The sequence below is a fragment of the Pseudophryne corroboree genome, chromosome 3, assembly GCF_028390025.1.
Source record: "Pseudophryne corroboree isolate aPseCor3 chromosome 3, aPseCor3.hap2, whole genome shotgun sequence".
Taxonomy (NCBI): Eukaryota; Metazoa; Chordata; class Amphibia; order Anura; family Myobatrachidae; genus Pseudophryne; species Pseudophryne corroboree.
The window spans coordinates 509,078,902-509,150,990 of NC_086446.1; the positions used below are offsets into that span (position 1 = coordinate 509,078,902).

A 72,089-nucleotide genomic window follows, 5' to 3' on the forward strand; every position below is an offset into this window, starting at 1 on the left:
GCAGTGTAGGAAGATAGCAGGGTGTCGGACCTCTCCCATAACGGTGATGCCCAATCAAGGGCTGAGCCACTGAGAAGAGAAATAATGTAGGCAATTTTTGTACGGTCACTGGGAAAATTGCCAGGTTGTAGCTCAAACTGAATCTCACACTGGTTGAGAAATCCCCTGCAGAATCTTGGAGATCCGTCAAATTTTGCTGGCGTTGGAAGATGAAGACGTGGAGCAGAAATGGGTAAGGTGGGTGGGGTTATAGCTGGAGTCACTGTGGTTGACGCACCAGACGCGCCTGATCCACGGAGAGTTGTCTGAATCCCATCCAGCCGAGTAGAGAGATCCTGGAGACAGCGGATGATGTGGCCCTGTGCAGCCTCCTGATGTTCTAGTCGGGCTGCCAGTTCTTGCATCGGCCTGGCCGCTTGATCCTGGTCTCCGGCTGGATTCATTAGGTCAGTGCTTACTGTCACAACTGAGGGCCTGAGCTGACGGGAGGCAGCCTCAGTTGTAGGGGCTGAGATGTACCGGAACCTGGGAGGTTGTATCAGACCCCTGGACATGTAAGTAACATGAATAATAACTGCCCGAAGGCGTGACCACGACAACTTGGATAAAAGTCAATGATGTTTATTATGACAACTCCGCAACACAGCAGCAGTAAAAGAAAACGTAAAAGTCAGCAAAGAATAAATACAGTTCCTGGGTACTACAGGATGGCAGGAGCCACAGGGCACTGGTAGTGTGAGATAGTTCTTATGATCTTCTAGATGGAAAGTCCTTACCAGGCCCGACTGTAGCAATGGAGATAACCCAGGATTGTGCCAGCTGGTGTTCCAGGAAAAGCTGGGTTGCTGAAGATAAAACGGCTGCTGTGGATACTGGCTGGAACCAGACTGTTGTTAGCACGGAGTGGATACTGGCTGGAACCAGTTAAATAATAAATGAACTTGGGAGCGATGAAATATGAACTGAAATGTAGAACTTGAGAGCGGAGAAATAATAATACCGGTGGAGAGTGGTAAAGTGTAGAAAGGACACCGGCCCTTTAAGGGAAGCTGTACTCTGCTGGAAGCTGAGCTGGAAGCAGGTAATGTTGTAGCTGGAAACAGATGAATCCACAATGGATTGGAGAGTCAGGCTACACCGCAGGTGGAATGCTGGTGCGGGTCTCTATGGTGGAAGTCTTGAGACAGGAGCTGGAACCTGGAAGACAATCACAGGAGAGAGACAAACAGGAACTAGGTTTGACAACCAAAGCACTGACGCCTTCCTTGCTCAGGCACAGTGTATTTATACCTGCAGCAAGGAAGGGATTGGCTAGGCAATTATGCAGATTAACAATACTGACAACAGATTGGAGGAAATGATCAGCTGACAGAATCCAAGATGGCTGCGCCCATGCAGACACTTGGAGGGAAGTTTGGTTTGTAATCCATGTGGTAATGAAAACAGTAATGGCGGCGCCGGCCACTGGAGACAGGAGACGCCAGGCTGACAAGTGCACATCCAACCACGCGGACACAGCGGAGGCCGCGGCTGACGTAATCGCCACTCTGACACTCTGCATGCAGAAGCTCAGGGACGGCGGCGGAGGCCGCGGGAGACACCATGCCAGATGTAATAAGGCGTTACTGTGACAGCGTCTCAGAGAGACAGGAGAGGATGCAGGAATGTGAACATTAGGATAACAGATGGGATCCGGTCCTGGAGCGCTGAGCCAGCCTTAGGAGGCATCTGATGGGTAAGAAATGGCGTCCAGATACCCGGATCGTGACAGACCTATTCTAAATCTGAAATCTTTGAACCTGTACATACAAAAATTCAAGTTCAAGATGGAATCACTCAGAGCAGTGATAGCGAATCTGGAAGAAGGGGGACTTTATGGTGTCCCTGGACATAAAAGATGCTTACCTGCATGTCCCAATTTGCCCTTCACATCAAGGGTACCTCAGGTTCGCTGTGCAAAACTGTCATTATCAGTTTCAGACGCTGCCGTTTGGATTGTCCACGGCACCTCGGGTCTTTACCAAGGTAATGGCCGAAATGATGATTCTTCTGCGAAGAAGAGGCGTATTAATTATCCCTTACTTGGACGATCTCCTGATAAGGGCAAGGTCCAGAGAACAGCTGGAGGACGGAGTAGCACTAACCCAAGTAGTGCTGCAACAACACGGGTGGATTCTGAATTTTCCAAAATCTCAGTTGACCCCGACAACACGTCTGCTGTTCCTGGGAATGATTCTGGACACGGTTCAGAAAAAGGTGTTTCTTCCGGAAGAGAAAGCCAAGGAGTTATCCGAACTTGTCAGGAACCTCCTAAAACCAGGAAAAGTGTCTGTGCATCAATGCACAAGAGTCCTGGGAAAGATGGTGGCTTCTTACGAAGCAATCCCATTCGGCAGATTCCACGCACGAACTTTTCAGTGGGATCTGCTGGACAAATGGTCCGGATCGCATCTGCAGATGCATCAGCGGATAACCTTATCGCCACGGACAAGGGTGTCTCTTCTGTGGTGGTTGCAGAGTGCTCATCTGTTAGAAGGCCGCAGATTCGGCATACAGGACTGGGTCCTGGTGACCACGGATGCCAGTCTGAGAGGCTGGGGAGCGGTCACACAGGGAAGAAACTTCCAGGGAGTATGTTCAAGCCTGGAGATGTCTCTTCACATAAATATACTGGAGCTAAGAGCGATTTACAATGCTCTAAGCCTGGCAAAACCCCTGCTTCAGGGTCAGCCGGTGTTGATCCAGTCGGACAACATCACGGCAGTCGCCCACGTAAACAGACAGGGCGGCACAAGAAGCAGGAGAGCAATGGCAGAAGCTGCAAGGATTCTTCGCTGGGCGGAAGATCATGTGATAGCACTGTCAGCAGTGTTCATTCCGGGAGTGGACAACTGGGAAGCAGACTTCCTCAGCAGACACGATCTACACCCGGGAGAGTGGGGACTTCATCCAGAAGTCTTCCACATGATTGTGAACCGTTGGGAAAAACCAAAGGTGGATATGATGGCGTCTCGCCTCAACAAAAAACTGGACAGGTATTGCGCCAGGTCAAGAGACCCTCAGGCAATAGCTGTGGACGCTCTGGTAACACCGTGGGTGTTCCAGTCAGTGTATGTGTTTCCTCCTCTGCCTCTCATACCCAAAGTACTGAGAATTATACGGCAAAGGGGAGTAAGAACGATACTCGTGGCTCCGGATTGGCCAAGAAGAACTTGGTACCCGGAACTTCAGGAGATGCTCACGGAAAATCCGTGGCCTCTACCTCTAAGACGGGACCTGATTCAGCAGGGACCGTGTCTGTTCCAAGACTTACCGCGGCTGCGTTTGACGGCGTGGCGGTTGAACGCCGAATTCTAAGGGAAAAAGGCATTCCAGAAGAGGTCATTCCTACACTGGTTAAAGCCAGGAAGGAGGTGACTGCACAACATTATCACCGCATTTGGAGAAAATATGTTGCGTGGTGTGAGGCCAGGAAGGCCCCCACGGAGGAATTTCAATTGGGTCGATTCCTACATTTCCTGCAAACAGGATTGTCTATGGGCCTCAAGTTGGGGTCCATTAAGGTTCAAATTTCGGCCCTGTCGATTTTCTTCCAGAAAGAATTGGCTTCAGTTCCTGAAGTCCAGACTTTTGTAAAAGGAGTACTACATATACAGCCCCCGGTTGTGCCCCCAGTGGCTCCGTGGGACCTTAATGTAGTTTTGGACTTTCTCAAATCCCATTGGTTTGAGCCACTCAAATCGGCGGATTTGAAATATCTTACATGGAAAGTAACCATGCTACTGGCCCTGGCTTCAGCCAGGAGAGTGTCAGAATTGGCGGCTTTATCGTATAAAAGCCCATATCTGATTTTCCATTCGGACAGGGCAGAACTGCGGACGCGTCCTCATTTTCTGCCTAAGGTGGTGTCAGCGTTTCACCTGAACCAGCCTATTGTGGTGCCTGCGGCTACTAGCGATTTGGAGGATTCCAAGTTGCTGGACGTTGTCAGGGCATTGAAAATATATATTTCAAGGACGGCTGGAGTCAGAAAATCTGACTCGCTGTTTATACTGTATGCACCCAACAAGCTGGGTGCTCCTGCTTCTAAGCAGACGATTGCTCGTTGGATTTGTAGCACAATTCAACTTGCACATTCTGTGGCAGGCCTGCCACAGCCTAAATCTGTCAAGGCCCATTCTACAAGGAAGGTGGGCTCATCCTGGGCGGCTGCCTGAGGGGTCTCGGCATTACAACTCTGCCGAGCAGCTACGTGGTCGGGGGAGAACACGTTTGTAAAATTCTACAAATTTGATACCCTGGCTAAAGAGGACCTGGAGTTCTCTCATTCGGTGCTGCAGAGTCATCCGCACTCTCCCGCCCGTTTGGGAGCTTTGGTATAATCCCCATGGTCCTGACGGAGTCCCCAGCATCCACTAGGACGTTAGAGAAAATAAGATTTTACTTACCGATAAATCTATTTCTCGTAGTCCGTAGTGGATGCTGGGCGCCCATCCCAAGTGCGGATTGTCTGCAATACTTGTACATAGTTATTGTTACAAAAAAATCGGGTTGTTCTTGTTGTGAGCCGTCTGTTCAGAGGCTCCTACGTTGTCATACTGTTAACTGGGTTCAGATCACAAGTTGTACGGTGTGATTGGTGTGGCTGGTATGAGTCTTACCCGGGATTCAAAATCCTTCCTTATTGTGTACGCTCGTCCGGGCACAGTATCCTAACTGAGGCTTGGAGGAGGGTCATAGGGGGAGGAGCCAGTGCACACCACCTGATCCTAAAGCTTTATTTTTGTGCCCTGTCTCCTGCGGAGCCGCTAATCCCCATGGTCCTGACGGAGTCCCCAGCATCCACTACGGACTACGAGAAATAGATTTATCGGTAAGTAAAATCTTATTTTCACTGCCACATTATAAAGGTGTGCAGGAAAATGTGCATTGTCGGAGTACTGTAATTGTTAGTGATGTGCACAGTGGCTCACCGAGTTGAACTGCCCCAAAAAATGCTAATTGTCTCAGTGTAGTAACAAGTTACTTCTTAATTTACTGAATAATGGTCAAACCCACAAAATGGCTGCCACCACTGTACATAGGGGACATGTCTATTTACAGAGGCATATTATTGTTATTATTTAAAATATAAAAATGAATCCTTGTTTGTTGTGAGGGAAATACATTTTTCACCATGGGTTTATTATGCCTCCAAGATTTACCACAACAAAAACAAAGAAAACCGATAGTAGATCAACAGTGCTACACATAACCAACAAAACTACAAATACAGGTTGAGTATCCCATATCCAAATATTCTGAAATACGGAATATTCCGAAATACGGACTTTTTTGAGTGAGAGTGAGATAGTGAAACCTTTGTTTTTTGATGGGTCAATGTACACAAACTTTGTTTAATACTCAAAGTTATTAAAAATACTGTAATAAATGACCTTCAGGCTGTGTGTATAAGGTGTATATGAAACATAAATGAATTTATGGTCCCATCCCCATGATATCTCATTATGGTATGCAATTATTCTAAAACACGGAAAAATCCGATATCCAAAATACTTCTGGTCCCAAGCATTTTGGATAAGGGATACCCAACCTGTAATACAGCTTTACAGTATACAGTACACAGTTTAATAACATGGGCCCAAATTTATTAAGCCTTAAAACGTTATATAGTGGAGACGGATAAAGAGTGATAGATGACCAGCCAATCAGCTTCCTTTGAAATATGACAGTTAGGAGCTGATTGGCTGGTCATTTATCACTCTTTATCCATCTCCACTTTGTCACGTTTTAAGGCTTAATACATTTGGGACATGTTTCCTTAACAAAAAATGGTACAAACTGCAGGATTACGAACAACCAGTCAGAGATCATCTGCTATGTGCCAATGTACAGATGTGCTATCTGCTGACACAGTGATGTCCCTAGTTCTTAGTGAATTCATAGGTGACGATTCAATTAAATGCAAAGTGCTGCTGGAGCTGCGCACATATAAGTAAGCAATAGGTAAGAAAATATATGCCTGTTGTTGCTCGCACCTCTATGGGAGGTGAGCAGAAATGAGTGACAGACGTGTTGCGACACTGTTCCGGCAATACCTCACATGTAATTGAATCTTAGTGCGGTATTCAATTTTTTTCACCCCCTTCCACATCTGTTCTATTTCTGCTGACGGGCGTGGTATAATCATTTCAGCTCGCTACCCCAAGGGTAGCAAGGGCTCCCAACCATTTACGCAGCTAAACCTGGTTAATATGGTTGTGATATATCATTTTAATACCGCTCATAGAGTGAAGTTGGTTTCCCCCAGAAAATGGCTGCCTTCACTGTAAGTACAGTAGGTGACAGATAAGTGTTAAATGTGCCTTTTCTTCTATTAATGTATTTATTTAGTCATTCATTGATTTTGCCTGACTGTCCTCTTATTTTACAAATATCTGGCTAAAATTTTCTTTTTATTTTACTCTATTTTTTTTTAAATTTAAGGTAAGAATGTAACATTAAGGCAATATGCAGTAGCAACCTTTACAGATATGCACAGATGTAATGATTACATCTGTGCATATCTGTAAAGGTTGCTACTGCATATTGCCTTAATGTTACTAATGTGGAAAAGGTGACACTGGTTGAATAGTACAGGAGGTCAGTTCTGAAGTTCAAAATAACCAAGATGCATCTTAAAGTCAGTTTTATACCTGTGATGTGCCTAAATTTGTTCTTCCAAAGTACATAGACTGGAGTCATACGGTTGCAGCATTTTCAAACAAGCAGACGTTTACACAGTTTAATGGGAGGGAATGGGGAAAGGGAGGGCAATCCTTGCTAATTATGTAGAAGCTGAACTAGTGTACCTACTTTTCGGGAACATTCAGTAATGAGATTATTGAAAAAAGTTAAATAGGTAAAGGATGCATTTTTGGCATTCCTTGCTGGCTGAGCTGTTCATGGTATTTTCACCATTCAAAAGGACTTGCTTTTTCAACCAGCAATGGGCTGGTAAACATTGTAGTAAAAAGTTTCACATAAAAGTGCTACATGTAATATAAAGTGCAAGGCAGCCATGTTGGACGCGGGATCCGGTCTGAAGATCGACAGTGTCTAGGTCGACAATGTTTAGGTCGACCACTATAGGTTGACAGTCACTAGGTCGACATGGATGGAAGGTCGACAGGGTTTCTAGGTCGACATGTGCTAGGTCGACAGGTCTAAAGGTCGACATGAGTTTTTCACATTTTTTCTTTTTTTGAATTTTTTCATACTTAACGATCCACGTGGACTACGATTGGAACGGTAAAGTGTGACGAGCGAAGCGAAGGCACCATACCCGAAGCATGGCGAGCGAAGCGAGCCATGCGAGGGGACACGGTGCACTAATTTGGGATCCCGGTCACTCTACGAAGAAAACGACACACAAAAAATAATAATTCCTCATGTCGACCTTTAGACCTGTCGACCTAGCACATGTCGACCTAGAAACCCTGTCGACCTTCCATCCATGTCGACCTAGTGACTGTCGACCTATAGTGGTCGACCTAAACATTGTCGACCTAGACACTGTCGATTTGATGAACCACACCCGTTGGACGCACTACATAGGATACACTGGAGCAGATGTATTAACCTGGAGATGGCATAAGGAAGTGATAAACCAGTGATAAATGCAAGGTGATACACGCACCAGCCAATCAGCTCCTAACTGTTAATTTACATATTGGAGCTGATTGGCTGGTGCGTGTATCACTTTGCATTTATCGCTGGTTTATCACTTCCTTATGCCTTATCCAGGTTAATACATCTGCCCCAATGTGTGGCATAAGCAATGCGTGGAATATGATTACATTTTGGGAAGATACTAAGTATGAAATACAATATATGAACAACAAGACACAGTACACACAGAATCATCACTTCAAAGGATTGTTATCCTCTTTACGAAAGTACTGGGTGTGGCAGCCATTTTGGGAAAAGTACAAAGGTTACATGAAGGCAGAATAAGCAATACATGGAAATATGATGCACTGAATTAACATTTATACATATTGGGGACATATAACAAAAGGCTAAACCAAGTATTGTTTTAGGAATAATATTGAAAAGTTTATTTAAATAAAACAGGTGGTTCTAAAGTAGTGAAAGGTGTGGCTTTGCTGAGACATTCAGCACACAGCGTTATAGGGTTTTCCACCTCCTAGCTGCATAAGCTACATAGCAGATAGATAGTAGGCGTACACCTTAAAGTGCTTTAGGAAGACCATCTATATATAACAGTGCAAAATCAAAGCATTTAGCAGAGTGGGGGTGGGATCGGGTGACCGGCGGTCGGGATGCCGGCGGTGAGCATACTGATGCCGGGATCCCTGCTGCCAGATTGCCAGGAAGGGGGGGGGGGCGAGCACAATGAAGCCCCTTGCGGGCTCGCTGCGCTCACCATACAGTGGGTTCTGTGGACACCCACGAGGGAATAGTCCCTGTTAGTCGGCATGCTGACTGTCTGGATTCCGGCGTCGGCATACTGACCGGCTGGATTCCGACCGCCGGTAACATGATTACATCCCGTGGAGTGCATCCGGTGCTCTTTGATAATGTGCTCCATTACTGTTTTTTACTCTGGGGAGTCAGGAATTTTGGCAGCCCCAGACCTCCACATACTGTATTTGAAAGTTTTCTTTGCATAGTGGAGGATTGTCAAATGTTTCACAATGCTCTGTCCTGCCATTATTAAGGTCAGCATCAATGTTCAAGGCTTGTCCTCCTCCTCCACCTGAAATGACACATCACATACCCACTTACAGCTGTCTTATTGTAAAGTGACAACTTTTCAGTTGTAAATTAAAATGTAACCATAAGGAGAGATTTAGGGGCATATTTGTTAAAGTTAATTTGCGGAATATCCCCCGAAGGTTACCCACAAATATTAATGATCCCCAGAATCTAAGACGGAGTTATCGAAACAGATAGCTGAGATATCTTCTGTGGTCCCTCCATTTCCAAATGCAAAGCAGCCCCCATAGGTTTCTATGGGGGCTGCTAAGCTTTCATGGCTGCTATTGTCATTCAAAATGTCAGCATTCACAATGTTTCTTTTTCATTTTGGGATAACATACAAATAAAATATAACACAAGAAATATGTCAGAAAAGTGGAAAAAATGCCATAGTCCCAAACTAAAAACCAGGGCCTCCAATGGTTATGTCCCAGAATCACAAACATATTTATCAAACTACAGGGTTTATTTACTAATGCTGGGCATAGACGCTATGATTATCTGCCCGATATCGGCAAATCTCCCAGATATAATTATAGCGTCTCTGCGGCAACTGTTCCAAAAATATCAGTCAGTCGGGCATCCCGTATCGTCCAGCATGTCCGCCTCACACAATTTTTTCTAAGCATCAGGCAGTGTATGCCCTACTGTTGCCAACCGACAGACATTTCCCATGTTCCTTCACATGGGAAGGAACAGGGAAATGTCTCCTCCCCGGGGGCGAAGCTAGGGATGCCACCTCATCCCTTTAATTCTGGAAACATATTAATTACACAGGTTCTGTGGCTGGCTGACTTCAAGACTCCATTTCACCTGATTTTAATCAGCCACAGAACCTGTGTAATTAATATATGTCCAGAATTAAAGGGATGAGGTGGCAACCCTAGGCGGAGCGCTTATATTGTGGCCAATACACTGTGAGAGATCTCACAATGTATGACCACAATATATGCAGTGTCCGAGGCTGCCAGATAAAATGCTTGTTGGTCTGACATGCATTTAGTCTGACAGGCATTTTATCTGTATGTGTATGCTCAGCATAAGCCTTGAAGAGAGATAAAGTGGAGAAAAATAAAGGGGTCTACTTGCGAAGTCTCGGATGGAGATAAAGTACCAACCAATCAGATCCTAACTGCCATGTCACAGGTTGTGTTTGAAAAATGATAGCTAGGAGCTGGTTACTTGGTACTTTATCTCCATCCAAGGCTTAGTAAGTAGACCCCACAGTATCAACCAACCAGCTCCTGGCATTTTTCAAACACAGCCTGTAACATGGCAGTAAGGAGCTGATTGGCTGGTAGTTTATCTCTCTCCACTTTAGCTTTCTCCAAGGTTTAATACAGAGGTTCTCAAACTCGGTCCTCGGGGGCATACACAGTGCATGTTTTGCAGGTAACCCAGCAGGTGCACAGGTGTATTAATTACTCACTGACACATTTTAAAAGGTCCACAGGTGGAGCTAATTATTTCACTTGCGATTCTGTGAGGAGACCTGCAAAACATGCACTGTGTGTGCCCCCGAGGACCGAGTTTGAGAACCTCTGGTTTAATAAGTAGACCCCTATACCCCTAGGGAGTATATTTTCTATGAGCAACTCTTCATTTAATATTCTTGCCCGTTTAAATCTGCAGCCAGAACTGCAGACAAGCAGCTTAGTATAGCCCTAGGTGCTGACACCATTCCCCTAATTGCAAAGCCACTCCTTTTGCCTAAGAAGACATTACTAGCCCTCTAAGAACAACACTGTTAGTGAGAATATTACAACGCTATGTACATGGCAACTGTAGGTTGGTCAATCCTATTAGGTGCAAGGGGGGTGAAATGCCAACAACGGCACAGCATCTCACCCCCTTGTGGCCAGAGGTACCATAAAAGTGAAATATATTTGCACTTACTCGTTATTCTAGGTGACTTAAAGCTAATAGGATCAACCCCTAGGTGTCAATAAGTTAACCATTTAGCACAACCCAATATTATGCTTCCAAAACCCAGGGTAAAAACTAGAGATAAGCGGGTTCAGTTCTCAGGGAACCGAACCCTACTGAACTTCACGTCCCGAGGCCGGCTCGGGACTTCACGCCAGACTCGGAAACCAGAACGAGGCAAAACGTCATCATCCCGCTGTCGGATTCTCGCGGGTTTTAGAATCCATACAAGGAGCCGCGCGTCACCGCCATTTTCACTCCGGAATTGGAGAGTGTAGCGAGAGGACATGTCTCCGTCCTCAGTGTCTGTGCGGGAAAGTGGTGTAGCGATTCCAGTGCTGTCTTGTGCTGCTCAGTCCAATGTAGTGTCTTATACTGCATCAGTCCAGTCACAGTGGTGGTGTCCTCTGCTGCCATATGTCCAGTGTAGCTGTATAAGTCCAGTGCAGTGGTGCTGTGTTGTCCTGCATCAGTACAGTGGTAGTGTCTTGTGCTGCATCAGTCCAGTCACAGTGGTGGTGTCCTCTGCTGCCATATGTCCAGTGCTGCTGTATAAGTCCAGGCCAATGGTGCTGTGTTGTGCTGCATCAGTCCAGTGGTGGTGTCTTGTGCTGCATCAGTTTAGTCACAGTGGTGTTGTCCTCTGCTGCCATATATCCAGTGCTGCTGTATAAGTCCAGTCCATTGCAGTGGTGCTGTGTTGTCCTGCATCAGTCCAGTGGTGGTGTCCCTGTTCTGCTGTATAAGTCCAGTGATACTGGCGTATATGTACAGTGATACTGCCGTATATGTCCAGTGGTACTGCCATATAATTCCTGTGATACTGCCGTATATGTCCAGTGGTACTGGCGTATAAATCCAGTGGTACTGCCGTATAAATCCAGTCCAGCAGTACTGCCGTATACAGATGGGTCCACAGTTATCTTGGCTAGTTTGCTGTGCCTAGGCACAACATGGTTTATTAACATAAACCCTTCATCTATTGTTCTCAACTGCAATACAATACAGAGAACAAGACAGCAGGGAATTAAGTTATTACAGCAGGGGATTAAGTCTGACTGCCCAGTCTCAGTTAATCCTATTAAAGGTCAAGAGAAACATGGACCCATCTGTATGTCTAGTGGTACTGCCGTATATATGTCCAGTGGTACTGCCGTATAAATCCAGTGGTACTGCTGTATAAATCCAGTCCAGTGGTACTGCCGTATATGTCCAGTGATACTGCTGTATATGTTCAGTGGTACTGCCATATAAATCCAGTGATACTGCTGTATATGTCCAATGATACTGCTGTATAAATCCAGTGATACTGCCGTATATGTCCAGTGGTACTGCTATATAATTCCAGTGATACTGCCGTATATGTCCAGTGGTACTGCCATATAAATCCAGTCCAGTGGTACTGCCCTATAAATCCAGTCCAGTGGTACTGCCGTATATGCCCAGTGGTACTGCCGTATAAATCCAGTCCAGTGGTACTGCCGTATAAATCCAGTCCAGTGGTACTGCCGTATATGTCCAGTGGTACTGCTGTATAAATCCAGTGGTACTGCCGTATAAATCCAGTCCAAAGATACTGCTGTATAAGTCCAGTGATACTGCCGTAAATGTCCAGTGGTACTGCTGTATAAATCCAGTGATACTGCCGTATATGTCCAGTGGTACTGCCGTATAAATCCAGTGATACTGCTGTATATGTCCAGTGGTACTGCCATATAATTCCAATGGTACTGCTGTATAAATCCAGTGGTACTGCCATATAAGTCCAGTGGTACTGCCGTATAAATCCAGTCTAATGATACTGCTGTATAAGTCCAGTGATACAGCCGTATATGTCCAGTGGTACTGCTGTATAAATCCAGTGGTACTGCTGTATAAATCCAGTGATACTGCTGTATATGTCCAGTGGTACTGCCGTATAAATCCAGTGATACTGCCATATATGTCCAGTGGTACTGCCACATAATTCCATTGGTACTGCCATATAAATCCAGTCCAGTGGTACCGTCATATAAGTCCAGTGGTACTGCCGTATAAATCCAGTCCAATGATACTGCCATATATGTCCAGTGGTACTGCCATATAAGTCCAGGAGTACTGCCGTATAAATACAGTCCAGTGATACTGCCGCATAAGTCCAGTGGTACGCCCGTATAAATCCAGTGGTACTGCCGTATAAATCCAGTCCAGTGGTACTGCTGTATAAGTCCAGTGGTACTGCCGTAAATGTCCATTGGTGCTGTCCTGTGCTGTATATTATTTACTTTAAATAAAGGGGTTATTAATATTTAATCCAAATAATTTTCACAGGGTTTGCCTTGTGTGGTGTAGAGGTACGCTCTCCTGTGCCGCATATTGTTATATAACGCCAGAAAAATAATGGAGAACAAAAACTTGGAGGATAAAATACGGAAAGATCAAGAACCACTTCCTCCTAGTGCTAAAGCTGCTGCCACTAGTCATGCCTTAGACGATAAATGCCATCAACGTCGTAGTAGAGGGCATGTAAAATCCAAAAAGCCAAAATTCAGTAAAATGACCCCCCCAAAAAAATTTTTTAATGGTCTGAGGAGAAACGTAAACTTGCCAATATGCCATTTACGACACGGAGTGGCAAGGAACAGCTAAGGCCCTGGCCTAGTGGTTCAGCTTCACCTGACGATGGAAGCCCTCATCTTCCCGCTAGAAAAATTAAAAGAGTTAAGCTGGCAAAAGCACAGCAAAGACCTGTGCATTCTAAGATGGTATCACAAATCCCCAGGAGAGTCCAAGTGTGTCGGCGGTTGCGATGCCTGACCTTCCCAACACTGGACGGGAAGAGGTGGCTCCTCCCACCATTTGCATGTCCTCTGCAAGTGCTGGAAGGAGCACCCACAGTCCAGTTTGTGATATTCAAATTGAAGATGTCACTGTTGAAGTACACCAGGATGTGGATATGGGTGTTGCTGGCGCTGAGGAGGAAGCTGACGAGGAGGATTCTGATGGTGATGTGGTTTGTTTAAATCAGGCACCAGGGGAGACAGTTGTTGTCCGTGGGATGAGAAAGCCCTTTGTCATGCCTGGGCAAAATGCAGAAAAAGCCACCTCTTCAGTGTGGAATTATTTCTCCACAAATCCCGACAACAGGTGTTAAGCCATGTGTTGCCTGTGTCAAACTGTAATAAGTAGGGGTAAGGATGTTAACCACCTAGGAACATCATCCCTTATACGTCACCTGCAGCGCATTCATCAGAAGTAATTGTTAAGTTCAGAAACTTTGGGTAAGAGCGTAAGCAGTCCACCGACACCTAAATCCCTTCTTCCTCTTGTACCCAAGCTCCTGCAAGCCACACCACCAACTCACTCAACGTCAGTTTCCTCCTCAGTCAGGAACGTCAGTAGTCCTGCAGGCCATGTCACTGGAATGACTGACGAGTCCTCTCCTAACCGGGATTCCTCCGGAGGATCCTTGAGTGGTACGCCTGCTGCTGCTGTTGTTGCTGCTGGGAGTTGATAGTCATCCCAGAGGGGAAGTCGGAAGACCACTTGTACTACTTTAACTAAGCAATTGACTGTCCAACAGTCCTTTGTGAGGAAGATGAAATATGACATCAGTCATCCTGTTGCAAAGCGGATGACTAAGGCCTTGACAGCTATGTTGGTGTTAGACGTGCATCCGGGAACCGCCATTGGTTCACTGGGATTTAGACAATTGATGGAGGTAGTGTGTCCCCAGTACCAAATCCCATCTAGATTTCACTTCACTAGGAGAGCGACTCCCGGACTGTACAGGGACATTAACAAATGTGTCCTCAGTGTCCTGAAAAATGCGGTTGTACCCAGAGTCCACTTAACCATGGACATGTGGACAAGTGAAGCAGGGCAAACTAAGGACTACATGACTGTGAGAGCCCACTGGGTAGATGTATTGCTCCCGCAGCAACAACAGCAGTGGCACCAGTAGCAGCATCTCATAATCTCCAGCTTGTTCCTAGGCGGGCTACGCTGTGTATCACCGGTTTCCGTAAGAGGCACACCGCTGACAACCTCTTAAGGAAACTGAGGTACATCATCGCACAATGGCTTACCCCACTTAGCCACCATGTGCCGAAGACTGGAGCGCCACCAAACACTCCTGAACCTGCCCTGCCATCACCTGAAGCAAGAGGTGGTAACGAGGTGGAATTCAACACACTATATGCTTCAGAGGATGGAGGAGCAGCAAAAGGTCATTCAAGCCTATACATCCACCTACGATATATTCAAAGGAGGGAGAATGCACATGACTCAAGCGCAGTGGAGAATGATTTTCATCTTGTGCAAGGTTCTCCAACCCTTCGAACTTGCCAAGTGAAGGCTGTTCAGACACTGGCAGCTTGAGTCAGGTCATTCCCCTCATCAGGCTTTTGCAGAAGCAGCTGGAGAAATTGAAGGAGGAGCTAAGACGGAGCGATTCCGCTAAGTATGTGGGACTTGTGGATGGAGCTCTTCATTCGATTTGCCAGGATTCAAGGGTGGTCAATCTGTTGAAATCAGAGCACTACATTTTGGCCACCGTGCTCGATCCTAGGTTTAAAGCCTACGTTGTATCTCTCTTTCTGGCAGACACAAGTCTACAGAGGTTCAAAGACCTGCTGGTGAGACAGCTGCCAACTCAAGCAGAACGTGATCCATCAACAGCTCCTCCTTCATTTTCTCCCGCAACTGCGGCTGCAATGAAAAGGATAACATTTCCGAGCCCACCCGCTGGCGATGATGCAGGGCAGTCAGGAGCAAGTGCTGACATCTGGTCTGGACTGAAGGACCTGCCAACGATTACTGACATGTCTACTGTCACTGCATATGATGCTGTCACCATTGAAAGAATGGTGGAGGATTATATGGGTAACAGCATCCAAGTAGGCATGTCAGACAGTCCATATGTATACTGGCAGGAACAAGAGGCAATTTGGAGGCCCTTGCACAAACTGGCTTTATTTTACCTAAGTTGCCCCCCCTCCAGTGTGTACTCTGAAAGAGTGTTTAGTGCAACCAGTCACCTTGTCAGCGATCGGCGTAGGAGGTTACTTCCAGAAAATGTAGAGAAGATGATGTTCATCAAAATGAATTATAAAATCCTCCAGGAAGACTTTTACCAGCAATTGCCTCCAGAAAGTACACAGGGACCTGTGATGGTGGATTCCAGTGGGGACGAATTAATAATCTGTGAGGAGGAGGAGGATGTACACGCTGAAAGGGGTGAGGAATTGGAGGATGAGGATGAGGACGACATCTTGCCTCTGTAGAGCCAGTTTGTGCAAGGAGAGATGAATTGCTTCTTTTTTGGTGGGGTATTAATTGCTTCTTTTTTGAAGAATCTTTCTGATTGGTTTGTTAAAGTGTGCATGTCCTGTTTATACAACATAAGGGTGGGTGGGAGGGCCCAAGAACAATTCTAGCTTGCACCTCTTATTTTTTCTTTGCATCATGTGCTGTTTGGGGCCTATTTTTTTTTTAAGTGCCATCCTGTTTGCCACTACAGTGCCACTCCTAGATGGGCCAGGTGTTTGTGCTGCACTCTTGTTTCGCTTAGCTTAGTCACACAGCGACCTCGGTGCACCTCTTTCTTTTCTTTGCATTATGTGCTCTTTGGGGCCTAGTTTTTAAAACTGCCATTCTGTCTGCCACTGCAGTGCCACTCCTAGATGGGCCAGGTGTTTGTGCCGCCCACTTGTGTCGCTTAGCTTAGTCACCCAGCGACCTCGGTGCACCTCTTTTCTTTGCATTATGTGCTGTTTGGGGTCTAGTTTTTAAAACTGCCATCCTGTCTCTCACTGCAGTGCCAATTCTAGATGGGCCAGGTGTTTGTGCCGCCCACTTGCACCTCTTTTCTTTGCATTATGTGCTCTCTGGGGCCTAGTTTTTAAAACTGCCATCCTGTCTGCCACTGCAGTGCCAATTCTAGATGGGCCGCCCACTTGGTTCGCTTAGCTTAGTCATCCAGCGACCTCGGTGCAACCTTTTGGCCTAAAAACAATATTGTGAGGTGTTCAGAATAGACTGGAAATGAGTGGATATGAATGTTATTGAGGTTAAAAATACTGTAGGATCAAAATTACCCTCAAATTCTGTGATTTTAGATGTTTTTATGTTTTTTTCAAAAATCATCCAGATCCAAAACCAAAAACCGAAAGTGTGGTTTTGGCAAAACCAATCCAGATCCAAAACACAAGCATGGAACCAGAACCAAAACCAAAACACAAAACACGAAAACACATCTCTAGTAAAAACAATGAGTCAAACAGCTGCCATGTACACTGCATTTCACACAGGTATATTCTCAAGCATGAGAGGCATATTTGCAATGCATATTGCACTTTAGGAACAGTTTAAAGACCTTCTTAACTCTCAATGGTTCACTGAGACCTATACAAATACACTGATGCTAGTTTGTGCAAGTAGCTCGAGACTTACTCTTCCAGTGCGATCAGTTCAGTGCTTGTCGTTCCTGGTTTGACGTCACAAACACACCCAGCGTTCGCCCAGACACTCCCCCGTTTCTCCAGCCACTCCCGCGTTTTTCCCAGAAACGGCAGCGTTTTTTCACACACTCCCATAAAACGGCCAGTTTCCGCCCAGAAACACCCACTTCCTGTCAATCACACTACGATCAGCAGAACGAAGAAAAAACCTCGTAATGCCGTGAGTAAAATACCAAACTTCTTAGCAAATTTACTTGGTGCAGCCGCAGTGCGAACATTGCGCATGCGCAGTTAGCGGAAAATCGCACCGATGCGAAGGAAAATAACGAGCGAACAACTCGGAATGAGGGCCCAAATTTCTGCTGCGATCAACTCAGAATTACCCCCATGAGCAATAAACACAGTCATCATTATCATGAAATGGTGTTCTGTGTTGGCTGCACAATAACAAATTCCTTTCAGGTAGCACTATTCCCAAATGCTAATTCAGGTTGTTATATCAGGGAGTTCATCATTAATTGATGTGTAAAGATTATTCAGTAATAGGATTCTCATGTGGCAGATGTAGCCATTATTTTTAGGCTAAACACTCCTTTAGATTTGTCAAATGCCCCTAATTTTTGATTTTAAAACATTGGTTCCTGTTGGTACCCCATATATTTTATTTGCCTTACCTATTATAAAACCTTCATTGTTTCCGGACATGAACATAGAGGCGGTTTTAGATGGCAGCTGAAAGTGACGCACAGAAAGGAATGGAGATAAATGGTTTGGGTTTCCTTCCACTGGTACAGTCAGAAAGTTTGAGAATTCTGGGGGGCTGCTAGGAGCTGAAGAGAAGGTTGAGGACGATGAACGCTGAGGAACTGGCGAGAGGCGGGCACCGTAAGAGTAAGAACGGGGTCTTGAGCGTGGAGAAGGTGGCGCTGTCTTCACCATCTCTGGTTTCTTCACCAAGACCCACTCGTACCTTTCCATATCTGGACGCAGCTTCAGAAGACACAAAAGCCACAGATTGAATGGTATTGTTCATGCATTGACACAGGACACATGCTAGTAGATGTCACAGGAATATCACAAGCAATAATATCCTGTTTCATACTGATCAAAGTAAATTACATTAGTTACAAAATGAATTAGAAATCAGTTATCTTTACTATAACTCTTAAGGTTAGGTTGTTATAACTATATAGTGCAACAATAATATCCAGCATGACATTACCCCTGAGGAAGTCTGAGCGACAAGACACAGCTGTTGCGACAAAATGCATTGGGTATTATATGCTGGTTGGCTGTCTGCATTTCAGAAAACTGCTAGATTTATTTATTAATTGTATGGACAATATTGTATGTTTGTATTGGCATGTTATTATACAGGTTCACTTTATATTTTTAACATTATGCGATAGTCACTGGTTATTGCATCTGGAGGCACTTTTGTCTTTTCTACTTTTCGGAATTTGAGAGTTTTGGTGTGAAGTCTGATGAGGAACTCTACCATTTAACCAAACTACACCAACATACATCTCTTCACTTATCTCAAAATATATCCCAGCTTGACCTCTCCACTCTGCACAAGATCTGCGTCTCTTATCCACACGCATAACTCACTCCCATTTACAATTAAAGGACTTCCTTTAGGCTGCACCTACTGTGTGGAATGCCCTCCCACGCACAAAAAGACTCTCCTCTAGCCTCCAAACCTGCAAGTGTTCCCTGAAAACTCACCTCTTCAGACAAGCTTATAAGATTCCAGAAATGCCCACATAACATTCATAAATATTCATAAATATTCTTATCTAATTACATCCCCTCTGTACAATCCACACATCCCTACATACAGCATTTTCTTTTTCTTCAAGTTGACATCCTCCTGAACTCTGGTCATCATTGCTGTGTGACCATATCATAAGGCCCACCAAGAAACTCTGGAATCTGGCTGGACCATTATGCAATAGATAGCACCTATCCTTGTGTATCAAAGCCTATTTCTCTATAGATTGTAAGGTAGCGAGCAGGGCCTTCCTACCGCTATGTCTGTTTGTTATGACCCAGTTTTGTTCTATTACTGCTATATAAGATACTTAATTATAATACTACATACACGTGGATTGACATAATGTTTTGGATTTTCTGGATACTGGAATTATATTTTGAATTTTACTTTTGGACACACATTTTGTAGTTCACCTTTGGACATTATTTACACTTTTTTAGCACTTCTAATCATTTTTGTTGTTATATATGATATATTCAGGGAAACCTTAATATTTGCAGGTATCCCACAAATAATTGATAAATAGAAACAACATATGTTCTATACAGTACATAGTGTGTGTGTGTGTGTGTGTGTGTGTGTGTGTGTGTGTGTGTGTGTGTGTGTGTATAAAAAAAATTAAAGAAAGAAATGCAACTTACAGAAAACACAAAACATTCCCCAGTGCCGAAAAAAGTGGCCACTTGACCACAGCATTTCCTTCTTTCGTTCCAGTCAGAAGAGAGATAGGCCCCACATACCTGAGAGAGGAGAGAGGTGTAACTTTATATATTTTACTGAGGGAATGAAACGCTTTACTGTATGTCCTAGAAGGATGTGAAGCTTTCCATGGTAGAATAACTGACAATAGGAAACTCAAGTGCTCCCCACGCAGCGGGCCCGGTGGCTTGCTGCGCTCGCCACAGGTTCTGTTCCCACTCTATGGTTGTTGTGGACACGCACGAGTGGGAATAGTCCCTGTCAGTCGGCCGATTGTTGGGCTTTCCACCGGGCGGGATTCCGGCGTCGGTATAGTGGAGACTGCCGGTCACATAACCGCATCCAAAAATAAATATGTATAGAAACATGAGGCACAGCAAGCAACATGTTGACGGTGCACAGAAGAAAACTGTTGCTTCTTAGAGATAACTGATAATTAAAAAAGCACAAGAAAAATGCAAGAAAATCACTGATAATATTGTAATAGTATTGACAGTCTTAAATTAAGCAGTAAGATTATCTAGGACAATATTTATTACAATAATATTACAATATGGTTAATAAACATTAGTTTTATTGTGATTATTGCTTATAGCGTAATGAAGTGTCATAATTATTATTGATGCTTCTTTTGCACAATTCTTGTACAGTATACAACTGTCTGTGATGATGAAAAGCACCCGAGCATGAGGTTCTCCTTCAGCATCCTTAGTTTCTAATTTAAACTTGTCTGTCATAATTAATGATGTCCTGCCATAAAATAAAAGGATATTAGAAGTCTAATGGGAGTTCCTGTATGGGACTGTCCTGCTAAATTTGTGACAGTTGAAATTTGGGCTTCAGTGTTTAACAGAAGAAGATGTGTATTACATGGAATAATACAAGCCCCATTGTAAATTGTTACAGATCAAATAGCAGAGTGTCACTAGAGCTGTACCCCCAGCCTATATGTCCGCCCGACGACAGGGCTGTCTTAACAGCATTGTAGACCCTGAGCAAAGCAATACACTGGGGCCCCTATCCACCCATTTATGGGAATACATTTAAAAAATATATCATAACTTACCCCTACCGTGGTCCTGCGTTGTCTCTCTACATACTTCCATACAATGAATATCTGTCAGCACTCTGATTGGTGGTTAGCTCCAACCATCCACCAATCAGCATGCTGACAGCCACTTACTGTCTGGCTGCAGGCTGGGATGCAAGTAGAGAATGCGATCTGGCTGCTCTGATTGTGTGTAAGTCACAATCAGAACGGACGGGCAGTATTCTATAACTGCCCCCCCAAGAAGCTTCGGAGGCACCAGCCTGCAACTGCTCAAAGACCCCTAGAATTGTGGTGCCCTGGGCAGCTGCCCAGTGTGTGTGTACATTAAGATGGCTCTGCACGACGGGCAACATATCGGATCCTGGGTACATATTAGAACAATGTATGAAGGACAGAGCGACATATCGCTCTGTCCTTCATTTACATAGAACAAGGTCCCTAGCGTTAGAGCCCAGTTGGCTGTGCAGTGGGCACCCACATATTGGACATACACACTGAGTGATATGCCCGATTTTTTAGGAAATTACATATGGGCCCGATATCACTCCAGTGTGTACCCAGCTATTAGGGCGCAGGTTCTACCAAGTGAAAATCAGTACCACTTGATTGAAATGGCTTCAAGTTTATTACAATTTCATCACAATTATGGATGAATGGTTCTGATGTCACAGTGGTAAAAAGGAATACATCAACTTGACAGCTTTGTCAGAAACTTGTTTATTACTATAGTGCAAATTATCTGGGCAGGATAACTTTGCTCATTTTTACTTGTACCCCATAGGGCTGCATACAAAAATGAGCACGGCTTTCCGTAATCTAATTAGCAGCAATTAATCTTGTGTTTCATTGAATCTGCCACCAAATATTTAGAAAATGAAAACCATTGTCAGATTGGTTAATATGAGTATCAAAACATTTTAATGCTTATTACCTCATTCGAAGTTGTTTTGATGAGTAAGAGTGTAGGCTCTGACCCTTCACAATGTGAATAAAATCTGCAATCAGAGAGAATATTAATTAATGGATTTACACATCTCTACCATGCTCTATGGGATTTTGTAGCAATTAGACAATATCATTTAAATCTTCATTACCACAACAAAAAATATTGTCCTAGGCAGTCCGAGTCCCAATTTACTATTGTCTACTCTGTTCATAGAATGCCACCATATTATGCAGTGATAGATAGATAGATAGATAGATAGATAGATAGATAGATAGATAGATAGATAGATAGATCTGTTCCTGAATATTGGGGGTTGAGCCCCTGAATGGCACTGCAGCAGGTATCAATAAGCTAATATACCACCTGAGTGATGGATCCACTGCTACGTAGATAGATAGATAGATAGATAGATAGATAGATAGATAGATAGATAGATAGACAAACAGGTAGGTAGATAAAGGGATACATGTCTGTCTTCACATAATAATTCCAATACTGTCACATCTTAAACATTTTTTTAAGTGTTACTTATTTGAAAATTGTTGTCAAAGTACTAATAATATTGGTAATCAAGGGCGTAACTAATATAGGTGCAGGGAGTGCAGCTGCTATGGATCCCAGAGCTGATAGAGGCCCATAATCCCTGTCAAAGTTACATGTGTTATATACATTTTTCACCATTGTGTGGTACATACTGTAAAAGCCATTTCAAACTTTTGCCTTGGGGCCTACAATATATCTAGTTATACCCCTGGCCCTGCTTATTGTAATGTGGTATCAAATGAACTGGTGGGCACTATAATGTTACACAATATGAAGTTGAGGCACTATAGTGTGGCAAAATATAAGTTGGGGGCACTGTAATATGGCACAATATGAATTATGGACTCTGAATGTCATAATATAAATTGGGAGTACTATGTTGCATAATGTGTACTGGCAGCCCTAGAATGTGACATAACGTGGACTAGGGCACTACTATGGTTCAGAAAATAAACTAGGACATTACTATGGGGCATAATATTAACTAAGGCACTACTATGGTTCAGAAAATGAACTAGGGCACTATTATTGGGCATAAAATTAACGACTGCTGTGGAGAAGTGTCCATCTAGAAGCATTGCTAATGTTGCTAAGTGGCCCACAAAGTTCTGGCTATGCCCCTGTTGGTAATATATACTAACATCAAACAACATTGTACAATAACTGAAATAACTCAAAGTAACTGAAATTGCTCTGATGAATTGAGCAAAAAAAAATAAAAAATGATTTAAATCATCTTGTTGCCAAGTACCAAAGAACAGTCGAGGCAGCCATTTAATGGTATTAACTGGTATTCGTGAGAATATCTAACAATTTAATAGTTCCTAGTGACACTTCTGAGATGTGAGGTATGCAGTCCCTCAGTATTTATTTATATACTCAGTACAGCAGGGGTTTATGGGTAGTTTCCAAATATATGAGAAGTAATAATTTAGAGAGAAAAATAGAGCAATACATATCCCCAGTCTCACACCACACTAAACTTTCAGCTCTCTGATAGGTACAAATAATTTTAGGATTTCTTCAACTATTTTCTTTCAAGTATGACCTTTGTACCCTATGGGGTAGCGAGCACTTCTGTGCGAGTTTGGGCCACTGTAAAGTGTGGCCGTTGCCACCATGATTCGCTCCCAAAATATCATTGCGGCTAATTGGATTGACCCCTTAGTGTTAATACACTATTATTCCCATTTTTGCCCATAGATAATGAAAAAACCCATTCAAGATCAGTTAAAATATGACACTACAGTACACATGCATTCATCGTATCAGTGGGTTTGTATGTGAATAAGGGTAATAAAGTCTTTTTTTTTTTTAACTTACATTTATTTTATAGTCTAGAGGCTACTACAGTACTTACAGTTTAATAGAACCATGTTTATACCATTTACAGTTACATAAATATGTGCCAGTAAAAATATTTCACGACACATTTTACTTTTAATATGAATTGCCATTTTATAACCTATCAGCAAAATAACCAAAATTTTGGGAATTTTATAAATTGTTATTTGATAAGTAAACCCTGTTAAGTACTATAGTTCAATAAATTACAGAATGTACAAGTAAGTAACTTTACCTCTGCAAACTATAGCCATGCTCCAGTGTAGAGAACAAAAGGACAGGAGGGTACAGCGAGAACCGTTCTGGAATCCAGGACCACATCACCCTCATTTCATGGGCTGTGACAATTTCAGAGCTGAAATTTGTTATGTCTACGGACATATGAGCTGGATGCCTGTGAAGATACATAACGTCTTTATCACAGCAAGTCTCACATAGCTATATTGATTTCAGGCTGTGGCAAAACTAATGCCATCTTACTGGCATTTCAAGAGTGATGGCAGTCATTAGATTTATTAAACTCACTGTTTTTAGTTTAACTGTATAATTATAGTCAAGGCAGATAATACTACCTTTATGGACCACTGTAGCATATTGTGCCCTATATATTGATCTATACAAAATATAGAACAATCATGAGCCGATCTCCTTACTTGATAATTGAGGTTTGCATGAGTTATGGGGCCCAGCAATACCTAGGTACAGTGGTTCCGGTATGAATGGCCGACCATGTTATGGTCGACAGTCATTAGGTCGACCACTGTTGGTCGACATTGACATGGTCGACATGGACACATGGGCGACACATGAAAATGGTCGACATGAGTTTTTTAACTTTTTTTGGTGTCGTTTTTTGTGTAAAGTGACTGGGAACCCCAATTAGTGCACCGCGTCCCCTCGCATGGCTCGCTTCACTCGCCATGCTTCGGGCATGGTGCTTTCGCTCCGCTACCGATTCGCTCGGAACAGATTACCGTTCCAATCGTAGTCCACGTGGATCATAAAGTATGGAAAAGTTCCCCAAAAGAAAGAAAAGTTAAAAAACTCATGTCGACCGTTTCATGTGTCGACCATTTTCATGTGTCGAACAGGTGTTCATGTCGACCAATAGGGGTCGACCTAATGACTGTCGACCATAACATGGTTGACCATGTGAACGGATACCAGGTACAATACATTAGTGATCAGTCACATCTTAGAGAGGATTTACAGGAAAATAATTCACCATATTTTAAAAGGGTTTTTCAATTATTTTAATCATTTTCTTACTTGCTTTCATTAATAAATAGTTTATCTATCTATCTATCTATCTATCTATCTATCTATCTATCTATCTATCTATCTATCTATCTACAAGGGATGTGGATTAAAGGATTAACAGTACTGTATATAGATAGACAGTCAGTAGGATGACAGGGTCAAAAGGTCGACAGTTAAATGGTCAACATGGACTTAGGTCAACAGAATCAAAAGGACAACATGGTCAAAAGACATGCAAATGATCGACACAGAAATGTAATTTAACCCAAAGCCTAACATCTAGTGCCTAATGCTGATGCTCCCCCTGGTGCCTAACCATGACCCTTCCGCAGCATAGCCCTAACCCTCCAACAAATGCCTAACACTTAATCTAAACCAAAGCCCTAACCTGAAAAATAATGAAAAACTATGTGTCAACCTTTTCTATGCCAACCATTTGCATGTTAGCCTCTTGAACCTGTTGACCTATTGACTATCGACCATTTGGTGTTGACCTATTGATTTTCTATCTATTTATTGTCTATCTGCCATCCGGATATCATCTAAACGCACAGGCGTTGGGGGCCTTTTTATATTCTGTACAATTAATCAATCAATAAATGAACATCTTGCAGGGTAATAAATACGGCCCTTATTATAAGGGTGCTCAGTTTAATATTTCTAAAAAAAAGGCATGCAATGTTTTAAAATGAAAAACTTTGTAAAAGTGAACAAATGCATTTAATTCATATTACAGGTTGAGTATCCCATATCCAAATATCCGAAATACGGAATATTCCGAAATACGGACTTTTTTGAGTGAGAGTGAGATAGTGAAACCTTTGTTTTCTGATGGCTCAATGTGCACAAACTTTGTTTAATACACAAAGTTATTAAAAATATTGTATTAAATGACCTTCAGGCTTTGTGTATAAGGTGTATATGAAACATAAATGAATTGTGTGAATGTAGACACACTTTGTTTAATGCACAAAGTTATAAAAAATATTGTATTAAATGACCTTCAGGCTGTGTGTATAAGGTGTATATGTAACATAAATGTATTCTGTGCATAGACTTGGGTCCTATCCTCATGATATCTCATTATGGTATGCAATTATTCCAAAATACGGAAAAATCCGATATCCAAAATACCTCTGGTCCCAAGCATTTTGGATAAGGGATACTCAACCTGTAACAAATACAGTACTGTACATATATTGGCCAGAGGAACAAAGAGCTTGTGGGCCCCAGTTTAAAAATATCATCTTCGTTGCCCTTTAGACTGTTAAGGAATTTTTGTAACAGAGGTTAATAGGCCTTAAAGTAAATGGGACAAACACCCATAAAGACATATATAAAGGTTGTGGGTAGTATTGTTTCAATGTTTGGACCCATATCTAGCCTCATGGGCTATATTATTACTCTTCTCTATGGACCCGATTCAGTAAGGATTGCATATTTGGCGCCACGCAGCCGCCCCAATCACACCCACACCATGCCCCCTTCCGACTGCCGCCACCCCTGTTTCTCCGTTGCCCCCTCTCAACGCTCCGTCTTGGAAATGGAGTGTTGCCGCCCCCCTCCCGTCCCGTGAACACCTCTGCCTTATTTGACAGGCAGAGGTGTTCGCATTTACTGCGGGCGCATGCGCAGGATGGGCCCTGTACATGCGCCCACACTCCCTTTGTCATTTTTGCGGTTGTATTGCGTTTTGCGATCCAACCTGAATAGGGTCCTATATTTGTATATCTGGCCACCAACCCATGTACTGTGAGTTTTATAACATGCCATAGTACTTTCTAGCAGTGACGTGTGGTGAGGTCAATGGGTGTGGTATGGAAGGTAGATAGTAACTAGGTCGACCACTATTGGTCGATAGTAACTAGGTCGACAGGGTCTCTAGGTCGACAGATTATTTAGGTCGACATGGTCTAGGTTGACAGGTCAAAAGGTCGACATGAGGGGTTTTTGTGTCGTTTTCTTCGTAGAGTGACCGGGAACCCCAATTAGTGCACCGTGTCCCCTCAGAGACAAGGCGCTCGACACAGGTTACCATTCCCAATAGTAGTCCACGTAGATCGCTAAGTATGAAAAAGTTCAAAAAAAAGAAAAAAATTGTGAAAAACTCATGTCGACCTTTTGACATGTCGACCTACAACATGTTGACTTAGAGACCCTGTTGACCTAGTTACTGTTGACCAATAGTGTTCGACCTAGTTACTGTCGACCTACAGACCGGATCCCAGGTCAATAGCTGGGGAGGCATCACAGCCAGATTTACACATGCAAAAAATTATTAGAATAACACAAATATGATTGTATTATATAGAATAACACAAAGACAATATTATAAGTTATAAATATATTTTTTGTTTTATTCTAATAATTTTTCTAGTCAAACTTTTGAGTATACTTGAGCATGACAGATAAGACTTCTGCCTACCCTGACCTCAGATAACTGCTTTCTAGATATAAAAATGTAAAAACGTCACCTTTCATGTAAATAGCCCAGTGAATGAAAAGTGTAAAGCGGGTAGCTGAGTTTCCACTGAGCGGGTAGCTGAGTTTCCACTGAGTGCCTGCTCACCTTGGCTGCATGACAGTGATCCCGCTCTGGGACAATGCTTTTCTGTTGGCCATATGTAAAAGCCAGATCTCCTTGTGGGAAAAGAGTCTTATGCTAAATGCTTTCTCCATCAGCTTCTCCACACATACATGTTTGGAAATATTTTTCATAAAGTCCTGAATGTCGGATCTAACATCCTGTCCTTCAAACTCTGCATGGATTTTGTACTGCTTGAGCAGTGCTAAGGCAACCCGGTACAACACTTTGTTGCCTTCAAGAAGGAAGACATCAAAGACCCTGATCACATATTCAAAAGGCAAATCTCCAAAAATCCACATTAACCAGTCTGAAAAGACCTCTGCAGTATTTTCACAGTGGGTGGCAATGAACTTGTGGCCTGCCTGGCAATACTTCTTGGCCAAGTCACCAAAGGTCATGCTGGAAGCTTCATAGGACAAGAAACTTTGGTCAATGTAACATTTGTGTGGTTCTGTGCATGAAATGAGGCGGCAGGCCCGTTCAAAGCACTCTGCCTCATCTTCACTGAAATGCATTAAGAGGGCCACCACTGCAGGCAACGATGGACAATAGGTGATGTCTGGATACTGGTTCCCAATGCATATGAGGATTTTCTTCACAGCTGTTTCTCCTCGAGCACTGAGGCAATACATGGGCAAGAGACACCCATCCACGAATTCTGGCAATGGATGATCATTAAGTCCACCATGTCCGAATAACCTTTCAGACACATTGTGGTAAACAGTAGCATTAGGTGTAAATATTTGACAATTAACATTTTTAATGATTTGGTTGTAGGCTTCGGCCCTCAAGGTGTGACTGCCACCCCATGTGCCATCTCTTGCCATCTTCTTAAGGTCCTTCTGTGAATTGGAAATCTCTATATGTGTGTGGTTTAGCCGTTCAGCCTTAGTGGGAAATTGCTCCCAGTCCACATAGTGGCTGCAGTCAGCATATGAGGTGGTGTCAATATCCCATGCATCTGTGTCCGTAGTGAGGATCACAGGGGGCACAGCAGAAAGGCTCATTTCTATCAATAAGAAAAAAGATAAAACCAAAATAACTTAATCAGCAAAATATATATTTGTATATAATGCACAGGATAAATAATTATCTTATTTAAACAATGATGTAGAATCTAAAATGTATTAAATGACAACTAAGCCCCAAAACTGTACATAAACTTTCACATTTGAATCAGAATACAAAATCAATGTTCATTAATACTCAGATATTTGTTGCAGTTTTGTTAAAAACTTAGGGGGACATGTACTTAGCAGTGATAAAAGTGGAGAAGTGAGCCAGTTGAGAAGTTGCCCATGGAAGCTGATTGGTTGCCATGGACAACTTCTCCACTGGCTCACTTCTCCATTTTTATCACTGCTTAGTACATGTCCCCCTTAATGTCCTGAGTATTGCCTTCCACATAAATAGTAAGTATAACACATGCCAAAGGGCCCGATTCAGGTTGGATCGCAAAATGGGAGCCAACCGCAAAAATTACAAAAACGATGCAGGCGCATGCACAGCGCCCATCCTGCACATGCGCCCGCATTTACTGCAGGGGGGTGGTGCAGGAAATCAAACGCCTCTGCCTGTCAATCAGGCAGAGGCGTTCGCGGGGCGGGAGGGGGGGGGGCAGTAATGCTTCATTTTCCTAGGCAGGGACGGAGCGTTGCAGAGGCGTGGCTTCTAAACGGGGGGCGGTGCGGCATGAATGGGGGGCATGATCACTGTGTCACACGCAGCCGCCGCGATCAGGAGGCAACCCTAATTTCTGCTATCAAGCAGAAATTGCAGTACGATCACAATTTCTGCTTTATCAAGGGGGGGGGGGGGGGAACGGCAGTCAGCATACTGAGCGGCCTTGCCCTGCGATGGGCAGCCCCAGCATGCATTCACAAGGATTGCAAATTCTGCTACTTAGCAAAATTTGCAATCCTTACTGAATCGGGCCCAAAATGTGCAATCAATGGCTAGAATGCTCCTGCCACAAGGCAAAAAGTTACATAGCAGAGGATAGGTTGTTGCCTACTATATGCTTATGTTGTCATCCCTGGCTGTGTCCCATACATGAATCTAACAATCTACAATCTGCCTAAAGATATTCTGTAGCCAAGGAGCCTTAAAGCTAAATAATGTGCCGCAAACCTGTCTCCCTATGCTAAAGAAATGCAAAATACAGTATACAGTATATTTTATCCAACCTCTTATACAGCTTTTTAACGATTGATTGATTGATTGATTGATTGATTGATTGATTGATTTAGTTAGTGGTGGGTTCACTTGCTTTTTACCACCTAGGTAGCTCTTCAGACTAATCACAGCAAATTAGTTATGTTAACAAACTTTACATTTAAGTGTCTATTGGTATGTTTGTGGCTGGGTGACAGTGTGTGTGATGTATTATTTAAAAATAATGCTCTGCAAATGAATGTGGTGCTTGCAGATACCATTGGTTTAGGCACAAAAGGCCCGATTGGTAAAATCAGACACAAAATCTCCTGTTAGGGAAATATTTGCAACCGCCCAAATAAACAACCTGAATGGAACGCTTTTCCTATCATCATGTTTATATCTGAAGTGTATAAAATCTGGGGTTTGGCATGGCCCAAACTTTTCTTCTGGCTCATTCATACAACTGACATTAGTTTATCATGTCACAAACACTGTTACATCTTCCCTCCTATTCAACCTACATGTCATTGTGCTTCCCCAAATAATCAGGGCGGCACTGGATTACCTCCAAAGAGCCTCTGTTTCCAATCCACACTATACAGGGGTCCGGAAGCTGCTGTGTGGCGAGCGCAGTGAGCCCGCAAGGAGCTCCGCTGCGCTCAAACTTCCCGCCGGCATGCTGGCAGCCGAGATCCTGGGGTCGGTACGCTGAACTCTGGGATCCTGACCACCGGCAAAACAAACCCTAACCCCTAAACGGCTCATTGAAATAATTTGCACCAAACTATGAAATCTCATGTGAATACGAGCAATACAAAACGCATAGATGGACCAAGCCTATAATAAAGGAGGAACAATCCTATGCATTCTTTTTCAGCCAACTCCTACCATCAGAAGATGAAAACTTGTATACCCACTAGATGCCAGAATCTTGATTTACTTCTGCAAACATGAACATGAAGGGGTAACTGTAATAGGGTGCGAAAAGCCAGAGTTGCAGGTTTTTGTGTGAGAATGCCCGTATTTTTAAAGTGGCATTCATTTGCAAGGCATAACCAACCTGGTTTTGCCTTGTAAATTATTTTCACTTTAGAAATGCGGGCATTCTCACACAAAAACCTGCAACTCTGGCTTCTCGCACCCTATTACAATTACCCCAAAGTTTCAAAATGGAATATGCTGTATGGGTGCCAATACTGCTGAGATAAATGGCACTGTTGTTTTAGGAGTACACAAATTGAAATACGCATTGTAAACTGGATCAAAACTAATAAAGGTATATCGATTATTATAATGTACCTGTCACCTACACACAGTGGTGGCAGCCATTTTGTGTACCGAGTCCCAGTCACATATGAAAATATACAAGTACCAGAATCCTTAAGCGCTAATAGCATTTATTCTAAAAAGAAAATAAATAGGCAAATGTATAGATATATAGATGCAGCAGATGCTATTTAAACAGACGCTGTGGGGTATTGAATAGAAAGCAAAAAACATGAAAACAAGAAAATGAAGCGATAAAAATAAATGTGTACGTTTTACTTCCTACAATGTTTGAGAGCACACTATTCCTACTACTATTACTATTTCGACTGATATTATTATTATTATTATTATTATTTTTGTAGAGTGATAACAACGTACAGGAGGGAGATGTTTTTCAAAGGAAATCTGAGGAAAAGTTACTGCACAGAAAGGGTAGTGGATAAGTGGAATAGTGACATGTAAACATGCTTGGGATAGACACAAAGATATCCTTACAAAGAACTGAAGATCAAATAGTGTTGAGGTTACCATAAGGCTAATATTAAGGGACAGACTTCAGTAGGTGGGCCAAGTGGTTCTTATCTGTCGTCAAATGCTGTGTTTCTATGCTGTGGGAATGGGTTTGTTGGGTTGACCCTATTTAGGTCGCAACTCATTAGGTCGACCACTATTGGTTGACAGGCAGTAGGTCAACACCTGGAAAAGGCCGACGTGGACATCAGGTTGGCATGGAAAAATGGTCGACATTAGTTTTTTTTTTGTGCCGTTTTGTTTGTAAAGTAACCAGGAACCCCAATTAGTGCACCGTGTCCCCGCGCATGGCTAGCCTCGCTCGCCACGCTTCAGGTAGGTTACTATTCCCAGTCGTAGTCCACGTGGATCGTAAAGTATGAAAAGTTTAAAAAAATGGGGAAAAAAATAGTTATAAAACTCATATCGACCTTTTCATGTGTCGACATTTGCCATGTCAACCTAATGCCCATGTTGACCTAATGCATGTCGACCAATAATGGTCGACCTAATGACTGTCGACCTAAGTGAGGTCGACCTAAGGACCAAGGGGGTCATTCCGAGTTGTTCGCTCGCTAGCAGTTTTTAGCAGCCGTGCAAACGCTAAGCCGCCGCCCTCTGGGAGTGTATTTTAGCTTAGCAATAGTGCGAACGAAAGGATCGCAGAGCGACTACAAAAAAAATGTGCAATTTCAGAGTAGCTCCAGACCTACACCTAGCTTGCGATCACTGCAGACTGTTCAGTTCCAGATTTGACGTCACAAACACGCCCTGCGTTCGGCCAGCCACGGCTGCGTTTTTCCTAGCACGCCTGCGTTTTTTCAATCACTCCCTTAAAACGGTCAGTTGACACCCAGAAACGCCCCTTTCCTGTCAATCACTCTGCGGCTGGCATTGCAACTGAAAAGCGTCGCTAGACCTTGTGTAAAACTACACCAGCTGTTGTGAAAGTACATCGCGCGTGCGCACTGCGCCGCATACGCATGTGCAGAAGTGCCACTTTTTCACTTAATCGCTGCGCTGCGAACATTTTTCACTAGCGATCACCTCGGAATGACCCCCCATATCCCATCCTGTGTACAAGGACTAAATAAGGGCAGTAAAGTCACTACCATGCTATGCACCAGGGGTAGGCTGCTGTGGAAACACACATCTCAGCATGCGCTGTCACAATTTCGCTTTTAGAGCATGCTACAACCGTAGCAAGGCATGCTGGGATGTATAGTGTCACAGCAGCTGGAGTGCCACAGGTTGCCTATCGCTGTTACTGTATGTACAGAGACTACATCGGTGCAATTTACCATGATATGGACAAGGACTAAAGGTTTATCCTTCTTTTCCACAGAAATATGGTCCATCATTCCAAACCTATTTTATCTTGAAGGAGGGAGAATGGTGTAGCCCTCAGAATAAACTCAATAAATACAGAAGAAATTGTGTTCCCACACAACATGCAAACAAACATTATCCTACTGTTACTCACAGCAAAGCAGATTTTGCTATAAACTGAATTTGATGTCACATTCTGCCCTTGTTATACAGCTGGAACTTTGGGGGTAATTCTAAGTTGATCGCAGCAGGAACTTTGTTAGCAGTTGGGCAAAACCATGGGGGTCATTCCGAGTTGTTCGCTCGTTATTTTTTTTTCGCAACGGAGCGATTAGTCGCTAATGCGCATGCGCAATGTCCGCAGTGCGACTGTGCCAAGTAAATTTGCTATGCAGTTAGGTATTTTACTCACAGCATTACGAGGTTTTTTCTTTGTTCTGGTGATCGTAATGTGATTGACAGGAAGTGGGTGTTTCTGGGCGGAAACAGGCCGTTTTATGGGTGTGTGTGAAAAAACGCTACCGTTTCTGGGAAAAACGCGGGAGTGGCTGGAGAAACGGAGGAGTGTCTGGGCGAACGCTGGGTGTGTTTGTGACGTCAAACCAGGAACGAAACTGACTGAACTGATCGCAGATGCCGAGTAAGTGTGGAGCTACTCAGAAACTGCTAAGAAGTGTCTATTCGCAATTCTGCTAATCTTTCATTCGCAATTTTACTATGCTAAGATTCACTCCCAGTAGGCGGCGGCTTAGCGTGTGCAAAGCTACTAAAAGCAACTTGCGAGCGAACAACTCGGAATGACCCCCATGTGCACTGCAGGGGGGGCAGATATAACATGTGCAGAGACAGTTAGATTTGGGTGGGTTATTTTGTTTCTGTGCAGGGTAAATACTGGCTGCTTTATTCTTACACTGCAATTTAGATTGCAGATTTAACACACCACACCCAGATCTAACTCTCTCTGCACATGTTAAATCTGCCTCCCCTGGTTTTGCACATGGGGGGTCATTCCGAGTTGTTCGCTCGCAAGCTGCTTTTAGCAGCTTTGCACACGCTAAGCCGCCGCCTACTGGGAGTGAATCTTAGCTTATCAAAATTGCGAACGAAAGATTCACATTATTGCGAAAATACATCTCTGTGCAGTTTCTGAGTAGCTCGAGACTTACTCTGCCAGTGCGATCAGTTCAGTGTTTGTCGTTCCTGGTTTGACGTCACAAACACACCCAGCGTTCGTCCAGACACTCCTCCGTTTCTCCAGCCACTCCCGTGTTTTTCCCAGAAACGGTAGCGTTTTTTCGCACACTCCCATAAAACGGCCAGTTTCCGCCCAGAAACACCCACTTCCTGTCAATCACATTACGATCACCAGAACGAAGAAAAAACCTCGTAATGCCGTGAGTAAATTTACTTGGCGCAGTCGCACTGCGGACATTGCGCATGCGCAGTAGCGACTACTCGCTCCGTTGCGGAAAAAAAATAACGAGCGAACAACTCGGAATGACCCCCATGGTTTTGCCCAACTGCTAACAAAGTTCCTGCTGCGATCAACTCAGAATTACCGCCTTTGTGTAGAGAAAATAATATTGCTAATGTGTTTTTTTGTTTTGTTATGTTGCTGAACAGACAGTGTTATTTTAAGTACAGTGTACAGTATAACATCCGCCTGCTACAATCATGGCTGAGCGGAAGACATTCATTGACTGGTGATATATTAATATGCTGTTATCAGTGGTGTAACAAGGGCAGGGCAAGTGACAGCCTCAGGGTAGAAGGGCCACTAGCCAGAGCACCGGGCATGGGAAGCGGAGGACGAGAGGCAGGAGCCACAGCATGGGAGCCGAGGAGTATAGCTGGTGAGCCGGGAAAGAGAACCTGGGCCTTTTCAGGATTGCAAGTGCCTTCAGCACACGCAAAGGTAGTTTTTTTTTTTATGTGTATGAGGGGGGGGGGGGGGGGGGGGCACTGTGTTTTCAACATACAGTACCCTGGCCCTGAAAGCCTTTGTTGCACTTGCTATTATACTCTATTTTAGGTTCTACCTTGTATAGAAAATGCCTCCTACAATCAGTGGGGCACTGATATTTAATCAATACATTCACACCGACTGAGGGGTATAATCATAGGCATGCGCAGAACATTTTATTAGGAGGTGAACCATCGGAGGAGTGTTTAGCACCACCTACTGGGTGTGTCTAGCACCGCCTATTGGCACTCAATGCAATAAAAATCACATGCCACAAGGGGCATGGCCACTGAAAATGGGGGGGAGGGGTGTCAACATAACACGCCAACTGTTTCTAATCACTCTGGGAGCATTAATTTCCTTTTCCATATGCACCTTACCTATATGGTGGTTTCTCACAATGAGGAATCTCTGAAGAAATGTCCTCCCTGGGCAGACAGCGTCTTCAGCTGGTAATCACTATTCATGTAAAAAAGTTGCATGGTCCAGAAGATGCCTGTTTGTGTAGGAATATAACCAAGATCATCATCATGCAACAGAGGTTCGACCAGACTCATGTCACCTCTTGCCCCTTGCGTCTCTAAACCATACTATCATCTGCTCCCTGTGTCTCTCAGCCACACCCTTATCTCCCGCCTGCATCTCTCAGCCACACCATCTCTCACAATCCACCTCACTTTGTGTCTCTGAGTCTCCCCCCTTCATTTTGTGCCTCTTGGCCTCCCTGCGTCATCTCTCACCCCCACCATCATCCCCTCCCTGCATTCTCTCATCCACACCATCATCTCCCGCCTGCGTCTCCCTGCCACGCATCTCTCACAATCCATCTCACTTTGTGTCTCTGAGTCTCCCCCCTTTACTCTGTGCCTCTCGGCCTCCCACCCTTCACTCTGTCTCTCAGCCTGCCCCCTTCACTCTGTGTCTTTCAACCTTAACCTCCCTTTATTCAGTGTCTAGTGCCGCTTACACACAGTGCCCATAGTAGCAGTACCCCTTACACAATGCCCACAGCAGTTGTTCCCCATACACCCGGGATGGGGAACCTTCGCCCTCCAGCTATTGTTGAACTACACATACCAGCATTCCTTGCTACAGTTTTGCTATTTGGCCATGCTAATACTGTTGCAGGGCATGCTGGGATGTGTAGTTCAACAACAGCTGCTTGGCCGAAGGTTCCCCTTCCCTGCCTTACACAATGCCCACAGCAGTTGTGCCCCTTACACAATGCCCATAGTAGTAGTGCCCCTTACACAATGCCCATAGTAGTAGTTCCCCTTATACAATGCCCATAGTACTGTAGTAGTGCCCCTTACACAATGCTTACAGTGGTTGTGCCCCTTACATAATGCCCACAGAGTGATTTTGCCCCTTACAATATGCCCACAGTAGTAGTGCCTCTTACACAATGCCCATCACACAATGCCCATAGCAATAGTGCTACTTACACAATGGCCATAGTTGTGCACCTTACACAATGCCCATAGTAGTAGTGCCCCTTACACAATGCCCATAGTAGTAGTGCCCCTTACACAATTCCCATAGTAGTTGTGCCCCTTACACAATGCCCACAGTGGCTGTGCCCCTTACACAATGCCCACACAGTGGTTTTGCCCCTTACAAAATGCCCATAGTAGTAGTGCCCCTTACTTAATGCTCACAGCAATAGTACCCCTTACACAATGCCCACACAGTGGTTTTGCCCCTTGCACAATGCCCATAGTAGTAGTGCCCCTTACCAAGTTCCAACACAGCACAATACTTAATTGTGCCCCGTTCCAGCGCCATCCAACGTCTGAAGCTCCTCGCACTTGGTACTATGGGAGAGACGTCATGAAGTTGTGACGTCTCTCCCTTCACACACTGCGGGAGCCGGAGCTCAGGAGTGAGCTCCAACCTCGGTAGTGTTTAGATCCCCTTCATAGAGAGGATGCCTCCAGCCTCTGGCTGCAGTGAAAGCAGGGGCGGAGGAGGACAGTAATCGGCATGCATCACTGCAGCTGCAGGTGTGCTGAATGTGTGAGGAGACATTAGAGGGTGTCTGTGTGCACCAGTCACCCTCCGTGTGCACACCTATGGGTGTAATAATGGATATTACAAGAAATGGGGACCTGCGAGGCTGCTACAATCAGTAAGGGGAGGGAGTGATCCTCATATATAATGTAGCCATCACTAATGTAATTGGATATAATAATAAGTATTATAAGGTATGGGTGCCTACATTATATATCAGTGCCCCCTTTCCTGATTGTAGCACATTACTGCACTCCTCAGTCAGTGACTGGGGCAGGGCCGTAACTACGTGTGTGCCAGGTGGGCCTGGCACACAGCGCAGTTGCCCTGAGGGCGCACGGCCAGCGGCATGTAATGAGTCAAATTGACTCATTACATGCCGCCTCTGCTGTGTGCGCCGCTGCCGCGCTGTGGAGGGGAAAGCAGCGCCGGGCAGCGGAGAAGGAGGAGGAGAGAGGGGGACTGGAGCCGCAGCAGCGCTATTTCATTGGTAGTAAGCGCCGCAGCAGCTGTCCCCTCTCCTTCCGTATTGGCTGCCTGGCGCTGCTGTGGATGCTGGGATGTGGTTCCTCCATCCCAGCATCCACAGCAGCGCCGGGCAGCCAATACGGAAGGAGAGGGGACAGCTGCAGCGGCGCTTACTACCAATGAAATAGCGCTGCTGCGGCTCCAGTCCCCCTCCCTCCTCCTCCTTGTCCGATGCCTGCACCAAGGGAGCTGCCAGCACGAGGAGCCTGTCAGCAGGAAGATGGTAAGTATATCTCTCTCTCTCTCTCTCTTTCTCTCTCTCTCTCTCTCTCTCTCTCTCTCTCTCTCTCTCTCTCTCTCTCTTTCTCTCGGGGACACCGTCTGCCATACTGTGTAAAAAGGGGGACTGGCTGCCGCAATGTGTAAAAAGGGGGACACCTTCTGCCATAATATGTATAAAGGGGGCCTGGCTGCTGCAATGTGTAAAAAGGGGGACTAGCTGCCGCAATGTGTAAAAAGGGGGACGCTGGCTGCTGCAATGTGTATAAAGGGGGACACCGTCTGCCGTAATGTGTAAAAACGGAGACGTTGTCTGCTGTAATGTGTAAAAAGGGGACGCTGTCTGCCGTAATGTGTAAAAAGGGGGACGCTGTCTGCCGTACTGTGTAAAAATGGGGACGCTGTCTGCCATAATGTGTAAAAAGGGGACGCTGTCTGCCGTAATGTGTAAAAAGGGACGCTGTCTGCCGTAATGTGTAAAAAAAGGGGGACGCTGTCTGCCGTAATGTGTAAAAAAGGGGACGCTGTCTGCTGTAATGTGTAAAAAAGGGACGCTGTCTGCCGTAATGTGTAAAAAGGGGACGCTGTCTGCCGTACTGTGTAAAAACGGGGACGCTGTCTGCCGTAATGTGTAAAAAAGGGGACGCTGTCTGCCGTAATGTGTAAAAAAGGGGACGCTGTCTGCCGTAATGTGTAAAAAAGGGGACGCTGTCTGCCGTAATGTGTAAAAAGGGGGACTGTCTGCTGTAATGTGTAAAAAGGGTGACGCTGTCTGCTGTAATGTATAAAAGGGGCTCTACCTGGTGTAGTGGCGCTACTGTGCAGCGTAATTTGAATAATGGAGACTACTGTGCACCATAGTATGAATTGCTATTATTTTGTGGCCACGCCCCTTCCCCATGAAGCCACGCCCCTATATATTTGCGCGCCTACGGCGCACACTGCCCCTATCTTACATGGGGGGGGGGCGCCAATGTCGTTTCTTGCACACAGTGCTAAAATGCCTAGTTACAGCACTGGACTGGGGATCTGTTCAGGATACCAGCAGTAGGAACCCCAATTTGTTGAAATGCATCCCCTCGTGGGCTTGCTTCGCTCGCCATGCTTCGGGCACGGTGGCTTGCTGCACTCCACCTCGCCCGCCACCAGGGTACTAATAGTGATAGTTGCTGATATGGATAGTCAGTTTGATGAAATACTTCACTCGCCATGCTTCGGGCTTGGTGGCTCGCTTCGCCAGGGGTTAAAGTGAGCCGGAACGGGGCGGATCTGCGTTCCGTCAGTTCCACTTGGAGACGGAATGCAGTTCTGCCCCCTCCGGCTCACCTCACCCGATGTGTGCCGGCGCCGCAGGGAGATGACGGGTGCCCGCTGTTATAAGTGGCGCCCAGCTCTCCCCACACAGTGGAAGCCCGGTGGCAGGAGCTCAGTACTGAGCTCCTGCTTCCGGCTCCCGGCTCTAGTGTGCGCTATAAGAGAAACGTCATGACGTCTCTCTCATAGTGCAGAGAGCCGAACGCCAGGAGGATCACAGCGGTCGGACGCGGGAGCGGGGCTTGGTAAGTATGGTGTTTGTTTTTTTCAAGGCATGTCTACTGGGGGCAAGCTACAGGGGGCAAGCTACAAGGGGTAAACTACTGGGGGAAAACTACAGGGGCGCATTACTACTGGGGGCATTACTACTTGGGGCACACTACTGGGGGCATAACTACAGGGGCTAAGCTACTGGGGGCATTACTATTTGGGGACTAAACTACAGGGGGGCTAAACTACAAGGGGCATTACTACAGGGGGGCTAAACTACAAGGGGGCAAACTACAGAGGGCATTACTACTGGGGCATTACTACTTGGGACAAGCTACATGGGGCTAACTACTGAGGGCAAACTACAGGGGTGCATTACTACTGGGGGGCATAACTACAGGGGCGCATTACTACTGGGGGCATAACTACAGGGGCACATTACTACTGGGGGCATAACTATGGGGCATTACTACTGGGGGCAAACTACAGGGGCATTACTACAGCGGGGCATTACTACTGGGGGCACTACTGAGGGCATTACTACTTGGGGCAAGCTACAGGGGGCTAACTACTGGGGGCAAGCTACATGGGGCTAACTACTGGGGGCATACTACAAGGGGGCAAACTACTGAGGGCAAACTACAGGGGCGCATTACTACTAGGAGCATAACTACAGGAGCACATTACTACTAGGGGCATAACTACAGGAGGGATAAACTACAAGGGGGCAAACTACAGGGGGGCATAACTACAGGGGCTAAACTACTGGGATCATTTCTACTTGGGGCAAACTACATGGGGCTAAACTACTGGGGGAATTACTACTGGTGGGCATTACTGCTTACTGGGGGCATAACTGCAGGGGCTAAACTACAGGGGGCATTACCACTGGGAGGCTAAACTAAAGTGGGGGTAAACTACTGGGGTCATAACTGCAGGGGCTAAACTACTGGGGGCATAACTACTGGGTCTAAACTGCAGGGGCCTAAACAACTGGGGGCATTATTACAGGCAACATTACTACTGGGGGCAATACTACACAGGGGCATTACCATTTAGGGCATTACTAATGGGGGCACTACTAATGAGGGCATTGTAAAGGGGGCATTTTATAAGGGGCATCACTCCTGGGGACATAAGGGGTCCCTACTACTGGGGGCATTGCATAAGGGGCACCACTACTATGGGCTCTATATAAGGGGCACTACCAGTACAGTGGACATTGCATAAGGAGCACTACTACTGTGGTCATTGTAAAAGGGGCGCTACTGCTGTGGGCATTGTGTATTACAGGGTGTTACTATTGTGGGCATTATGTGTATTAGGGATGCTACTACTGTGGGCATTATTACTATTGTGTGACCAGTGCTAGAGATGAGCGGATTCGGTTTTACTCGGTTTTACTCGGTTCTCAAAACCGAATCTTATTGGCTATCCAAAACACGTGACATCCGTGAGCCAATTAGATGCCGTTTTGAGAACCGAGTAAAACCGAGTAAAACCGAACCCGCTCATCTCTAGTGACCACGCCCCTTTCATTTTGAGACCACACCCCTTTTGGGGCACGCACCTACGGCGTGCACAATACTTTTATTGCATGGGCACCGGGGGGAGGGGGAGTTCCACCACCTCTCTAGGACCACTTTAAGCACTGCGCTTCACTTGCCACAAGGTTACTAAAGGTAACAGTTTGTGATATGGATAGTAAATGCAGCAAAAGTTGTAAAAATGTAAAAAAAAAAAAAAAAGTGTTGACCTTCTGACCCTGTCCATCATTTGACCTTTCGACCCAGTCGACTTTTCGACTGTCGACCCTTTGACACTGTCGACCTTTTGACCCTGTCGACCTAATGCATGTCGACCTATTGACTTTTGACCTTTTTATTGTAAATCTATAGACCGGATACCAAAAGATTAACCCTACAGACAGCAACAGCCCCTAGGAACTGCATTATGGGGGTAATTCCAAGTTGATAGCAGCATGATTTTGATAGCAATTGGGCAAAACCATGTGCACTGCAGGGGAGGCAGATATAACATGTGCAGAGAGAGTAAGATTTGGGTGGGTTATTTTGTTTCTGTGCAGGCCTGGCTGCTTTATTTTTACACTGCAATTTAGATTGCAGATTGAACACACCCCACCCAAATCTAACTCTCTCTGCACATGTTATATCTGCCTCCCCTGCAGTGCACATGGTTTTGCCCAATTGCTATAAAAAATCCTGCTGCGATCAACTTGGAATTACCCCCTATAGTCGCTATACTTAAATGCATTTTAGTCAAAGACTTAAATTGGCCATGCACTATACAATTATCTGTCAGATAATCTGCCAGATCTGGCTGGTTGGAAGGAAAATTTGGTAATGGATGAGAGCAAATGACAATCGACCATTTGCTCCAAAATACTGGAAAATAGACAAAACCTGCCTGTTAGACAAATTGATTAAAACGGTGAGTTAACCAATTTGTATGAATGACACTTTTTGTCCGTTTTCCAGTGTTTGGGAGCAAATGGTCAATTGTCATTTGCTCTCATCCATTACCAGATTTTCTTTCCAACAAGCCAGATCTGGCAGATTATCTGACAGATAACTGTATAGTGTATGCCCAGTTTAACTGCTTGACTGAATAAATAGTGGCATCTAGTGGAGGATTTTATAATAACATTTGCCTGCATGCTTAACATCCAGCAAGATTAGTTGCTATTATAATGGATACAAACTGATTACTTTGTATACTCTGGAGATATTATAGCAATACAAGTATCCATTGGATATAAAGATAACAGGAGACAAGGAGGTTGTTACATAAGAACCATTGGCACAAGGAGGAATTTATACTACACTGTGGCATTGGAGCCAGTGAAGAAGGATAGCTATAACTACATCGATTGATATAATGAAGTGGTATTGACTGGGTTAACATAGATGTATATATATGCATATGCACTGCTCAAAAAAATAAAGGGAACACTAAAATAACACATCCTAGATCTGAATGAATGAAATATTCTTATTAAATACTTTGTTCTTTACATAGTTGAATGTGCTGACAACAAAATCACACAAAAATTATCAATGGAAATCAAATTTATTAACCCATGGAGGTCAGGATTTGGAGTTACCCTCAATATTAAAGTGGAAAAACATACTACAGGCTGATCCAACTTTGATGTAATGTCCTTAAAACAAGTCAAAATGAGGCTAAGTAGTGTGTGTGGCCTCCACGTGCCTGTATGACCTCCCTACAATGCCTGGGCATGCTCCTGATGAGGTGGCTGATGGTCTCCTGAGGGATCTCCTCCCAGACCTGGACTAAAGCATCCACCAACTCCTGGACAGTCTGTGGTGCAACGTGGCTTTGGTGGATGGAGCGAGACATGATGTCCCAGATGTGCTTAATTGGATTCAGGTCTGGGGAACGGGCAGGCCAGTCCATAGCATCAATGCCTTCGTCTTGCAGGAACTGCTGACACACTCCAGCCACATGAGGTCTAGCATTGTCTTGCATTAGGAGGAACCCAGGGCCAACTGCACCAGCATATGGTCTCACAAGGGGTCTGAGGATCTCATCTCGGTACCTAATGGCAGTCAGGCTACCTCTGGCGAGCACATGGTGGGCTGTGCGGCCCCCCAAAGAAATGCCACCCCACACCATTACTGACCCACTGCCAAACCGGTCATGCTGGAGGATGTTGCAGGCAGCAGAACGTTCTCCTTGGCGTCTCCAGACTGTCATGTCTGTCACATGTGCTCAGTGAGAACCTGCTTTCATCTGTGAAGAGCACAGGGCGCCAGTGGCGAATTTGCCAATCTTGGTGTTCTCTGGCAAATGCCAAACGTCCTGCACGGTGTTGGGCTGTAAGCACATCCCCCACCTGTGGACGTCGGGCCCTCATAGAGTCTGTTTCTGATCGTTTGAGTAGACACATGCACATTTGTGGCTTGCTGGAGGTCATTTTGCAGGGCTCTGGCAGTGTTCCTCCTGTTCCTCCTTGCACAAAGGAGGAGGTAGCGGTCCTGCTGCTGGGTTGCTGCCCTCCTACGGCCTCCTCCACATCTCCTGATGTACTGGACTGTCTCCTGGTAGCGCCTCCATGCTCTGGACACTATGCTGACAGACACAGCAAACCTTCTTGCCACAGCTCGCATTGATGTGCCATCCTGGGTGAGCTGCACTACCTGAGCCACTTGTGTGGGTTGTAGGGAGGTCATACAGGCACATGGAGGCCACACACACTACTGAGCCTCATTTTGACTTGTTTTAAGGACATTACATCAAAGTTGGATCAGTCTGTAGTGTGTTTTTCCACTTTAATATTGAGGGTGACTCCAAATCCAGACCTCCATGGGTTAATAAATTTGATTTCCTTTGATAATTTTTGTGTGATTTTGTTGTCAGCACATTCAACTATGTAAAGAACAAAGTATTTAATAAGAATATTTCATTCATTCAGATCTAGGATGTGTTATTTTAGTGTTCCCTTTATTTTTTTGAGCAGTGTATATACCATCTAAGTCAACAAAACAGTTTCATAGTGGACATAATTGTATAAAGGAACACTGACTTAGCGCTTACCTTCGGTTTATCCAATAATATTACAATTGTTGAAAGTCGTAGTTACCACGACACAGGTTTTAGGTTAAAGGGGATATTCATTCTTTGAGCATTACTACTGTGTATTATATTGATTTATATTGTAATATGCATGCAAAGTTATAGTATAACATGTAACATGAATGAAATTTACATGTAACTGTACTGAATATATGTTATATAACTATACCTAGTGAGTAAATAACACGTTATATAAGTGAACTATTATTTGTAGAATTACTTACCTGATAAGTAGAAGATTCCAAGACAGCCGAGTATCCAGGTAATTGAGATACGCCTGTAAAACACTATACACATAAAGGGTTATAGGGTATTCCCAGGCATATCCTGTATCATATAGTAACTTCTCCTAAAAGCTTAGGTGGAGACCCTTATTAACTCTACCTAACCCTGCCATTGAAATAAATAAGGGTTACATGAGTTTGCAAACTTTATTGCCAGACCTCGTTTATTAATGCCTCCTCCTCCCTTCTCACTGATTGTAGCAAGCACTACAATCAGGGACGGGAGGAGTGGGGAGAGATACTTATACAGTATATTATCAATACGGTCTCTGACTGTATTGTGGGGATAATAAGAGTGTTTTAGGCAATGGAGCTTGCTATGATCAGTAAGCCTGAGTCACTCGTATACAATGCAGTCAGTGAGTGAGGGTGTAATAATGGGGTGTGGGGACCTACTACATTCAGTGAGAGGAGCACTGATCTAAAATGCGTTACTGTGTGTAGTGATGTCAGGCCCTCCCGCAGCTTAACCTTAACCATCCTATCCCACAGCCTAACCCTGACCCTCCCTCTACTGCCTAACTAGGGTGGCCACTCCCAGGATCGGGATCGGCGGGATCCCGGGATCTAGGCCAAAAATCGTCTGGGATTCATTCCCGGGATTGGAAACTCCAGTCCCGGGGATTGTGGGATCAGGCTGCCCTTTATTGCCGGGCAGCGTTGAGCATCCTCAGGACGCTCAATGCTGTCCGGCCTCCTCCTCCCGGCCCCCTCTGCGCAGCGTGACCTCTGACGTCACGCAGACACCAGCCTGTCACCCGCCGCCTCCTCCTGGCTCGCCCTGCAGTCACCAGCCCGTCACCCGCCGCCTCCTCCCGGCTCCCCCTGCAGTCACCTGCTGCCTCCTCCCAGCTCCCCCTGCAGTCACCAGCCCGTCACCTGCCGCCTCCTTCCAGTTCCCCCTGCAGTCTCCTGCCGCCTCCTCCCAGCTCCCCCTGCAGTCACCAGCCCGTCACCTGCCGCCTCCTTTCAGTTCCCCCTGCAGTCACCAGCCCGTCACCCGACGCTGAGTCTAAATGAAGATTCCTACCCGCCCGCCCCTGAAGTTTGGTGAGTTATGTCTACGGAGTGGGGCGTGGGGGACAGGCGGACACACAGTAAAAAAGCCAATCCCGGGATTGACCATTTTTCGATCCCGATACCCGTGATTGAAACAATGGCCCAGGATTGGCCACCCTATGCCTAACCCTAACCTTAATACTCATCCTCAGGATTTGCGGTATTTTTGACCATCAGGATTCTGCAGCCGGTATTGTGAATGATGGGATGGTCACCGCCGGGATCCTGACTAGATCCTCATATCTCCACAAGCAGTCACTTCTCACCTGGTGATATCTCTTGTTCCAGTCACTGGTGTGGATTCAATTGTTTGTGATGTGGCTGATGTGCTGTCTGAACGGCATTGTAAATCACAAAATTGCTCCGTAAGCTCTCACGAGCAGGGTCCTCTTCCCTCATGTGCCTTTATGTCTCTTACTTAACCTATCTTCTGTTCAATACTCCCTTTGATGGCACCAAATCCCTCAGTTTTCTGCCACCCTGATACTTATTTCAGTGCTGTTTACTGACGCAGCTATGTTTATTTACCCTGTGCTTGTCCTATATTGTATTGAACTGTAAGTCACTGTCTTCATGTTTTTCTTATTTGTTTACTCTGTAATTGGGCGCTGCGGATCCCATGTGGCGCCATATAAATAAAGGATAATAATAATAACAGAGGTGCACAGTAAAATGAGCGATGTTAGACTACATTAAATATTGGTCAAGTGTGTAGACACGTTGTATCCCAACATTGCTGTGAAATTAATACTCAACAGAGTGTCTGTATGTTACAGATTCTCTCAATGACTGATATATAGCTGTTCTTTGTTTCTCAACTTAATGCTGCCCATTTACACCCCTTACACACATGCGGCTACTGTATATCCAGGGTTTTTGCACTTGAACGCGCATCAACCTGGGATTTCTGCATGTGTGAAAGGAAACAACCCGGGACTCAGTCCTGGATCCATGTCCCTACTCCCGAGCAGGGTCATGGAGCTGAGACCCGGGAATTTGCTGGCTTGCTAGACCAAGCAAATTCCTTGGTCACATGTCTGAAAGCGGCATTAATGACTTTCATTTAGGTGCATCATTTAAACTGAACCATGGAAACTATTTAGCAATTATCTACTATGTGTAAGTAAACAGTGAAAGCGATTGTATGATTGAGTGGTTGATTAGTTGTTTGTTTAGTTGGTATGGTATTGCACTGAAATACAATATTAGTATATAAGTACCGTGAGCTTAATGGGAAAACAGCACTTTAATTATGCAGGTTCTATTCCAGCATTGAAACAGTAAGATAATTGTGTCTAAAATCATTAAATCACAATACAGATATCATGATAATAAATATGCCCTAGAAATAACTAGCCATAAGTTGAAACACAGATATATAATATATTAATAATGATTACACTAAGTAATAATATGTCTTGCAAGTAGGTATAAAACAAACTATTCCCTTACCTAAAATGATGTTCCAGTTCCTGCTATGATTCTACAAGTCAGTCAGTGCTCAGAACTGTTCAGATCTCCTCAACTCACCTGTCACTTGTGAGTTATGAAGGCCAGGTAGCTTGTCCCCACCTCCAAGGGCAGACATCTCTACCCACGTCTGTCTGCACAGCCCAACCAGATGGCTAGGCTCTGTTTATGTTATTGTTCTAGATCTGTTACAAGATAGTAAATTGAAGAACAGCTTGTTTTCATGCCTGGGAATGAGAGAAATCATCAATTCTCAAGGACAAAACACTTTGGGGGAGATGTCTCAAATCTTCTACGGATTGGACAAGTGGAGATGATGCCCATAGTAACCAGTATATATACCTATCCTTTTAGATAATGTTATTGATAAATGATAGCCAATAGCTGATTGATTGCTATGGGCAACCACTTTTTTTTTTTTTGTAGAAGCATATCTGTTTCAATCTAGGTTAGCCAGCTATTCATTTAGATGGGCCATGGTGCCAGTGTGCACAACAGCAGAAACTCAGATAAGAAGAACAGAATTTTTATTCAGGCAAAGTATCAAACATAGTTAAATCTCTTGAACCCTGTCTGCAATACAAATATCAACAGAGATTAGTCACTTTTATAAACCGGAAATCTTACAATATCACAACCTGTGCTCTCTTTCTTAAATCTATTTTTAGGTTACTTTTGTTAATCATTTTAGAAATACTGTGCAAATGTTTATGGGGTATATTCAATTAGGGTTGGATCCATTCCGACATGCATTTGTTGGAATGGATCCGAGAACCCCTATTCAATCTTATCTCAATTCCACTTTAAAAAAGTCTAATTGAGATGAGGGACCGGAGAGGGAGGAGAGGGGGGAGACCAGTGGGGAGAGCCGTGGAGGAGAGCAGCGCTACAGAAAGATGTCTCACAGCTGCCAGACCTCACGGCAGCGTCCACCCGGCTCCAGCAAGTGTGACCTCACTTGCTGGAGCTGGGTGGACGCTGCCGTGAGCGGCACGGCTGTGAGACATCCTGCTGTAGCGCTGTGCTGTAGCGCTGCTCTCCCCTGTATGCCCGCGGCTCCCCCCAGTCTCCCCGCAGCTCCCCCCCCCCCTTTCCTCCTCTGGGTCCCACATCTCAGTCCGACATTTTTTTATGTCGGACTGAGATGGTCGGAAACGGGGCCAAATCCAGACGAATTTGGCCCCGTTTCACTCAAAAGTACGTGAATCGGCAGCTATACCGCCGATTCGCATACTATTCAACAAGTCGAATTCCACAACTTCTCGAATAAAAACTGTAGGGATTGAATAGGTCGAATCACTATTCGACCTTAAAAAGTAGAAAACTGACGTATTTTCGACAGACGGCAGTTTTCGACCCTAATTGAATATACCCCTATATGGTCGAATTCATAATGTGGAAATCTAAGGAGATTTACTGTATACTGTATATTTCAATCACTGTTCTCTATAATATTTATATATGTCCAATCAATTATACCTTTTTATGTTGTACTAAAGTGGTGGTTCTCTTTTTGGAACTCCTATTGTTATCAGTGATTATATGACAAACTTTCCATCCTAGGCAGGATGAGGGAGCATTGATTTGGCTGTAATAATAATGCAGTAATTTGTGTCATATAGCTAGGCTTGCCATAATATCCCTTTAAACCGGGACACTTATGTATTACACAGGTTCTGTGTTATTCCGGGATGCAATCGCAATGTGAATGCCCACGCACATGCGCTGTGTACTCTGCAAATGCGCAAATGGACGAAAAGCGAACATTTGCAATTTATGGAATTTAGCAACTGATGTTTAATTAGGGCCATTGTAAGTTATGGTATAATGTTAGAAAATGAAACCTACTAAAACCATGAAATGTGTGGCGACTGAAAGAAAAGGAGTTACTATGGGTATGTTATCTTGGCAACATGTGGGCATGTTTAGGTGGTCATAAATAGTCACAGACACGACAAATTTGGTAGGGCTTCTGCTGGACATTAGACGGATCCAAAGAACAGCAAACAATGAGGTATTCACATATAGCAAGACACCATTTACTTAGGGCACAGGTACTGTACTTGGACACTGAGTCCCATTACTTTGAGTTCAAAGTAGTAAGGATTTATCTTAAGGCAGGTACACACTAGGCGATGTGCTCTATGAGTGTGTTCCCTTCCCTGCCGGAACGGTTGTCGGCACTGTGTACACACTGCGTTATATGCAACGATATTGCTCTGTGACGACATGCCGCGGCCAGGCCAAGCAGGCAGTTTTTGTACGCAGTCCAAATTGAGCTGCATGCACGGCCGACAGCGAGAGTCGTTAACAACCTGTGGGGCCGCGCATTGCTTGTCATTGAGCAGTGTACACACTAGTCGATATGGTAAACAACGTCGCTCAGGAAAGGCAAAATGAGCGACGTTGTTTACATTAATCTGACCTTTAGTGTCAGATTAATGTAAGAATACTAAAAAGGTACTAGATGGACTGCCGGCTGGCACACCAGTATCAGCGGGTTGATGGTGAGTAAGAGAATGACCAAGAACAGGCAAAAGGTCAATACAGGTAACAGCATAGTCCGAAAAACATAGGGAAAGATCAGAACTGGTAGCAGAGAGCATATTGCAATAAACGTAGCAAAGATCACAACTGGTAACAGACAGTAAGCAAGGCAGAAATCTGTGTACATCTGTGTACATCTGTGTACATCTGTGTACATATTTCACCTGCCAGGAGGCAAGTGGGGGAAAAATCCCGATAACTGACCCATTTTCGAGATCCTGGCAGCGAAAACGGGTCAATTTTCATGCAAAAAATAAAAGTAAAAAAATGGGCAGATCAGTTTTGGGGTTTTTTTGCTAGAAAATTTATTTATTATAGTTGAATTTCCAACAGACTCAGTCTAGTTTTAATACTCAACACACTAAATATTTTCAGTGTCCCAGCAATATGAAACCAATCCAAGAAAGTGGTATGTGGCATTTGCAATCAATTATCACACAATATATTCTGAACTGTAGCTAATTCTTATTAACAATTACTTAATTGTCTGTGAATTTCCTGACTGCATTCTAGCCATGGATCTCTGTTTTGGTACTAGTTCCTGAACACAATGCAGCTATTGTTCATTACGTTAATTGCTTCTGTTTCCTTATGTTTGGATAATGGAAGACAAAACTGTTACACAGCACAACCATTACAAAATATTGTCCCTTTCTAGAAACAGCACTTTAATTTTATGATCTGTTTCACCACTATACTCTGGCTGGCCCGGCTTATTCACCTGCCGAGCAGACGCATTTCTATCAGATTTCATAACACAAAAGACCAATTTAAAGATCTGGCCATTCAGCGCTTTGCCAAATTGGTAGATGTGACAGGGCACGGTTATACCTCTAGTGGCCATGTACGTAGTCATCATTTTCTAAATTAGCAAATTGGGGAATGGATTTTAAATAACAAATGTTAATTGATGTCTTGGACACAAATCTGATGGATTGGCAATTAAAATAGATTTCAACACAATGGTATCATAATCCAGTTTAATGTGACATCGTGGGCTATGCCCTCACTTCTTATGGGTTGTTTTTTTCTGTAGCACTATTCATGCCATTTATTTATTATTTATTAACAGTTTCTTATATAGCGCAGCATAGTCCGTTGCGCTTTACAATTAGAACAACAGTAATAGAACAAAACTGGGTAAAAACTTAGGGGAACATTTACTAAGCAGTGATAAGAGCAGAGAAGTGGGCCAGTGGAGAAATTTCCCCATCAACCAATCAGCAGCTCTGTATCATTTTATAGTATGCAAATTATAGATGTTACTTCAGTGCTGATTGGTTGCCATGGGCAACTTCTCCACTGGCTCACTTCTCTGCTCTTATCACTGCTTAGTAATTGTACCCCTGAAAGACATACAGGTAGGAAGGCCCTGCTCGCCAGCTTACAATCTATAGGGAAATAGACATTGATACACAAGGATAGATGCTACCTATTGCATAATGGTTCACCAGATTGCTTGGTTCTTAATGGGTTGTATGATATTATCACCCCGCAATGTTGGCCAAGTATCAGGAGGGTGTGAAAGTAAAGAAAGACAAAATATGTGATGTTATGTATACTGGCCCTCATTCCGAGTTGTTCACTCGGTAATTTTCTTCGCATCGCAGCGATTTTCCGCTAACTGCGCATGCGCAATGTTCGCACTGCGACTGCGCCAAGTAAATTTGCTATGAAGATTGGTATTTTACTCACAGCATTACGAGGTTTTTTCTTCGTACTGGAGATCGGAGTGTGATTGACAGGAAGTGGGTGTTTCTGAGCGGAAACTGGCCGTTTTATGGGAGTGTGTGAAAAAACGCTACCGTTTCTGGGAAAAACGCGAGAGTGGCTGGAGAAACGGAGGAGTGTCTGGGCGAACGCTGGGTGTGTTTGTGACGTCAAACCAGGAACGACAAACACTAAACTGATCGCACTGGAAGAGTAAGTCTCGAGTTACTCAGAAACTGCACAGAGAAGTCTTTTCGCAATATTGCGAATCTTTCGTTCGCAATTTTTATAAGCTAAGATTCACTCCCAGTAGGCGGCGGCTTAGCGTGTGCAATGTTGCTAAAAGCAGCTTGCGAGCGAACAACTCGGAATGAGGGCCACTATACAGATAGGATGTAATTAGATAGGGAAGAATTGAAGGTTATGTGGGTGGGTCTGGAATTTGATAGACTTGTCTGAAGAGGTGAGTTTTCAGGGAACGTTTAAAGGTTTGGAGACTAGAGGCGAGTCTTATTGTACGTGGGACGGCATACCACAGAGGTGAAGCCCGGATAAAGTCCTGTAATTTTGAGTGTGAACAAATAATGCGTGTGGATGAGAGACATAGATCTTGTGCAGAGCGGAGAGGTCGGGTAGAGAGATATTTTGAGATGAGTGAAGAGATGTATGTTGGTGCAGTTTGGTTAATAGCCTTGTATGTCAGTAAAAGTATTTTATATTTAATTCGGTAGAATACTGATAACCAATGGAGGGACTGACAGAGCGGATCTGCAGACGATGAACATCTAGCGAGGAAGATTAGCCTCACAGCTGCATTCAAAATGGATTGTAGTGGTGAGAGCCTATGTTTAGGAAGACTATTACAATAATCCATGTGGGAAATAATGAGAGCATGGATTAGAGTTTTTGCTGTGTCATGTGTAAAATATGGTCGTATTTTGGATATGTTTCTTAGATGTATGGAACATGATCCTGAGACAGATTGAATGTGGGGAACAAAGGACAGCTCAGAGTCAAGAATGACACCTAGGCAGCGAGCTTGTGGGGTATGGATGATTGCCGAGTTCTCAACAGTGATAGAGATATCAGGTTGGTAACTACTATTGGCCGGTGGAAATATAATTAATTCTGTTTTGGAAATATTAAGTTTGAGGTGGCGAGATGTCATCCAAGATGAAATGGCAGAAAGGCATTCAGTGACACGGCCCAATACAGATGGTGACAAATCAGGGGAGGATAGGTAGATTTGAGTATCATCTGCATACAGATGATACTGAAATCCGAAAGAGTTGATTAGTTTACCAAGAGATGAGGCAGATAGATAGAGAAAAGCAGAGGACCTAAGACTGAACCTTGCATTATTCCAACTGAGAGAGGTAGCGAAGAGGAGGTGGAATCAGAGAAACGAACACTGAAGGAGCGATTAGATAGGTAGGATGAGAACCAAGAAAGGGCTGTGTCCTGAATACCTAGGGATTGTAGTGTTTGTATGAGAAATGAGTGGTCAACAGTGTCAAAAGCAGCAGAGAGATCAAGGAGAATAAGTAGAGAGTAATGTCCTTTAGATTTAGCAATGACCAAATCATTCACTACCTTAGTCAGTGCTGTCTCTGTGGAGTGTTGGGCACGAAATCCTAACTGAAGTGGGTCCAGTAGGCTGTGTGAGTTAAGAAAGTGTGTGAGGCGAGTGTAGGCAAGTCTCTCCAGTAGCTTGGAGGGACATGGGAGCTGAGAGATGGGACGGTAGTTTGAGAGAGAGTTAGGGTCAGAGTTTTGTTTTTTTTCACTCGTTTGTTTTGCTCAAAGCAGCTATGATAATGTATTCTCATCAATATATTAGGTACAGGGCTCATCAAATGCCAAACTGCCTATCCCTTTGCCCGACTTAAGGGGGGTACACACGGAGAGATCTGTGCTTAAATTCTAAGCAATCTGACTAGATTGCTTAGAAATTAAGCACAGATCTCTCCGTTGGATGCCCCATAACAATAGCGATGCGCGGCCCCATGCGTCGCGATCGCTGATTCTAGATTTGGCATGCATGCATGCAAGCCAATTCTAGTAGATCGCTCACTTCGCTGCTCTGTGAAGTGAAAGCGCCCCCCTCGCTCAGCACACATCTCCCCTGTGTGTACGGGGCTTTATCACCGTTTGTCCTGCAAGATACAGGACGGGGGCGGGGATGGGAGATGTATTAATCCTTGTAGAGAGATGAAGCAGAGAAATTGCCCAAACAACCAATCTGCTGGTAGCTGTCATTTATCTACTCCATTTTATCTCTCTTCAAGATTTGATACATCTCTCCTACAGTGAGTTGCCCTACCCTAACCAGACCTTTATTTGATTGCTGTACAGTATGTTGTTCCTAAGAAATTTAATATACATTGTATTGTACTTATGAAATCTCAAGTTACACTGTTTATTATAAGGGCATGGTCTTGCACTTAAACATGGCTAATCCAACAAATGGAATTCTCCCATATGAAACCTCTGAGATGGGGGCATGGTGTTTGAGGGGCTACACCTCAAAAGTGATTGGACATACTGAGCTGAAATTTGGCATGGACACATAGAATCGTCACCCAGTGCTGCATGCCACATTTCAGGGCATAAATAATTAAAAATGAGTAATTGGGAGCAGGGCCGGCGACAGGAGGGTACAAAGGGGACAACTGTACCGGGCCCCAAGGATCAGAGGGGCCCCAAATATATGCTGATAAATACCTGGCAGGGATGTGAGCCCTCTTGTCCAAATAGGGAAGCGAGCTGGTGGAGGTGTGGCCACAGCCTCAGAGTGACAGGAGCCTCTCACACACGGTGACTGTGCAGAGCGAGTGTGCGTCTGCTCTACCGGTTCTGCTCTGTTGCAGGCAGTTACGGGACATGTCAGCAGCTCCGCTGGCCAGGATATCCGTGCCCTGCACTGGCCTCTCCTGTTAGGTTCTGTTGTGCGGTGTTCGGATCTGGGGGTTGCAGCACACGTGAGTCGCTCCCCGGGGTAAGAGTGGATTGGTGTGGGGATACAGGGCTTTGGGATAGGCTGGGGGAGCTGGGAATTCAGCATGAATTGATTGGGGAGAGACAGACTGTGTAGTGTGTAGGAGGAATGAGAGAGGGAGACAGTCTGTGGTGTGTGTGGGGGAGGAAGGAGAGATATACATATTTCTATATTTGTATAATGAATATATAAATATATATATATATATATATTTATTTTAACAGTCTCTTATATAGCGCAAATTCCGTTGCGCTTGAACATATATATATATATATATATATATATATATCCATCCAGTATATACCGGCACTCACATACGTAGCATCAGCTTCCTCCGGTGCATGTCCACATCAAAGATAAAAATCCAGCAATAACAGCACTCGGAGATTGTTTTAGAATATAAAGGTGTATTTAAAAGAATTGACGTTTCGGAGCGGCAAGCCCCGTCCTCAGAATAAACACCACAGTAAAAAGAGAACACACTTACCCACTTAAGTAGAGTCCCATATCACCGGTGTCACCGTCCAAGCACTTCCGCCACCGCGTCCCATTTCCTCAGGCTGCAAACGCCACGTCATATCCGGGCGCCAGCTCGGCGGTTGCCAAGGGAACAGCCGCATGCGTTCCAGCTCTGACCAGCGCTGCGGACCATTACTGACGGGCATATATTACTGGATGAGGGAGGGATCTGCCGGGGGGGAAAGAGAAAGAACGGCACACTAATTAAAAAACATAAATCAAAACAAAATCAGTATACTGCACCAATAGCGTTACCTGGAAAGGAAATGCATAAACATAGAGCCATCCCAGATATAGCAAAACAGAAACATTAGACCTAACATACCCATAGTTAGATTAGCCTATATTAAGGGAAAAATGCAGAACCTGCAGGGTTAAGTATAATCTGAGAGGGGCCCAGTAATATCACTGTACGGGGGCCCCAAGATTTCTGTTGCCGGCCCTGATTGAGAGTTATCTAAAGTGTAAACTTTTTTTTTCTGCTACTTTCTGCTTGGCTAAAGTTACAGTTTTATAATGTATACAGACAATATATATACAATCTCCTAGCGCTTGTAAAATCAATCGTTCTGCTCGTTTTTATAATATGATTATAGCTGCTCCCAAAAATGGTACTGCTGGAATACCAAACATTTATTCACATATAAAGACAAGATATAATAAATATATCAGGAAGCGCTATAATCAAAAAACATTTAATTTATTAAAAAATCAATAATGTACAATTTATATATCAAAAATGTAGACATATAACTAAATAAATAAATATCTCATCCGTGTCTCTATTAATATATTCGTCCGTTTAGCAATAATTCAAAGCTATTATTATTTGTTAAGGAGTCTTGATATAATTAGCTCATATTGCACTTATCTCCTTATAATATGTCAGTCTTAGTGGCAACACGAGGATAATAGTGGCAAGCACGCCAACATGCAGTGTTTCCTCCGTGAATTAATTGTAAGCCCACTTAAAGGAACAGATGGAGGGAGGGCGCCGATCTGATGGTGTCCCGGCGCTATGCTACACCCCCGTCTGTCCTCAGCTGACAGTGTCCAGTAGCAAGTTATGCAGATTAAAGGAGGATCCCTCTTACCGGACTTGAGCGTAATACATATGCCGTGGAGTGTTAGGCAGCAAACTCCTGTATCAGCGGCGGCTTTGTGCTGTCCGTAGAGGTATCGTGCAGTAGTAGGAAAAACGGACTTGAACGTGTCACATATGCCGTGAAGTTTTAGCCGCAGACTCCCGTATCAGCGGTGGCTTTGTGATGTCCGTAAACTGCTTACTGGGATGTGCAGCCGTAGAGACACTTTCATTGAATGGGTTTGTTTGGAAGGTCCTTACGCGTTTCTCCGCCCCTTTCTCGCGGCGGTTTCGTCAGAGGATATGACATCCCAGTAAGCAGTTTACGGACATCACAAAGCCACCGCTGATACGGGAGTCTGCGGCTAAAACTTCACGGCATATGTGACACGTTCAAGTCCGTTTTTCCTACTACTGCACGATACCTCTACGGACAGCACAAAGCCGCCGCTGATACGGGAGTTTGCTGCCTAACACTCCACGGCATATGTATTACGCTCAAGTCCGGTAAGAGGGATCCTCCTTTAATCTGCATAACTTGCTACTGGACACTGTCAGCTGAGGACAGACGGGGGTGTAGCATAGCGCCGGGACACCATCAGATCGGCGCCCTCCCTCCATCTGTTCCTTTAAGTGGGCTTACAATTAATTCACGGAGGAAACACTGCATGTTGGCGTGCTTGCCACTATTATCCTCGTGTTGCCACTAAGACTGACATATTATAAGGAGATAAGTGCAATATGAGCTAATTATATCAAGACTCCTTAACAAATAATAATAGCTTTGAATTATTGCTAAACGGACGAATATATTAATAGAGACACGGATGAGATATTTATTTATTTAGTTATATGTCTACATTTTTGATATATAAATTGTACATTATTGATTTTTTAATAAATTAAATGTTTTTTGATTATAGCGCTTCCTGATATATTTATTATATCTAGTTTTATAATGTAGTCTATGGGGGGATTTTTGGGGAGGCATAACTCAGGTTAGAGGATGAATTAAGACTTGGGGTTTGTTTTGTTAGATAGAGCTTGTCCCAGTGTAGTGCCTTTTGGGGTTAAGGTTTTTCAGAAAGTTACAGGGTTTTTTTTTATTTAGTAAAATATGCCCCATTTTAAAGATTGGGTATTTCAATTTATTGCTCATGCCCAGTAGCCGCCTGCAGGGGGTGTACTCAGAGTATAAATAGATTGTCTGCTAAAGGAGCGCCTCTATAGATAAAATACCACAAAAAGTATATATATAATTATTAAATTTCTGAGTTACTGCGCTTGCCGACCAACTATGTGTAGTTGAGAGACAAAGAGAAAAATACAAAAAAAAACCGGATGCGCTTAAGAGTCCCAGACTTGTCACCACCAACGCGTTTCACTGCTGGAAAAAGCTGCTCCAGCAGTGAAACGCATTGGTGGTGACAAGTCTGGGACTCTTAAATCTTTGATACAAGCCTGCTGTCCAGTGATTGAGAACTGCGGTCCTATTGCGACACTTTTTGACAAATTATTGCCTAAGACCTTGCTACGGTCCATCTTGCAGCAGAGTACCATCATGGAAAAATACAGCCAGTGAGAGGATCTCCATTGCTATACAGGAGTGCTAACCTACTGGAGGACTCAAATGGAACTGGTAATCTCTGGCATAATACAATTTCCCTAGCAAGCAGGCCTTCATATGAATTCTCCCAGGTAAACAGATCAGTTTTTTACGGAAACATTATTTTTTCAGCAGTGTTGCTCCTTGCCCCACATCTATTGGTGTTTTTTATATTTTTTCATTAATTATTTTTTCTGTTGCAACAGTATTGTCACGTCTCGCAGGGTTTGAGGATCCGGCAGCTGAGATTTGCCCGAGGAGGTAGCAGGCTGTGAATGAACCAGATGAGGGGGCTGGATATAGTTCCTTCGCATGGGACACGGAGCAACAAAGAACGTAGGCGAGGTTTGAGAGTCAATGGAAAGCATTTATTATGTACAGGGCTGAGGTAGAGAACCGAGGCTGAAGCACAATGGTTAAAGAGGTGGCTGGAGGTGAAGAACTGCGGACTGTGATTCGAAAGACGAGACTGTAGATGATGAACTGTGGAACTGTGGATGGTAGTCGAAAACATGGCTGGAGACAAGGACTGTGGACTGTGGTTTGGAAAACGAGGCTTGAAGATAATAATCTGCAGGCTGTGGTCAGTGGCACAAAGGCGTGGCTGGTGAAGGAAATCTGTGGAGTGTGGCTTGAAAGACGAGGCAGAAGACCCGGGCCGACTGTGCCCAAAGAGTCTTACTGGACCGGGTTTTCCAGGAGCGCTTCCACAGGCAGTAGCAGGCAAGAAACGGCAGGGCTGCAGCAGCAACAGAGAACCGACCAAGCAGGATCAGGAGGAACCAAGATACAGCAGGAATCCTGGGAGCACAGGCTAAAGCACCTACAACAGGGTTGTAACTTGAAGCACTGGCATCCCTGTCCTAAACCAGCCCCCTTTTATAGGGAGAGCTTCCCCTGGATTGGCTGGAAGAAACAGGAAACAGGAACTATGCTTAAAACTTGGTCTCCAACATGGCGGCGTCCAGTAATGCAGACCTTTTTGCAAAGCCACATTGCTCACTGCCCCTGGTCTCCAAGCAACGGTTCAGCAAGAGCGACCCGCTGTAGCGGCGTCCCGCCGCCACGAGCGGACCCCCTCACCGCCGCTACTGCTGCCCACGGATTCGGCGCAGCAGCCCACCTCCGCCGCTGCCCGCACAACGCCAAGGAAGCCAGCCCCGCGGCCCCAGCGTACCGGTAAGACTCCGGACGCTGACAAGTATATCTATATATAATTCCTAAATGCATGTCATATTTATGACTAACACTATATGTGTAATAAACATTGAATGTTTTTATTTTTAGCGCTGAATTAATTTTATTCTTGTTGTTCTACTATAAGGGTCTGACTAGCCCTCTATATTCAGCAGCTGGAAGTCTCACAGCTCCTGTCAGCGCCAATTCTACCTTGGTAGTTTTTTTCCTTACTAAGTCTGGAGCTACTCAGAAACTGCGGGGTAATCGTTATGAGAAAATTAGCGAAGCTTTCGTTAGCAATTCTGCTATGCTAAGATACACTCCCAGTAGGCGGCGGCTTAGCGTGTGCAATGCTGCTAAAAGCAGCTAGCGAGCGAACAACTCAGAATCACCCCCATAACCTGAATAAGGGGCATTACTATGTGGTGTAATATGAATCAGGGACACTTCATGCGGTGTAATGTAAATAAGATTGTGCTACTGTGTGGTGTAATTTGAATTGGGGGTACTATTATGTGACCACGCTGCATCTTTGTGAGATCAATGGGCCTAATTCAGGTTGGATCGCAGAACGCGATCCAACCGCAAAAATTGCTAAAAAGATGCGGGCACATGCATAGCGCCCGTCCTTTGCATGCGCCCGCATTTTCTGTTGGGGTGGTGCAGAAAATGCTATTGCCTCTGCTTGTCAATCAGTCAGAGGCAGTCACGGGGCGGAGATGGAGCCTTGGGGGGAAGGAGATGAAGCGTTGGGGGGTGTAGGCGGCCAAATGGGGGCAGGGGTGTAGAAACAGAGGGCGTGGCATAGACATGATCGCGGCGGCTGTGTGACATCACACGCAGCCGCCGTGATCAGAAACATGGCGGCAGGCCTCCTGCGGGTGTAGCTAAGCTGCGCCGGCAGGAGGCAACCTTAATTTCTGCTATCAAGCAGAAATAGCAATGCGATCGTAATTTCTGATTGATAAAAGGGGGGAAGGCAGCGGTCAGCATGCTGGGCGGCCTTGCCCTGCGATGGGCAGCCCCCAGCATGCAAACAAAAGGATTGCAAATTCTGCTAATTATCAGAATTGGTCCCAATGTCCCTTTATAAAGTATGGGAAGTAGTGCACTAATTTACAGAATCCAGGGGATGCTGAAAACAGCACTGGCCCTGGCTCTGCTTAATGTGTGTGTGTGTGTGTGGGGGGGGGGATAGGTGGCGTGATAAATGAGTTCCACCACCTCTCCAGGACAACTTTAAGCCCTCATCGCAGGCGTGTCCAGACTGCTGTGGGGGGCGGGCTGCGGCAGCTGCGTGACACCACACACTGCCGCTGTGACCTGTGATGCAGTGGGTAGCCGCCTGCCAGCTTAGCTAGGCTGCGCAATGCTTTTGCACCTGTGCAGTGGGGGGGCAGGGCCTGACATGCGGGGTGGACTAGCCCTGTGCTGGGCGTCCTCCCACATGTCTGAGTGTTACGCACATCAGTGCTAACAGGAGTATACCGGTGTATGAACAGAGAGGGAAGCGAAGCAAACGAACTCACAGACAGTATAAAATAACATACACAGGAGGTGATGGAATACCTAATAAACACAAAGTGAACGGGGAAGCCCAAAGGCTCAGGAATTGGGTGTCTCCCTAGTGTCAGGAATGCTCAGATGGAATAGAGCGGACAATGAAGCGAGATGTAGTGATTTAACATGTGGAGCACCCAAAATGATGTTGCTAAGAGCAACAGGAAAAACCCCAAAGGGTTACCAACGGGTGTGGGAATAAACTCCTTGGTCAGAGATAGAAATATAGACACAAGGAGAGTATCCACAATCCTAACCCCCACTTGCAGGGCACAGGTTCAGCTTACTGCCACTAAACTGACACCTGGACGCCCTGCACAGTGAGGGAGGATTAAGCAAGCAGGTCTGAGAGTACAGCCGCAAACCTGCTGGGTTCACAGAATAGCAAAAGAACCCCAGCAGGTTAAACAACTGACTCCAGTCTTACTGCTAGGTCTGGATTGGCAGAATGAAGTATCGAATCCCAAGGCCTATTCGCAGTAAGCAACAAGTAAATACAAAGTCACACAGTACTAGCTAACTCTCTGGAACTGACTAACAAACAAAGATTCAGCAGCATTTGCCTAGCCTGAGAGGATGGTTTATATAGCAGGTACTGTCCATGCCCCACTCAGACCTCACAGACTGTGAGCACAAAACCAGCGCCGGATTCCCTGCCGTGCACAGAGCCTGTAACCACTACACAGTAAAAACCCGGACCGGAGTATCAGCTGCGCTCAGGTTACTTCGCTAACACTTGCCTCCCGGTTGCCATGGCGACGTGGCAGTACAGAACAGGAGATCCTAACAGTACCCCCCCTCTGACGAGGGGTCAAAGAACCCCTACCACCGGGTTTATCGGGGAACTGCGAGAAGAAAGAGCGTATCAGTCTGGGGGCATGAAGATCACAACTGCGCACCCACGACCGCTCCTCCGGGCCATACCCCTTCCAGTGCACCAAAAATGACAGCCGACCCCGAACCATCTTGGAGTCAAGAACCCTTTCAACCACAAACTCCCTCTGACCCCGTATCAGAAGAGGAGAAGGTCTTCCACTGGAAGAAGGATTACTAACCGCCAGTTTTAAAAGGGAACAATGAAATGTTTTATTGATACTCAATGAACGGGGCAGATCTAACTGAAATGCCACCGGATTGATAACCCTGGTGATCTTATAAGGGCTGATGAACCGGGGGCCTAACTTATGAGATGGCTGTCTCAACTTCAAATTCTTGGTGGACAACCAGACGAAGTCTCCTAATTTAAAGCTGCAGGGTCTTCTCCGCTTATCAAAAACCCTTTTGGTCACTAATGACACAGACACAAGGGCTTTCTTAACTTTCCTCCAAATACCCCTAAGGGCCGAAACCACAGAGGAACCACCAGGCGTGGAATCCAGGGGGTCAAAAGAATTGGCCTTAGGATGATGCCCATACACACAAAGGAAGGGAGAGATCCCTGTAGCAGAGTGAGCCGCGTTGTTATAGGCAAACTCCGCCATGGACAGATGAGCAACCCAGTCAGTATGACACTTGGAGATATAACACCTGAGGAACTGCTCCAAGGACTGGTTCACCCTCTCAGTCTGCCCATTAGACTGTGGATGGTAGCCTGACGACAAGCTCACAGAAATCTGGAGATCAGAACAAAATGCCCTCCAGAATTTGGCCACAAACTGGGATCCACGGTCAGAGACCACATCAAGTGGCAACCCGTGGAGGCGCACAACATGCTGCATAAATAACTCAGACAGGCATCTGGCCGATGGCAACCCAACCAGTGGAACGAAATGCGCCATCTTCGAAAACCTGTCAACGACAACCCAAATGGCTGTCATCCCCGAGGATTTGGGCAAGTCCACCACAAAATCCATGGAAATGTGGGTCCGTGGCTTAGATGGAATAGAGAGTGGATGTAATGGGCCGACAGGAACCCCTCTAGGAGTTTTATTTCGGGCACAAACGTCACATGCCCGAACCCACTGATCCACATCCCTAGCCACCGAGGGCCACCACACCGCCCTAGACAGCAACTCCCGAGTTCTGGCAATACCCGGATGCCCTGCCGACCTCTTGGCATGGAATTCCAGGAACACTCGCTGTCTTAACCTAGGAGGCACAAACAAGAGACCTACCGGAAGGTCTGGAGGAGCCTGCTCCTGTGCTCTAAGGACTAATGACAAGAGGTCCTGGGTAATGCCCACTTTAATACATGATGGGGACACAATGGGCAATGGCTCCTCGGTGGTCTCTTGGACTGGAGCAAAACTCCGCGAGAGCGCATCAGCCTTGATGTTTTTTGACCCAGGGCGATATGTTATCAAAAAATTAAAGCGAGCAAAAAACAAAGCCCATCGTGCTTGCCTGGCATTGAGCCGCTTCGCTGACTCTAAATATGCCAGATTCTTATGGTCGGTGAGAATTGAGACCACAAACTTAGCCCCCTCAAGCCAGTGTCTCCACTTCCCGAGTGCATCCTTTATAGCCAACAATTCCCGGTTACCCACATCATAATTCATCTCGGCAGACGAAAATCTACGGGAAAAGTAAGCACAGGGATGAAGGCGATTATCAGACACCCCCATCTGAGAGAGCACTGCCCCAATACCTATCTCAGAGGCATCCACTTCTACCACAAAAGGACGCTCTGGATCTGGGTGTCGCAGCACCTTGGCCGAGACAAATGCCCTTTTGAGACGGGCAAAGGCCGCTTTGGCCTCACAAGACCAGTGAGCAACATGCGCCCCTTTCTTAGTGAGTGCCACCAAGGGGGCCACTATAGACGAAAATCCAGCGATGAACCGTCTATAAAAATTTGCAAAGCCCAGAAAACGCTGAAGCGCCTTCAAACTAGTGGGCTGCACCCAATCCAGGACTGCCTGTACCTTAGAACCCTCCATTTGGAAACCTTCTGAGGAGATAATATACCCTAGAAATGCGATTTGCTGGACTTCAAATTCGCACTTCTCCAGCTTCGCCCCAAGCTGGTGGTCTCTGAGTTTCTGGAGGACTAAGCGTACATGCTTCCGATGTTCCTCCAGGGAATGGGAGAAGATTAGGATGTCATCTAGATAAACAACTAAAAATCTATCCAAATATTCCCTGAGCACATCGTTCATGAATTCCTGGAAGACTGCCGGGGCATTAGAGAGCCCAAAAGGCATCACCAAATATTCATAATGCCCTGAGTGGGTATTAAAGGCAATCTTCCATTCATCCCCCTCTCTTATTCGGATTAGATTGTAAGCACCGCGTAGGTCAATCGTAGAAAAAATGGTGGCAGTACGAAGCTGGTCAAACAAAACCGAAATGAGAGGCAGTGGGTACGAGTTTTTAATCGTGATACGGTTCAATTCCCTGAAGTCGATGCAGGGTCGCAACGAACCGTCCTTTTTACCCACGAAGAAGAACCCCGACCCAACTGGAGACTGTGAGGGTCTGATAAATCCCTTAGCCAAGTTCTCCTGAATGTACTCTGCCATAGCCTGAGTCTCAGGACGTGACAGGGAGTACAACCTGCTCTTGGGAAGCTTAGCATCCGGCAACAAATCAATGGCACAGTCATAGGGGCGATGGGGAGGTAGTACCTCCGCAACTTTTTTGGAGAACACATCTGCAAAATCTGCATAACATCCTGGCAATCCTGGCAAACTTAGCTGCGAGAGACTGACTGGAAGGCTCAAGCAACTCCTGAAACAATCACTACCCCAACTAAGAATCTCCCCAGAGACCCAGTTAAATTGAGGGTTATGGGCCCTTAACCAGGGTAACCCCAAAACCAATGGGGCAAAAGAACAGACAGTCACATAGAAAGACAATTTTTCAGAGTGTGTGGCTCCAATAAACAAAGGAATTTGGCTGGTGCAGGAGGTAATTTTACCCTGAGACAATGGTTCCCCGTTTAACCCACAGATCTCAATCTCTGATGCCAAAGGTACTGAGGGAACAGAGTGTTCCAGGGCGAATTGACGGTCCATGAAAACCCCATCGGCCCCACTGTCAACAAAGGCCTCAGTCTTGACAGTTTGACCGAGGATCTCCAAAGTCACCGGAATGAGAAAAGTCTTTTGGGGAAAATCTGACTTCTGGCCTGACAGGATATTTCCCATCACCCTCAGGCCCTGAAGTTTTCCGGCTTTTCTGGGCATGATACTACGACATGACCTTTATTCCCACAGTACAAACACAAACCCTGCTGTCTCCTCCGCGTCTTCTCACGCGAGGAGAGGCGGGTAGCCCCAATCTGCATAGGCTCCTCGGAATATTCCTCAGAGTCTGAGGTTCCCTTGGGAAAAAAGGAAATTGCGGTCTCCCTTTCAAGCCTACGCTCTCTCAGCCGTCTATCCACCCGGATGGATAACTGCATGAGCTGATCTAAGCTATCAGGCGAGGGATATTGTACCAGTTGGTCCTTTATCTGGTCAGAAAGGCCCCTTCGGTACTGGTTTCTCAGGGCTGGGTCATTCCACTGGGTATCATGAGCCAACCTCCGAAACTCCGTACTATAAACCTCAGCTGGCCGTCGCCCTTGCTTTAGGACCGTAATCTGAGCCTCGGCTGAAGCCATCTTGTCATACAAAATGCCCAGTGCCGTAAAAAAAGCATCAACACTTTTAAGCGACGGACAGTCAGGCTGCAACCCATATGCCCAGACCTGTGGGTCTCCTTGTAGCAAGGAAATCACCATGCCCACCCGCTGAATCTCCGACCCAGAAGACTGGGGCCTAAGCCTGAAATATAGCTTACAGCTCTCCTTGAAACAAAAGAACTGCGAGCGATCTCCAGAAAAACGATCCGGGAGATTTACTTTCGGCTCCTTAACCCCTAAACTTGCCGCTGCTGCTGCGGGAGCTCCGCTAGCGGCCTGCGGGGTGTTCATTTTAATGGACATCTCATTAAATTGTCGAGTCAGGACCTGCACCTGATCGACCACCTGTTGCAAAGTATTTTGAGGGGTATGGTCCATATTCCCACAAAATTTCAACAGGAGTAGGGCTGCTGAATATGTTACGCACACCAGTGCTAACAGGAGTATACCGGTTTATGAACAGAGAGGGATGCGAGGCAAAACGAACTCACCGGCAATATAACACAACATACACAGGAGGTGATGGAATAACTAATAAACACAAAATGAACGGGGAAGCCCAAAGGCTCAGGAATTGGGTGTCTCCCTAGTGTCAGGAATGCTCAGATGGAATAGAGCGGACAATGAAGCGAGATGTAGTGATTTAACATGTGGAGCACCCAAAATGATGTTGCTAAGAGCAACAGGAAAAACCCCAAAGGGTTACCAACGGGTGTGGGAATAAACTCCTTGGTCAGAGATAGAAATATAGACACAAGGAGAGTATCCACAATCTTAACCCCCACTTGCAGGGCACAGGTTCAGCTTACTGCCACTAAACTGACACCTGGACGCCCTGCACAGTGAGGGAGGATTAAGCAAGCAGGTCTGAGAGTACAGCCGCAAACCTACTGGGTTCACAGAATAGCAAAAGAACCCCAGCAGGTTAAACAACTGACTCCAGTCTTACTGCTAGGTCTGGATTGGCAGAATGAAGTACCGAATCCCAAGGCCTATTCGCAGTAAGCAACAAGTAAATACAAAGTCACACAGTACTAGCTAACTCTCTGGAACTGACTAACAAACAAAGATTCAGCAGCATTTGCCTAGCCTGAGAGGATGGTTTATATAGCAGGTGCTGTCCACGCCCCACTCAGACCTCACAGACTGTGAGCACAAAACCAGCGCCGGATTCCCTGCCGTGCACAGAGCCTGTAACCACTACACAGTAAAAACCCAGACCGGAGTATCAGCTGCGCTCAGGTTACTTCGCTAACACTTGCCTCCCGGTTGCCATGGCGACGTGGCAGTACAGAACAGGAGATCCTAACACTGAGTAACTGATCGTAGATGTGATAAATTTAGCACATCTATGATAAGATCAGAACCACCCCCACAGAATAGCACAGATGGGAGAACACAGCAGTAGGGATTGGTGAAGACAGTGCAGCATGGATGCGTATAGTAAGTGTAGATGCATAGACCATAGATGGGGTATTCTAGTTTTAGCAATTAACCAAGATGTTTGAGGGAGCTAAATGTGTATACTAAATGAGATGGATGTATGGAGTGAGGAGGAAGTGGGATTGTTGTGGTAATCGAATGGGATGGTTGTGGGCAATGAATGGGATGGGTGCACCACATAACTGCTCAGACCGTCAGTTGCATAGACTGCATGTGTGTATTCCAATGAGCACACAAATCTGGGAATTAGCAGCTCCACTCTGTGAGACTGCTGAATCTGCACTTACCCACAGGCTGTGATGGCATACCATATCTGTATTGCACAAGGAATAATTATTGGAATTTCATTGCTTTTTGGAATTTGAGTGGAAGAGTTACAACAGGTTTCTGAAATGCCAGATCATGTGTAAGAAGCCTTAATGGGACATGTGAAACCATAAGGTATTTTTGTCTATGGAATGTGTATATTGCTTGAATGGTGCTGCAGACACTTTGAGGTAAATTTACTAAGATGGGAGTTCTATTTAAGATAGGATGTTGCCCATAGCAACCAATCAGATTCCATGTATTATCTTCTAGAAGGTGCTAGATAAATGAGAAGTAGACTCTGATTGGTTGGTATGGGCAACATCCCATCTTAAATAGAACTCCCATCTTAGTAAATGTACCCCTTTGTGGCAGTAATAGTAAAATAAGGGCCCTGGTACACATTGAGTTGGAAGTGTTTTTGTTACAGCATTAGTCAACGTAGTGTCCTGGAAAGGTAAAATGGTGTTTATATAACTATGTTAACAAACCTCCAAAATTAAATGTATACTCATATACCATTCATTTTGAATTTTCATGAAAAACAGTGTGACTTAAACAAGTATTTTAAATCTTCACAGACCGCAACATGACCCCTACTGCTTATAATGTATAACTATTCAAAATACAGTGAGCATGTGCTTAATGGCTTAACCCTATAAAAGGGCTGATCAGTACTCAAATATGACAGTTATGAAAGCGTTAACTTTTGTTACTGAGCATTTATCTCTTGTGAAAACAATCAGTCCACTCACATTGTTTGTTGTGTAAACTGCACAGGGGGCGGTGCCATGTGACTCATAGGGTGACTGAGTCTTCTCTTATTGTGACCTTTGCAGGAGAATCATATGACTGATACAGGTTAATGTAACTGATCTTAAAAACAAGTTACTATGTCACAAATCAACTGTTTCAGTAGAGGCGAAGTGCTAATGTTGTGTATACCTAACAGTAATGTTGATGTTTCCAGGCAGTGTTACATGTTATAGTATTTATACACAGTCCTTGAGGTGCATCTACACACAATGTAATCAGCCATTATGATGTGCCTCTGTGAGGTCAGTGGTTCCTAAGTTGAAAACAAATCATCCATAACTGCTTCTGCATCGCCTACACAGAAATAAGTGCAAATATTCGCCCATATGCAGAACTGTGCAAATTTTAGAAATAGGCGTATATATACTTATGTCCAGTGTCGGACTGGGGCATGAAGAGCCCACCAGGGAAAGGCAATCATATGTGCCCACTAAGGGGCATTGCCATATGCTGGAAGGGGTGTGGCCACCTGACCAGAGAGGAGTGGTCAGCCATTATAAGAGCCACCCAGCATAGTATATAAAGAAAGAAATTTAATTTCAAATAAGGCCAGTTTTACTTGTACAACTGTTTTAAAATAATTACAGAGATGAAATGTGTTTCAACAAACACTCATATTTGACAGTATAAATAATGCTTAGAATTATGTTGCTTTATCTCACAAAGCCAACACCCACAGTTCTGCTGACAGAGGGTGGGGGGAGGCAGCAGTTGGGGAAAGTGCTGGGGTCAGGTGGCAGCTTGGGCAGTGCTGGGTGCAGGTAACAGATGGTGGAAAGGGGGTTAAGTGCAGGCAGCAGTTGGTGCTGAGTTGGTAGTTGAGGCAGGGAGGGGATGGGGGGGGAGTTAGGGCATGTGGCAGTTGGGGTAGGAAGGGAAAGTTTAGATATCAGCTGGGGCAGTACTGAGGCAAGGAGGGGGTTAGGGGCAAGCAGTGCAGGTGGTAGGGGCAGATAAGGATAGCAGCTGGGAAAACAATTGGCGTGGGGGCAAGCAGAGGTTTAGGGGCAGGTAGTGCTGGTGGTAGGGGCATATAGCAGTTGGGGCAGTTCTAGGGCAAGGTGGGGGTTTAGGTCAGGAAGTAATAAGGGGCAGTGCTGGGGGCAAGGGTAGATAGCAGCTGGGGCACGGAGTGCGCTAGAGGTAGGTAGGGTTGTATAGTGTCAAAGTCAGAAAAATATCACGCCACACATTGCCATATATGCACCTCATGCGAGTGCCTGCTGCACGTGCATGAGCCCTCCCGTGCGTGCGTATACTCACAGTCGCGTGCACCCGCAGGCGCACGGTATGCGCATTTACGGTAGAGTTTGTGTACGTCTAGCGGGCGACTCGATCGTAACATATTTTAGTCATATAATGTATTTTGTAGATTATGGTCCCTTTGATAGAATCTGAAAGTTTAGTTAATGTAGTATGTTCAGGGACAAAGAGATCCCTCTTTGTTTGATACGAAGGGTCAGACAGGGGTTACACAGTGGTGTTTAGTATCCATCGGAAGAGAATATAATTAGCAATATTCCGGTGTTGGTTTGAAGCGGATTAATCGCTCGTGCGTATAGTTATGGGCATAAGAAGTTTATGGACATTTACTATATTTGCACTTTATTACCCATGCGGCGGGAAACCCAGTTTCCCTCCCACCTGAGCAGTTTGAAATAGTCACAGCCCACCTGTATGAACCAACCTATGACCTTTTGTTATAATGCGGAGACGAATTCCTGTGTCCAATGAACAATAAGAATGTAGGGACCATTGTACTGTATTATGTGTAGTGTATAAAAGGACAAGCCGATCTGGGCCAGCTCTCTACTCTTTTCAACGGTTCTCATCACTGATAATCGGGAGCTGGATATCCAGAAAGGCGCTTGCGATTGTTTCCCCTTGTGCGTAAGTTCTCTGCAACCATATTTATCTCCTATTTTGTTGTAAGCCATTCTCTCTCTCCGTCCCCCTTAAATGTAATTGTGTCTTTGTTGTATTTTAACGTGTAGTAATTCGGTTAGGTATTTTATGTTATTTTGGTAGTGTATAACTTGTATTGTGTATTCTTTTGCAATTGAACGTTCATTCTTTTCCCTTAAAAGGTGTTAGACCCTTAGACCGGTATTTGAGTGTTTATTATATTGCTAAAGGGTTCTCAGAGCGTAAGAGTCGCTCATACAGCTTTTAAACTAACAAGGTTACATTGTGTTGCATTTACACCTTATCACTGCACAAGGGTTTACAGTATAAGTACATTGTTTATGGTATAGTTATAAAGGTTTAACTCTGTGAGCGTCAGCGCCGCTTGTGATCTCCTCGTGGTCTCGAGCGTCCGCTACACTGATAGCGTATCATTACGTTAGTCGGCAGCCTATAGCGTGCTTGCCTTTACGCTCTAAGCCGTGAGCGAATGTGCCGCTCGTGCGTCTCGTCCACGGCTAAGCGTTCGTTACGCTACGTGCGTACTCTTACGGTATTCCATACGCCAATTGCGTACTGTGTTCTTTAACCTTTTAGAGTGTTTAATATAGGATATAGATTAGGCTTTATCAATTGGGGACTCGCCCGCTCTTCACATATCTGCACTAGGTAATTTCAGCAGACATTATCGGTCAGCAAAAGGCGGGAGGTAATATTCCTCGTAGTGCTGACCAGATAAGCGTCTGCTTCGCTTAGTAAGGAGTGCTGAAGGAATCCGGAACCGGAAGGTAAGAACAGTATGTTATTGTCTTTTTAAACCTGTTTAGTTTCTGTTTTTCGAACGTACGCATAAGCAATAAGCATACACACCTGTATTTCTTGTTTAGTATTATTTTCGTGCCTCATTCTCCTGATTGCCACATACTAGTGATAAAGTACTGAGACATCTGTTGTTATTAATAGTTAAAAGATAAAAAGTAATATTTAAGGGAATAATTGTAAAAGGCACGCACACAATCTCGCCTAGAATACAAGAGAGATTTGAGTGGTGGTCAGTGAAGGATTACTGTTAAAGATCATTCACATTGATAAACGTGTAGTGTGTTACTGTGGACGTACTTGGTCTGCGTACACGTGTCCTTACAAGGGCAGGGCGTACGCAACGCAAGGGTCGACGCACGGAGCGTATATTACGCAACGGAGCGTACGGATACGCCCACATAATACAGACCGCACGATAGTATTGTTTAGTAGGCGATAAGGAAATAACGCGATAATAACACAGATCTATCTCAAATCCAAAAGTTTAAAGTTAAAAGAAAAAGACTTTCTCTGTTGCAATTCTTCTGGGTTAGACTATTACTGAATGAAAGGAATTCTGTACAGAAATAAGAGTGTTCGAATGTAAGAGTGTGTATATATAAGATTTCTCTTTTATTACGGAAGTGGGAACCATAGGCCAGTAGAAAGAGGTACACCAGCGAGAGTGATATCGTGGGGTGGCTTGGGAGGCGTCCCTTGTTAGTCTCGACATATTAATGAGCAGTAGAGTCTGCTGTACATAACAGACCAGGAGGTCACAGACCAGGAGGTCACAGACCAGGAGGTCACAGAACAAGAGGTTCAGGTACAGCAGACTAGAAGTAGAGAAGCACAACCGAAGAGGGTTGGTGCGAGACCCATATAGGCCAAAGAAGCTCATCGCTGAAGGAATTCGCAGCAGAAATTTTCGATTCCACTGATCGTTCCGCACATAAGATTAGTTGCTTGTGTGCAGATACGATTGTACCGCAGGTGATTGTGTGCATTAGCGTGTCTTGAATTCAGAAGAACGCTACTTGCACATTGTTAACGTGATTTGTGTAATTTTTTTATTTTAAGGGAAGTAGCCTGATCACTCAGGGACATTCCAGCGACTGACACTTGCTGGGGAGGGTAAGACACTCCCACACGCCCGAGCAAGTAGACGTACTTAGGTGCCCTAGGTTGGGTACGGAACCTCTGGGAACTTTGGTCGCCGTATTGGCCAGCGTGGGCGGAGTTAAGTGGGCGGACCTCGTTGCAAAACCCCCACCGCAGCCTTACCCCGGACATTTTGGTTTTCTGTAAGGGTTGCCGAAGACCCTGATTTGAACTCAGAGGTAGTGATAGCAGCACCTGCAGAGATGGGGGCCAGTGGTTCAGGTAAGGGGCGATCAACCCAGGTTCAGGTTGATTTGGTAAACAGACCAATCGGGTCGGCAAGGTATATCATGTGTGAGAAATATGGTCATCACACAGAAATGTTGTGCAATGAATGGGAAAGGATGACTGTGCATGACGGGGAAAAGTTTCCCCGGGTAGGTAGTTTTAACCCAGAAGTATTACAGAATTTAAGGAGAAGAGTGTGCCTGATTAAATCTTCAAAAAGGCGTATTAAACATTATGATTATTTAACATTGTGGCAACAGGAAGGTGAAATACAAAGGGGGTTGGCGCAAGCCACTGGCTCTAACCCTATCAGGAAACTGATAGCCACTGCACCCCCACCACCGTACATACCTGGAGAGAAATTGGTTGCAGAGAATGGCACTCAGGGTTATGTTAAATGTGTAGAAGTTAAGGATAATGTAACCAAAGTAATTAATGCTAACACTAATCCGTGCAAGTTGTACCCTGTTTTGAACTTTCCCCAGGATTGTGACCAAGAGGATGAGCCCACAACAATATCAGCACTCTCCCTAGCAGCCACCATATCAGAAACAGCAGTAGGCATGACTCAACCCGTAAGATTAGTATCAAAGGCCCCTAGCGGAGGGACAGGTGAGGTCGTATCGACTGGTAAGTACGGCACCATACACTATGCTGAAACCATTTCACCACATGTTGTAGAATCTACTCAGAATGATGTTGTTGGACTTAATCCTGTTAGGGTAATAGCAGTGCCAAATGGGAAAACTGACACTTCAGGAGCAACTCCTGTCAGGAACATCGCCATGCACTGTCCCTTTTCCCGAGCAGAATTAAGATCAATGATGTCTGAATTCCCTGATCCTAGGAAAGACTTAGTTGCATGTCAAAAGTATATTAGGGAGCTAGGAAATTCTGCAGAGCTAAATAACAAAGATTGGAGGACAGTTTTGAGGGCATGTTTACCCCCCAGTGTTGATCCGTTAAAGTTTATCGCTGATTGCAAGTTAGATGAGGAAGTACCACTAACAGACGAGTATAATCAGGATAATGTAAAGAGAATCAACTTACAGTTAGGGGTATATTTTCCTGCAGTAGTAAAGTGGAATAAAATCTTTACAATAAAACAAAAAGAAGGTGAATCCACACCAGAGTATTTTCACCGGGCTCTGCAGGATATGGCTAGGTACACTGGTATAGATGACATTAAAACTAATGTACACCACAGGGAAGTAGCTGTTTCAGTATTAATGGACGGTCTAAAAGAGGTTTTAAGGAATAGAATACAAACCACTAGGCCTGATTGGAGAGGTATGTCGGTGGATGCATTGGGAGAGGCTGCTGCTGGGCATGATCGGAATATCATCAGACACAGGGAGTCACAGAGTGATAAATTAATGGCTGT

The 72,089-nt window shown here is 44.9% G+C and overlaps 1 protein-coding gene across 1 annotated transcript; it reads right to left on the reverse strand.

The window, feature by feature from the left end:
• Positions 1-7,821: 7,821 nt before the first annotated feature.
• LOC135057954 (TBC1 domain family member 24-like) lies at positions 7,822-43,863 on the reverse strand. The gene is made up of 8 exons (XM_063963646.1): positions 43,687-43,863; positions 34,945-35,060; positions 27,319-28,345; positions 23,725-23,883; positions 21,588-21,651; positions 19,548-19,646; positions 17,804-18,119; positions 7,822-8,761 (listed from the first exon to the last, which is right to left on the reverse strand). The coding sequence occupies exons 3-8, from the start codon at positions 28,341-28,343 to the stop codon at positions 8,616-8,618; spliced, it is 1,809 nt and encodes a 602-aa protein (XP_063819716.1). The 5' UTR covers positions 28,344-28,345; positions 34,945-35,060; positions 43,687-43,863; the 3' UTR covers positions 7,822-8,615.
• Between the last annotated feature and the right edge of the window lie 28,226 nt (positions 43,864-72,089).

Bases quoted from the DNA above. Each gene is read 5' to 3' on its own strand.
- LOC135057954 (XM_063963646.1), bottom strand. From the start codon at position 28,343: ATGAGCCTTTCTGCTGTGCCCCCTGTGATCCTCACTACGGACACAGAT. The intron at 23,884-27,318 runs GTGAGCAGGCAC...GTATCTTCACAG, and splicing joins ATCACTGTCATGCAGCCAAG to GCATCCAGCTCATATGTCCG. The intron at 8,762-17,803 runs GTAAGGCAAATA...GTGTCATTTCAG, and splicing joins CAATGAAGGTTTTATAATAG to GTGGAGGAGGAGGACAAGCC.